Below are 71,068 nucleotides of genomic sequence, written 5' to 3' on the forward strand. Positions count from 1 at the left end.
ATGAACAATTTCGTTGGCCTGATTTATTAGAAAAAACAGAACCAACAGCTTCATCACAAGACCCATTATTGGAGTTTAATTTAGGAACCGAATTGGTTCCAAAAGTGATCAGGCTAAGTGGTTATTTGTCTGAAGAGCAACAAACAATGATGCTCGAAGTTATTAGAAACAACATTGATTGTTTAGCATGGGATTATTCAGAAATGCCTGGTTTGAAAAGAAGTCTAATAGAGCATCGATTGCCTATCAGGGAAGGTTGCAAACCTTATAAACAACCCCCAAGGCGAATGAGCCCGGATCTGATGCCTCAAATCAAGGAAGAAATCCAAAACTTCTCAAAGTGGGTTTCATTCGGCCTTGCCGTTATGCGGAATGGCTGGCTAACATTGTACCAGTGGTCAAGAAAAATGGTAAGATCAGGATATGCATCGATTTCAGGGATTTGAATCTAGCTACCCCTAAGGACGAATATGTGATGCCTATGGCCGACATGTTGATTGATGCAGCAGCAGGGCATAAAGTCCTTAGTTTGATGGATGGTTATGCAGGTTATAACCAAATATTTCTGGCAGAAGAAGACATTCCTAAGACAGCATTCAGGTGCCCAGGGGCTTTAGGTATTTATGAATGGACAGTCATGCCATTCGGGTTAAAGAATGCAGGGGCAACTTACCAAAGAGCCATGAATTCAATCTTTCATGATCTAATTGGTAAATCTATGGAAGTTTATATTGATGATGTTATTGTCAAATCCTCCAGTTTTAACGAACATTTGAGAAATCTTGAAGAGGCATTCGAAAGAATGAAGAAGTACAAGTTGAAGATGAATCCAACCAAGTGTGCTTTTGGAATATCAGCTGGGAGCTTTTTAGGATTTTTAGTTCATGAGAGAGGAATTGAAATCGATGCTAATAAGGCTAAAGCCATTCTTGACAGTCGGTCACCCAAGACGGTTAAAGAAATTCAAAGTCTTTTGGGTAAGGTGAATTATTTGAGGCGCTTCATCTCTAATGCTGCTGGCAAGGTCAGACCAATTGCTAAATTGTTAAAAGCTGAAAAAATGCTTTTGAATGGGGTCCAGATCAACAGACGGCTTTAGATGCCATCAAGCAAGCATTGGTTCACCCTCCAGTCTTAATGCCTCCTAAACAAGGTCGGCCGCTCAAACTTTATTTGGCAAATACACATGAAGTGGTTAGCTGTTTATTGGCACATGATGGTGATGACGGGAAGGAAAGGGCGATTTACTTGTAAAACCCTTACAGGACCAGAACTGAATTACACTATGCCAGAAAAAATGTGTTATTCATTGGTCTTCGCTTGCACTAAACTCGAGCATTATTTGCTGCCCAGAAGAATTGAGGTCATATCAAAGGTGGATCTCATCAAATTGATTTTACAGAGACCTACTATGAAGGGCAGACTCATGAAGTGGGCCATCAAATTGGCTCCTTTTGATCTCCAACATTCCTCTTTGAAGGCAATTAAGGGACAAGCAGTAGCCGACTTCTTAGCAGAATTCTCACAAGTCGGATATTCCTTTTATGATAGTGTCCGACCACTCAGTTGTTCATCATATCTGAATAATCTACAGGTCGGATGTGTGCCTTATATAAGTACCAGAACATGGTTGATGTTCTTTGATGGTTCCACCTCTGGAAACAAATCAGGAGCAGGGGTCTTTTTGCAAGGACCTGACGGTCAAAAGATCAACTTACAACTACGATTGGAAGCCATGACCCATAATTCGGCAGAATATGAAGCTTTAATTTTGGGTTTGGAGGCTTTAATAGCCAGGAAGGTCCAGTCTGTAATCATAAGAGGGGATTCTCAACTAGTAATCAACCAGGTAAACAATCAATATGTTTGCAATTACCCTCATCTTCACAGATACAGGGACATTGTGGGTCGGTTACTGACAAAAATCTCAGAAGTAATAATTGAGTTCATTCCAAGGAAAGAAAACCAACGTGCTGATGAGTTGGCTCAAAGGGCCTGTAAAGGAATTCTGGAGGATATGTGTTCGGAGGTCAAATCAGACATAGAAAGAAAGACAGACCAAATATGTGATCGAATGGTCGGACAAGAGACTGTCGGACAGGAGCCCGACGGCGTAGTTACAGTCGGACACAAAGATACTAGTGAAACAGCGACCGATTGGAGAACAGAACTTATCATGTATTTACAAAATCCAGGTGCGAATGTTTCAATTGCGATACGATTGAAGGCTTTACGTTTTCAATTGATAGATGGAATTTTGTATAAGAGATCATTTGAAGGTTTCTTTTAAAATGTTTGGGGTCTAAAGAAGCTCTAGAGGTAATGACAGAAGTACATAGTGGGATATGTGGAGCTCATCGGGCAGGTCTGAATATGAGATGGGCCATTCATCGTTTGGGTTTTTTTCTGGCCAAAGATTTTTGAAGATTGTATACAATTTGCCAAAGGCTGCCAGGAATGTCAGAGACATGGAAATTTAAACCATTTGCCAGTAACCGAATTGCAATCTTTGGCAAAACCATGGCCTTTTAAATCATGGGCTATGGATATCATTGGTAAGATACATCCTGCTTCATCGAAACACCATTGTTTCATATTGGTCGCGACTGACTACTTTACCAAATGGGTAGAAGCAGTTGCTTTGAAAAATGTAGATCAGAAAGAAGTGATAGACTTCGTTTTGAACCAAATTATTTACAGATATGGTATTCCTCAGTCTATAACAACCGACCAGGGCCTGGTTTTCACAGGGGAAAAGTTCTCTAGTTTCTTGGCAGAATTTGGTGTCCGATTACACCATTCGTCACCTTATTATCCCCAAGCCAATGGACAAGCGGAAGCAGCAAATAAGATCATTATTGGGATTATAAAGAAGATGGTTGAAGGGAACCCAAGAAAGTGGCATTTGTTATTGTATCGGGCTTTATGGGCACACAGGAATACCAGAAATACGGCCACAGGGTTCTCACCGTACCAACTCACTTTTGGCCAAGATGCTGTTTTACCAGCCGAAATCCGAGTATCGTCTGGCCGAACAGAATTTACTGATGGTGATCTTACAAAAGAATACCAACAGCTTATGTTGCAACAGTTGGAGGATTTGGATGTTAACCGACTCCATGCAATAGGTCAAAGTGTGAAACAGAGTGAAATCAGAGCAAGGAATTACGGAAAGAAAGTGTTTTGCAGAACATTCCAAAAGGGAGACCTAGTCTGGAAGACCATTCTTCCTACATATAAGAAAACTGACCAATTGGGAAAGTGGTCACCGAATTGGGAAGGACCATACATTATTCAAAAAAATATTGGAAATGGCGCTTTCATTATTGTAAATCATGAAGGTAAGAGAGTACATGATTGTATTAATGCTAAATATCTGAAGAGGTATTATCCTGCCTTTTCAGATAACAAAACTGCATGAAACAAAATATTATTCAGAACCCATTTATGGGGTTCGAACCTATTTTAAGGTTCATTTCTGTTAGTCGTCATGTATTTGTGGGAGGTATTCTGCCTCTGGATCAGAATTTTCATCCCAATGATTGGATATTAGTTCTGGTTCTTCATCGATAAGATCTTCCAAATCTGGTCGGTACCTCTCCCATTGGCTTTGCATTTCATCTAAATCTTGATTGGTACGTGCTTGCATATTTGTTATGGCTTGATATTCACGGTCAACAATGGTACGCAATCTGGAAAAGATTTTTCGTTGATTGGAAAATATATTATCCCAACCAAGGTCTGGAAGTATGGTTGCTGCGTGATGTTCAATCAATTCCATGTGATGATGGAGGTCAGGAATGCGGCTAAGGATGTCACGAAGAGTTTCATGCCCCTCGATGATTTTTTCCATTAGGCGGATGACGCGATGAATGGTTCTTCTACCTCGTTGGGAGAATCGGAATTTGAAGTCTAGTTGCTTGAGTATATGTAACAAGTCTTCTGCATGGCCACCAACAGGGTGATTACCTACAAAGAAGGGTTGAAGAACACCTTCCCAGTTGCTTGATGGAACATGAGGTCGGTCGTTCGCCATGTTTGTTAACACTTCAAGTGTTTTGGTTTTCAAAATATGCCTTGGAATTTGGTGTGTTTCTTAATATGTGAGAAACATTGTTCTTTTAAGGAAGGAGTTTGTTTCGTTCCTCAAAAGTTGGAAATTGGAAGGTGATCCTTGTTTTGAGAGAAGAAGGAAAAATATATTACTAAGTCAAATTATATTACAAAGAGGGAAGTATTACAAAAGTGCCCCTAGGGCAGTTTTTATATTTGTCCATTTGACCTCATCCCTGGATAGCCTTCTGGTATTAGCAGCCGTCTGATATCTTCTGATAAATTGAGATCGAGCTTGGGTTTTCAGCTCTTGATCCAATTCGGCCTCGTTCTTTGTATACCTCTCAAGCAGACGCTGCTCATTGGCAATTTGACTATCCAGGATGGACTGTTCTTTCCTTAGCTCCTGCAATTCTGCCTCCTTTTTCTGAATGGATTCATCAACTAGAGCCTTCGTGCTAAGGAGACCGCCCAACCTTCCAGTAGTTTGCTGAAGAGATTCTCGGGTCTTAGCCAAAGAATTCTCCAGTGTTGTTTGATCGAAGACAGGCTGAGGCGTTTCGGCTGACAGGAGTCCGATAACTAACACTTCAGTCTTGAGCTCAGTAAGTCTCTCCATCAGCCGATGCAGAATGGGGACGGCTGGCGATTCCGTCGGAGTGTAAAAAAGAAGGCCACCAACCGTCTGAATGAGTTTGTCCAAGAAGTCGGATCTTAATTCTGGAAGGGGACGGTTAATGGCCTCGGTGAATATAGTTTGGGCCTCCGCTGGAACCGGAACAGTCGATAGGATAGCTAAGTCAGAAGGCCCCTGCAAGTCTTACAGTTTCAATAAGTATTCCAAAGGAGGTGCAAAATTATTTAGGAACGATTGAGTAAGATATATGTTACCTCTGGGCGAACTGCTGTAATTGAAGGGGGCAACAATGAGGTCGGTCGAGTAGGGCAGACAGCTGGTATAACAGCAGCCGATTCGTCGGCTGCTGCGAATGGTCGCTGAGGTGCCGACCTGGGTCCCTATGGAAAGTAGTATATAAAACAGTTAGTGTTTTTAGAAAGAAATATTATGGCATGAATTGGTTTAATCTTACCAAATTCACAGAAGTCTCCGAATCGGACGAAGAAATTTCTTCTATTTCTGGAGGTTGGGCTGCCACAGGTGGTTCTTCTGCCTGCCACTCGATTGCTGGAGGTAGGGCAGCTGCTGGCTGGGCGGCTGCTGGTTGGGCGGCTGCATCTAGGGCCACTGCAGCCGGTATCTCAGGAGCAACTGGGATAGCCGCAGCTGAGGTACCTTCGGCTTCCAGCGCGGCCGCATCCGATTGGACTATTTCGGGATCAGCAGCAGCAGGGATGTTGTCTTGAGGGTCAGCTTCGGCAAGGGCAGCCGGTTCTTCATTCGAAATGGGTGAGTCTGATGCCATGTATGGCGGTCGACCCATCTGAGAGGTAGTCCCCTCGCTGTTTGAAGAGACCCCTGCTGCTGATGCGATTGGCGAAGGTGTCTGTGAAAAAGTATGGAAATGTTGTTGTTAAACACACCAAGGTTGATCATTAGAACCCTAAGTATTGCAGATGAGAGGACTTACTGGTTCTATAGGCAGTGCTGGTAAAGATTGCCTCCTGGTCGGGTGCCTGGTCCGACCGCTCCTCGGCACAGGAGGAAGAGTTTGCCTCCTTGTCAGGTCCTCCGCCCGACTGCTCATTGGCAAAGCGAGAGGTGGAGTATGGGTTTGGAGAGGAAGTGCCTGAAGTCAAATGGAGATCAACATTTAAAGTTTTGCAGAAAAAATGACAAGTTAAAGTGCTAATTGATTACCTGAGACTGGACCAAAGAGACAATTGATTGGTCGGCTGGGGCTGGCGTCGTTTGTGTGGTCGGTGCTACCAAGGTCGAATCTGGTGAAAGAAATGAGAGAAATCAAAGTTAAGGTATATTGAAATGGTTCAAGGTTTTCAGAAAAAATTACCTATTCGGGGTCGGGTCCTTGTTGACGTCCTAGTAGATCCAGGGGCCGTCGGAGCTTGCTGGTCGGCCCCAGAGGTCGGAGGTGTTTGAAGCTGGGAAGTTTTCCTTTTCCGCATTGGGACGCTAGATCCGACTCCCGGGGCGGCTGTTTGTTGCTGAGTGCTGGTATGTCTAGCTGCCCCTAGAACCAATCCTTGGGGGGGAAGGAGTACGTTCAGCAACCGATCCTTATCAGGGGAAATCAGGGCCCATACAACCGACCACCATTCATTGAATGTATTCACAGTCTCAGGGTTGGGGCGGAAAGGAATATAAGAATTGGAAACTATATACGTGGTGAGCTGGGAGATGAGCGATCATCGCCACATCCATGAGAGTCGGACCAAAGGGGCCCGACGGTAAGAGAAAAGTCCCATTTTCCGCATTCCAGAAAGCCGACATGGCTAGGAGCACCTTCTCGTGCAGATTGATCGGCATGGTGGATAATAGAATCGCTTGGTCGATTTTTTGAGATCGCCATTGGGTCTGGAAGTGTTCTGATACCCGTCGATACCAATAGCGATAAGGATCTTTTGGGTCTGTGAAATGGGTTTTGATGCTGTCTCGAATGCGAACTGCTTGGTAAGTAGGGTTGTTGACGGCCAAGGAATTTCGGGATTCCAAAACTTCCCTCATCCGATTTGAGTCTTCGGGAGTGGTGCAGTATGGTCGGATGGTCGGAGTTAGCACTTTCGAGGCTGAAAACGGGCCCTCTGGGAGGGTTCCGTCGAAGGGAAGGGCAGGAATGTATTGATTCGCCATGGTTAGAGTGGTTGAGATTGTGATTCACAAAGGCTCGTATTGAAGAAAGGGAAGTTAATCAGGAGTGTTGCAGTAACTGGTGCAGTTGCTAAGGGAATTTTTCAAGAGGGTTGTGATTTATGAACTTCCAAACGACGATTGATAAATGGCGTTTGAAAGTCCCTTGGCGGCGGGCAAGTTGTTACGTATGAAATTTAGAATTAGGTTAAAAAGCCCAAGGTAAAAGAAAAAATGGGCCTGGCAATAGAGTTGATTGAACTGGCTGAAGGACACCGTGGGGAACTCAAGGAAAATAGGTTTATTTCTAAGGAAAATACAAGTCGGGAGGTCCTCAGGACGGAAAGACCTCAGGTCGGGAGGTCCTCAGGTCGGGAGGTCCTCAAGACGGAAAGTCATCAGGACAGAAAGTCCGCAGGTCGGGAGGTCCTCAGGTCGGAAAGTCCGCAGGTCGAAAAGTCCTCAGGACGGACAGGTTGGGAGGTCCTCAGGTCGGGACTCTGCGGCTGGACCAACAAGTCGGATGGTCTGTTAGTCGGGAGGTTTGTAGCTGAACCAAACAAGTCAGATGGTTTGCAAGTCGGGAGGATTGGCAGTTGGACCAATACGGTTGTAGATTGGCAGTCGGGCCAAAAGGGCGGAAGGTCTGTGGTCGGCTCAAAGAGTGAAATATAGTGACAATTTTGGTCCGCTGAGGACACGTGTCAGCAGGAGAAGGGTTGGAAGACGGTTGGAAAGGAGACGTTGTAACCGTTCGGGCGACGGTTTTCAGTACAGTTTCCCAGGGAATATTTAAGGGTTTGGATTTTTCTGGAGAAGGTATCTTCAATCAACTTCAACAAAGCAAAGTCAGATTTGGGGATCACCACTTTAAATTTCAGTCTTTTATTTTCCAGTTTATTTTTTGTACCATACAGTGTTTAGAGATTCCTAGTCTCAGGCACTAATTAATCAAGTTTAAGGATATTTTCTATATCTTTGAATTTTATTTGTTGAAAAATTACATCAACAACTATATAATGAAACAAAATAAATATAATATAATCATAAATGATATTACGTTTCCTTTGCGTGAATAAATATTAGATAAAAATAATATCCTCCTTGGCTTTAATAATGGCGACTCTCCTATTATTATTATTATTATTATTATTATTATTATTATCTATACCCACCCAGAACCATAGCCGGAACTAAACTGAAGAATCTCCATATCGCCACTACGGTACCATTGCATTTGCTGCACAAAACCCATCATCAATCCCTTTCCTTCACTCTGCAATTGTCCGTTTCACCCAAATCCACCATTTCATCATCGCTTTTATCTAATCTTTCATTCCCGTGCCGTGCCGTCCCCTTCATTCTCTGCAGCTCGTTCGTTTTTCCTCGGTCTTCTCTCCTTTACGTAAGATACATAACATACCAACGATGACGACATTGATTATTGTTTGGCGCTTGCTTTCGTGTCGCTTATGTGATTAGATTAGATTTTTGTTTTTGTGTATTTTTAGATCTGATTGTCTTCAATCTGTTTCTCTGTAACTTTGTGTGCGCAATTAGGTACGTGAAGGAGTAGTGCCACTGCGAGTACGATTACCTGTTCAAGATCGTGTTCAGGAAAAACAGACGGAATTGTGATTGACATTGAAGTGGAATTCATGAGTGATGGCGGTTAGGGTGGATCACGAGTACGATTACCTGTTCAAGATCGTGTTGATCGGCGATTCCGGCGTCGGGAAATCAAATATTCTCTCGCGTTTTACCAGAAACGAGTTCTGTTTGGAGTCCAAATCAACCATCGGAGTTGAATTCGCCACCCGAACTCTTGAGGTTAATTGCATCTCTGTTCCTTCGTATCTAACCAACATATACGTATTTTCTTGTTTCCTTCCATTCTTCAGTGCTTTGGATCATCGGCTTCTTACTCTATTTGCTTCTAATCTAAAACTTTGTTTTGATTCCACAATAATTTTTTTAAAAACATACAATAGTGTATTTGGTGCTGCTGATTGAAATGATCGATCATAAACAACTGTTCACAGAGATGGTAGATGAAGAAAATATTTCAACTGGATCAAATCTCTATTTGATTCATTACTGAATAGCTTCGATAGTTACAACTGCACATATGTTCCAAACAATTATTATTCGACTAGAAGCATTCATTCTGTTAAAAAACACCTGTAGAATTTGCTTGTATTCATTCATTCTGATTTATTTATATGATGATGACTATGATCCTCCTAATTATTGAATTGATGCGTTTGTTCGTTTGATGATCATTCTTATTGAATTTACAACATTCATTCGATGATCCATCTATCTCTACAGGTAGAGGAGAAGACAGTGAAGGCCCAAATTTGGGACACAGCCGGGCAGGAGAGGTACCGAGCAATTACAAGCGCATACTACAGAGGAGCTGTGGGGGCGCTCCTTGTGTACGACATTTCCAAGAGGCAGAGCTTCGACAACATTCAAAGATGGCTGCGTGAGCTGAGAGATCATGCAGATTCCAACATTGTGATCATGATGATCGGAAACAAATCTGACCTCGTACGTCTAAGGGCAGTGAGTGAGCAGGACGGGCAGTCATTGGCAGAGAAGGAAGAGCTCCTATTCCTCGAAACTTCTGCGCTGGAAGCGCGCAACATCGAGAAGGCGTTCCAGACCGTATTGTCGGAGATATACGGCATCATCAGCAAAAAGGCGCTGGCAGCACAAGAAGCTGCTGCTAATATCGCCCCTCAAGGTACTACTACTACCATTAATATTAGCGATTCTTCGGGGAATTCAAAGAGATCGCGCTGCTGTTCTACTTGACTTGATAAATAAATTTGGATACTCATGATAACCAAACCGATTGACCAGCTCCCGAACATTTGCTTTGCAAGATCAATTTGTTGGGAGGGAGGAAACATGTATATCTAGTAAGGAATACTGGTATCGATCAATTTTATTGGCAATCTAACGGTTGATTTTGATTGGAGGTGTTTTGGGTATTTTTAAAAATAACTCAATGATCTATGGTTAAGAAAAAATCTATTATCTTAACTATTTTCTATATATTCGGAAAATCAATCCTAATTGAAAATATAAATGTTTGTAAGTAATTTTTTGCTAAATTGTACACCATTCAAAATATAATGATGTATACGGTTATCACGGATGAGGTCTTTACAATGCTATTATAATGTTTTATCACGAAATACACTTCATACATAGTTTACTGGGTTATATAATCATTTCACCCGCTTCACCCACAAGTTATTTATCAACCCTCACTTTCTCACGCAGAGACTCATTTCCTCCTCTCATCGCGCTGCCTCAGTCGACCACGCATTCTACGAGCACCGAAGACGACATCTCTAGCCACGCCCGTTGCTGTTAAACACAGTAGTTGTCTCCGCCCTTGATTTCCCTTATATTACACCTCTGTAGTTGACGACCGTTGCCGCCTACATCTCTAGCCGCAGCCGAAGCCGCTTCCACCCTTGATTTCCCTTCTATTTACACCTTCAGAGTTGACGACCGCCGACGACAACATCTTTGGCTGCGCCAGCCGTCGTCAAACATGATTGCCACCTCCGCCCTCAGTTTCCCTGTCGTGTAAGGTAGGGGAAGGGGGAAGGGGGAAAGGTAGGGTTGATTGATGGTGAACAAATTTGGTGTTTGTGTTTTCAATATTGCATAATTATTTTTATGGTGTCGTGTGTAAATGTGCATTCTTTATTAGTCTCTTTTAAAAAAAAAAAAGTTATCTGCACAGTTATTCCTAAAAACGTTTTTATAATCTTCGGACATGTAGGGTCTATATTCAAGACACATATATTGTTTAACTCAGGATAGACTTATGATACTAAACCTTATTATGCACGTTTTAGTTTCATGTTATGGTTCTTATTTTATGATTTATATATTGATATTATGATATATTGATCAGGTTTAAATGATGGACTATGTTATGTATATTTTTCATCATTATATTTATAAGTAAGATATATAACTTCAATAGACATGATATATACATCATATATAAATGATGGAAGTTGCATATAGGGATGTTGCACATATAGTTATGATAGTATTTCATTTTTTTTATTCCTATTTATATTTTAGATATTGCATAGTTATGATGTATTGGTCAGCTCCGGCATAAGGCTACTCATACCGCCGCGACCTCGACCTTGCATATTCGAGTCCATACAGGTAGCTCTGTTGGGATGGCCTAGGCTCCGGCATCAGACTACTCATACCACCGCGACCTCGACCATGTTTAAATGATGGACTATGCTAAATATATTTTTCACCATTATGTATGTATATATGACGGAGAGGCAGCATCCTTTGAACTTTTTTGTTTATTATTTTTGGCAATTCTACTGTCTTTTTGTACCCCTCTTTTTTGCAAAAATATTGAATGTATTACACATGATGATGATGATCACTTTTTGCCTTTTTTGCATTTGTTTTGCACGGCAAATTTTTGTCTATATGCGTATCTACAATATGACTTCTACTCATCATCGAAGTTTGAAAAAGATGCATTGGTCTACTAGTCGCCACCTGGAGAATCAAATGATATGCGCCGTTATAAAATATGTTAATATGATTATGGAATATAGTATTATATTGTCACTCTAGCGCGAATATTGAGTAGCTAAATTACTTGTCTTCCTTTTTTTTTACGCAATATATGACTGGATAAATATTCTATACGGTTTTTAAATATTAAAATAATAAAAGAAAATTAATGGATATGATCTAATTTGGAGATTATTTCAACTCTTCATAATTTTAGGAAATTGACTTTAATTTTAAGGGCAAACTATTATAATTCAACACTTTTAAATTTGGATAAGATATGATGTTCCTTATCATATCGATTTCAAATATCATTTCACAACGCAAATGCTTAAATTTTGTTACAAAACTTATCGTTTTAAGTGAATACTTATAAAATTTTTATAAAAATAATGAAATCTAAAATCGTCCTAAGAAAATAATGCAAACCACAACTATTGGGTTCAATAATTCAGATAAATTTAATGTATGTCATTGTACTATTGAAAGCCTGCAATTCATCCACTATTTCGACCATTGATTCAATAATTCTTGTGTGTAACTATTGATATGTTGAATGAATAATATGATTATGATGCATGTGTTCTGAACATATGATGTTCAGAAGATAGAGATATTATGCAATAAAAATTTGTCAATACGTTACTTTCGCGATAGATAAAAAGTAGATAAAAGCTTACCGCATTTAACATTTTCTTGAATGCTATCTTCGTCCACAACATACTGGAATTCACCGAAATGCACATCATTTTGTTCTATGCTCCTAGTTCTCCACTATACTTTTTTTTCCTATCGACGTCGGCAGTTAATGTGGAATTCTCTTTTTTTATATATATATATATGAACGAAAACAGATCGATAATTAAGCATCTACCTATATTTGTGTTATCTTAATTTATGCTGAAATTAATAATTGTTTTATTTATTAGGCAAAATTGCTCATAACTTCCTTGTGGTTTCGAAACTCAGCGTAAATCCTCATGTGCTTTCAAAGTTACATGGCACCCCCTTATACTTTAAAAAACGTTATATGAAACCCCTTTCTACATTTTTTGTGGGATGAAAAGATTATTTCCTATCTGTATTTTTTTGCATGATGGGGGAAGTTTTATGCAATGTTTTTTTAAGTATAAGAGAATGTCATGCAATTTTTAAAGTATATTAAACTTTTACACTAAATTTTGGAACCACATAAGAGTTATGTACAATTTTGCATATTTATTATATGAATCAGATTACATATTCTACCCCTACATATAATCTCAACCATTGATCAATATCCTTATTTGATGGCTGTAATTTTTACAGGACCCTCGTGAATTATAAGATCAGAAGGATACTCGGACCGTCAAGTAAGGGTGGGCTACTTTCTTTACCTTGATGGGAGGGACTCATTCATTGATAAGAGCAACCACAATGGTTTGCGGAGGAAAACGCCTCCACAATTGTAATATGGAGGCTTTGAAAAAAAAATTACACATTGGAAGCTTAATAAAAAAAATTTCCACTACTGCTTTAATTTTTTTGGTTTAGTTTAGATGGCACAAAATCAATACAAACTCAAAACCACCAACTTGTTCAACCAAAATTTATTCCGATTCAATTAATTCGTAGTAAAGTTTGCATTAAGCTAAAACACAAAGGCTAAACACTTTAAACCAATCTATTGTAACACTTCTGCCAGCAGCTTGATTGAGATCACATTGGCTACTTGATGTTCTTTTTCTTCACCTTTGGATCCGCCTCAACAATGTTTATCTTTTCCAACTGTTGAAGAATGTGATGAGCAATAGCACCGCTGCTTTTACAAAATGTGGTGGGCGGCTTCCATTCATCTTGCTTCTGCTGTAAATCCTTTGAAGGTACCAACACCAAGAATTCCCCATAAATAAATCTTTTTAATGAGAAAATGAGGTAGAAAGCAAATAAAGTACACAGAGATTTTACGTGGTTTAGTGACAGTGTGCAACCTACGTCCAAGGGGCAGGAACTGAAGAAATTTTATTATAATGAATCAGAGGGTTAAAATACAATACAAATAGGAACCGTAGCTATCTATTTATAAACACCCAAAAAAAACACCCTAAAACCTAAGCCCATTTTTTATTTATAAAGATGGACCAGAAAAGAAACCCGGCCAATTGAAACAATGTTTTTTCGTTTTGGTTACGGGTCGGATAGACAACTAAATCTAAGTCACATTTCTACAATCTCTACTTTGACTTGAGTTTCTCCAACCGCCAAATTTCCTCAGTAACTCTCTCAGTCATCTCCTTCCTGCCAGATGCCCCGATGGGACTTTACCTCCTGCGAATATTCACCAAGTCCAAGCAATGCTCAAACTTCTCCATTGGTAGCGCATTTGTCAACAAATCAGATGGATTGTGTTATGTAGCTATTTTCTTAATAAAAAATTTGTATTTCTACAGAACATCACAGATAAAATTCAACCTCACATTAATATGTTTGGTTATTTCATGATACACCGGATTTTTAGCCAAACTCAAAGCACTCTAACTATCAGAGAATAACATCGGTTTCTCCACCTTCAGAGCCAAACTCTGCACCAAACCATATCACAAGATACACTTCTTAATACCTTCAGTCATTGACATATATTCTGCCTCAGTCGTCGACGGTGCAATCAGGTTGTAAAGTAGACTTTCAACTGACTGCACATCCAAACAAAGTGAAGATAAAGAAAGTCAGTGATCTTCTTTTCACCAACTTACCCTCGTAATCAGAGTCTGTATAACTAACTAGACCATCACCACGACCTTATAATCATACCAGTAAAATATCAGACGCTCATTTCAGATATCGTAAGATCCACTTTATAGCTCCCCAGTGAGCTTTACCCGGATTAGCCAGAAACCTGCTCACCACACTAATCGCATAAGCGAGATCAGGTCTCGTACATACCATTGCATACATAAGACTTCCAACTGCACTTAAATATAGAACTGTCTTTATGTAGCTAACCTCTTCATCTGTAGCCGATATAGTGCTCCAATCAAGTTTAGAGTATGCCGCCAAATGAGTACTTATCGATTTAGACTGATCAATAGAGAATACTGGAAAAACTTTCTTAATACACTTTTCTTGAGAAACCCATGAGCTGTCATGCTCCTCTATCACATCAGATCTCCATACCCAATATTTTCTTTGTTGCACCTAGATCCTTTATCTCAAACTCATTCTTTAGTAGAGCCTTCAAGTCATTAATTACAACCATGTTTTTAGCTACAATTAACATATCATCCACATAAAACAGCAAATACACAAAAGAATCACTAGATCTTTCTTTGAGTAAACACAATTATCAAATTAATTATCATAGGCCGTTGAGCAACATGATTGGGGATCGATAGATATGGGTTAGAACAAGGTTAAATTAAATTAATTGGGTTTGCCAAAGAACGAAAAAAAAAAAAAGAAAGGTAGATGATGATTTACCATAAGCATCACCAGCAAGGATCCTATCAAGGCCATCATAGGTATTGGAAATTGTTAAATCCAATGGATGGCTAAGTCTAGAAGGGAGTGAAGCAATTTTTGGCAATAAAAAAAAAAAAAAAAAATCTTACTTCATTGATGGAGGTCTTTACCGAAATATGGAATTACCAATGCCACGAGCTAGGTTGAAACCACCAAATATGTTATGATGAGCAAGTTTGCAAAATATGATCCATGTTTAGTTGTTGAATGTAGTTCTTCTAGGCCTAGTGAAACATGGGTGATTGTAAACTTGAACTTCGTTACAGGGATACTAACACGATAATGTGGTTCTACACAGTTAGTATGCAAACAATTGAAATTTAATTGGAGATTTTTCTTTGAAAAATGGCAAAATAAGTGAATCATAAATGAAAAGATCTAGTCTTCTTTTCTTACCACAGTCTATGCAGCAACCTTAGGGGTGATCAAATTCTCGGGTATACTTAGTGTGAATTGAGTGTTTGTGTCTTCACCAAACATTAGAAGTCCACACACTGCAACGCCCGTATATAGTAAGTTGACGACTAAAAACCTGCATTTTCATAATCTATTATGGGAATATACAAGATTAACAACCAAACACGTTTTGAAACAATTTTGAGAGAAAATAACATGTTGAAGCCAACAACTTGACTGATGATCAAAACTGAAGAAAATTTAGAAAGCTTTTTCATGGAGAAATAGATATTTGGAAATATTGAATGGATACCATAGCAGATGAATATGCCTACGGTGATGGGTAACCTTGTGAGGTTCAATGCTTTCCCAATTAAAATAAAAAGACATAATAGATATTTTGGAAACTTCAATTCAAAACTACAACAGAAACAACCTTAAAATGAAATTTTAAATTGAGATAAGTAAAAGGTTTCTTGTTCTTGTTTTGATTTCCAGCCACAAGATTTGAAATCCTTCTTTTCGAAATCAACCGACGATGGGATCAATTGACGAGCAAGGAGACATTAGAGAATCTATTCGTGACTAGGGAGAAATCGCAAGAAATTTAAAGGTACTTTGCACAATTATTTCATACTACTCTTCACTCATACTCATTACACATTACTGGTAACCATTAGAAACTTCTATGAAGTCGATCTCACACTATGCGTTTTTGCATGATTATTGATTTGTTGATCTTTTATGGACTGAAAGAAATAACGCAAAACTCACGGAAACTAAATTTTCATGTAACAAGATTATTTGGAGAATTTGAAACCATTTGTAGGTGCTCCATTACCGTGGAACTCGTTAAAGAAGACATTGATGCGGTGATTTCGAGGTTGCTAATAAGCTTGGACTCTCCTTTTAAGCCCTGCATCAGCATGTCCCAAAAGTTATCCTTAAAAATGATCCGAGCTTGGGGTGGTTCAAGTTTAATATAGACAGTGCCTCAAAAGGCAATCCTAAGGTGGGTGGCATTATTCAATAACACCATTTTTGCGTTCCAATTGGTGATCGACTCTTCGAAAAACACCTTTAATGAGCTTCAAGTCATTCTTTGGGCTACCCTAGCAATCAACCAGAGCCTTACACCTTTTTGGATTGAGACTGACTCGATGGATAGCATTCACCTAATTTTATCTTTTGCACTCCATTGGAGTCTTCAAAGTCTTCTTTCGAAGATTAGGATCATTCTCTGAAACATCACTTCATACAATTGTCATATCTATCGGAAAAGTAAGAGATTTGCTAACTTCATAGCAAACCAGACTTGCATCTCCATATTGACAAAGATTTTGGCTCTTTCGAGATTGCAAGGATACTTAGAGATACTATATGCGTTGATGCCAATAGATTTCTTAGTTTGTAAATCCTCATGAGTTTTGGCCTAGTTTAGGTGTTTGGCTTTTCATTTACTGGATGTATCTCATGTATAGTTGGTATGCTTTTGATACATGTCTTCTTAGTAGATTAGGGACACTTTCACTTGGATCAATATTTTTTGTCTTATCTTTTTATACATGTTACTCTCACTTATTTTGTCATATATAAGTGTTGGGACTCCCCCCTAAGCCTTTCATCTGACTAGTGATGTTTATTTTCAATGAAATAAGGGCTAATTGGAATTTGGTTCATCATGAACAAATTTTGTATATTAACAATTGATCATCTCCTTTTTTGAATTCATCTGTCTTGTGTTTTAGGTGGATGTAATGATGTTTAAAAAATATAGGACTATTGAATTTATACATATTCCTTTCTCGAGGTTTACGGAGCAATGATGACGATAGTTACCACTTCGGCTATAACAATTCTTTGTCCAAAATGTGTTTTATATTCAAACTCTTAATGATTTGTTCTTTAAGTGTTCTAGTTGTCTTGTTCTTCTTAGTGTGATAACTTCAAATTTGAGGATCTTTTATACTTGAAAAATATGTTATTACTTGTATTTTGTGTGAAAAATCATCACAATATCTAAATTATGACATATTTTACTAATTTGTTTCGCTTGAGATGACCAACTTGTCCACATATGGGATTCACTAACTTTTTGGTCTAACTTAAGCAAAATTCAGGCCTAGATCACCATTTTGTAGCGAAGTAACAAAGACAAACAAACTTAGTGAAAACCTTGAAGCGAAGCGAATAATCCTGTCTAAATCTGTATTATGTCTATATCCCAGCGGCCAATGAATCCCCACCACTTCAGCAATGCTTACAACAAAATATGAAATACCTTAATGAAGAAGACATCAACATGGTCACGACATTCAGTTCTAAATGATTTAAAGACCATCACTGCTTTGAGTGATGTCATTCCTCTCCAAAAGTGAGACTCCCTTCTAGGAGGAAGATATGCACCAGAAGAAAGTTAGCGAGTGAGCGAAGCTGGAAGTTATGATAGTTCCAACAACTTCAACTAAGTCATTGTCTAACTACCCAACGGTTTCAACTATTTTCAACAATTTCTTCAACCTAAGATAGGCATCTTAAGAGTTTATAAATAAGGCTATATTCCTGTTGTATTGACAAACTATTTTTACATACAATTTCAAGTGAAATTACACTACGTTTGTTCATTTTTTGAGAGCTACAAACCTTAAGAAGTTCTCTGACATGGATGTCCGAATGTCAAGATTCGTAATTCCAAGACTTCGTATCGGACCAGCTTCGAGGACATGAGAAAAAGCATGCGTTGATAAATTACAAGGATTGATGATGAAGTTTTGAATGTTTGGGGAGCACTTGACATGGATGCCCAAAGATCGGGACTTGCAATTCCATATATTCCAATTGGACCATTTTTTAGAGCTCGATTGAAAGTTTGCATCGAAAAACTGTAAGGTTTGATAAAGAAATTTGAGGATTAGAGCGTAACCGATGGACTATGTTACAGCATGCGAGTACTTGATGGAATACCTAGGGCGAGTACCATGGTAGTAAAGGTTACGTTGGAGCTTGCAACGCCTTAATCGGACAACTAACGGAAAATTGTGCAAACTTGGCTAAAATAGAGACAGTTTAATATATAATACATAAACTTAGGATTGCACATGCATTAGCGGGGGGGGGGGGGGGGGGGCATTAGGCTAGTTGTCTTTCATTGGGAGGTCATTCATATAATTCATCCCACATTGGAAAATCTATCAACTTTTCCCTTCCCCCACTCCTATAAATAGGTGTTTTGTAAGACACACCAAACAAAATATATTTTTATAAATATTTGATAATTTATGATATATTTATTTATTTTATTTTTATTTTTATGGAAGTTATGCTTAATTGCTGCAATACTTCTCTTTTAGTCTAATATTTCATAAAATGAAATTTCATTGCATGCTTCATCAGTTTAGTTTCAAGATTTTAAAGCCTCAAGTTCATGGCATTTGGGGAAGGTGAAATAACTCTTCAAAGTGCCGACCGAGGTGATGCCTTCATAAATGATGGTTCAGTACTAAAAGTGTATTGGGTCGTGCTTACGATAGTATTTACTTAGGTTTGATTCTCTTTTGATTATCTTTTTTCTTGATTTTTTCGTCCTGTTTAGTTAATTCGTTCATTTTTCTTGCTTAATTAATTTCGTTTAGTAGTTTGTTCTTTGTTCTTACTTTATTAGTTAGTTCCACTTAGTTGTTTATTCCGTGTCTTGTGTAATTGATCAATTCGGTCTATGATATTTTCTTTAGTATTTTACAGTGGAGGTTAGAGGATTCATGGTTTTTTCCACCCCTACCACCTATCAGTGGCTGCTGAAATCTTTTTTGCCAAAAGATTCCTTTCCTATTTTGTGTGTAATACGAATTTACTTCTTTATTAGACTTAATCAAATATCATTTTCTTCTACATTCATTCTCTTCACTCACACACCAAGGTTTGTATTTAAATTGTTTAAATTATATTCTTGATAAATCTGTTGAAAGGAAAGAGAAGAATTAACGATTTAAGCTTATGATCGCATCATATTGTTAATAGAGATTAGGTAGTTTGTAGTATCTAAGTACGTGGGAGACTTGTCGAACTGCTTAGTATGTAATTTGAATTTAATCATGATTTAAGAAATGTATAAAAAGAGTAGAGCCACTAGTGAAGATTTTTAAGTAATAATTAATTAAACATAATTGTTTGTCTATCATATCTCAGAAATATCTAGTGACAGTAGCTATTATTTTAAAGAGCAAAAATCATTTTTTGTCCCATTCAATATCATAACTATCAATTTTGGTTTCATTCAAAAAACTTTATCAATTTTGGTCCCACTCAAATGAAAATTTATCAATTTTAGTCCCAAAATGGTTGATTGGGACTGAACACGGCCGTGTTTGCTTGAACATGGCCGTGTTGGATGATTCAGAAGGTGACTGGGCATCCCAGGCAGCCAACACGGCTGTGTTGATTACCTTGCACTTCTGAACACGGTCGTGTTCCTGCCCGTGTTCTGAACACGGTCGTGTTCCTGCCCATGTTCTCAACACAACCATGTTCTAGACCATGTTCCTGTCCATATTCTCAACACAATCATGTTTTAGGCCCTGTTCACGACCATGTTTTCAATATAATCATATTGTAGGTCATATTTATTATTATTTTCACTTTTTGGTTGAAATTATTTGATATATATTTATAATTCAACAAAAATATTTTTTACAATTATTTTATAATATAAAAAATAATCAATTTTTAATATTTTAAAAATATATAAAAATAATAATATATTAATATATATATTTAATAATACTTCCCCCGTACCACTTACCATGTCCACATTGCCGTTTCTGTCCGTTCCACATCCCATGTCACTTTTCTTTTTTGAAAAATAATTACACACTACTTTTTAATTTAATTTTTTTAAATTTTAATTAAACTAATGAGTTATCTTAATTTTAATTTATAACTATTTATATTATATGATAATTATTTTCACTAATACATTCTTAATTATCTACTAATTATACTTATTCTAAATTCTCGTGTCTACAGTGACCCAAACATCCAACGTGGGACGGAAGGAGTATTATTTTAAAATATTATTTTGAATAATAAATTTAATTTATAATTTATAGAAATAATTAATGTAAAATAATATTTTAAAAATTTTTACTATAAATTTTTAAAAATATATATAATGATGATTATTAAATATATATATATATATTAATATATTATTATTTTTATATATTTCTAAAATATTAAGAATTGATTATTTTTTATATTATGAAATAATTATAAAAAATATTTTTGTTGAATTATAAATATATATATATATCAAATAATTTTAACCAAAAAGTGAAAATAATAATAAATATAACCTACAATATGATTATATTGAAAATATGGTCATGAACATAGTTGTGTTGAGAACATGGGCAGAAACATGGCCTAGAACATGGTTGTGTTGAGAACATAGGCAGGAATATGGTTGTGTTCAGAACACGGGTAGAAACACGGCCGTGTTCAGAAGTGCAGGGTAATCAACACGGCCGTGTTGCAACACTGTCTGGGATGCCCAGTCACCTTCTGAGTCATCCAACACGGTCGTGTTCAAACCAACACGACCGTGTTCAGTCTCAATCAACCATTTTGGGACTAAAATTGATAAATTTTCATTTGAGTGAGACCAAAATTGATAATTTTTTTTTGAATGAGACCAAAATTGATAATTATAATATTGAATGAGACCAAAAATAATTTTTACTTTATTTTAAATAATATTCATAACTGTGAATCTGAAGTCTCATTGTAACTCCTAAGATCAAGTACCAGTTAAGTCAAGAATCTGATTTAAAATAACAAACATGATAACACTGTTTACTTTTGCACCATTTTCGCTCTTATATGTATAAACCCCATTAATTTGCATTAATCCTCCTGCTCATTTCATCCAAGGTGACCTAGCGATTAAGGAACACAACTTATCTCACACACAAACACATCGTTTCATTCTATCATTAGATATATTATCGCTTCCAGAATCATCATCACTTTCAACCATCATTTGCTACCATCACCAGTATACAGTGTCACTTATCACTACTCTCACTACACTAACATTTCAACAAAACTTCAATCCTATCCATCTCCTGCATGTTGTTCACTCACTTAAATATGTCACCATACTCACCCACTTGGACTCGCTTTTACTACTCTACTTAGACTAACTTTACTGATTTTTGCAGATCGTTAGCCTGCTTCGCTCAAACTCACTTAAGTATTCTCTTTAATTTTAATACGAAGATTAGAAACTACAACAACACTTTCATTAATTAAATGTCGCTTACACTATGCCAATATCACAAGGTTTTACATTAAATCCATACAATTGTTTTAACTTTACCTTTCGCTGATGTTTTGTAATGTGTTCATATCATGTATTTTGTGTAATATTTTGTTATTGTATTGTTTTTTTTTTTTTTAATATTAATATAGATAATGTGATTATTTTCTAAACTTTTGATAGATGCTATTTCAAAAAATCAATATAATATTGATTTCTCAAAATCAACACCGGGATCGAACCGAATGGAAAAATATAGATAGTACATTCTTTTATTCATTATAATATTTCCTCCGTCTCGTAATAATTGAAATTTTTTTTATTTTTATATGTCCTATAATAATTGATATCTTTAAAACTTACCAATTCAAAAAATACTTAACAAATATTTAATTACATAACATATAATATTATAAATTATGTACGACATACTCAAAACTCCTTTATTTCAACTTCCTAAAAATATAAATATTTTAATTTACATTTTATTTTACTTCTTTTATAAAATTAGTTTATTTTAATTATAAATAAATAAAAATATTTTTTTATTTACTTGTATTATAAAAAAATTTATTCTTTACAAAATTATATCAATATTATATATTTATTTATTGCGATATAATTTTTAGAAATATTTAAATATATATTCTAATTTTTTTATGATATATTTTGAATTTATTTTAAAAATATTAATATTATTAATTATATAAAAAATAATAAAATAAGAGTATTATCGTTCACTATTATTAACTAATTGAATACTATTTCCCTAAATACGTGTAACTAATAAAATAGTTCAATTATGTGGTATAAAGGGATTATAACATAACAAACAAAGTTTAAAATATTTGGAGTTTAATACTATTGCCCAAAAAATTAATAAAAAATATATAGATAGTGTAACAAAAAATATTAGGTAATTGTGATTTTTTATGAAATTTTCAAACATTTTTACTATTTTTTTAAAATATCAAATTAAATAATTTATTTTTATTTTTATATTATATTAAAATTATTTTATATTTATAATATCAAATTAAATAATTATACAAATTTAAATTTTTTACTAATTCAAATGTTGACACCCAAAATCAAAGACACTGTAATTAGTGTAAGAAATAAAACAGTAAAATATAATATGTTCACTGGGTCAATGTAATTAGTGTAAGAAATATAACAGTAAAATATACTGGGTCAATTAGGAGTTCCGTCGATTAAGGGAATTTTGTTAATTCGATTTTGACAGTATGAAAAACATAAAAAAGGGCAATTATAGAAGCAGCAGTAGCCAGTAGGTTAAATGTACAGAGAAAGTGTGCGAGTGTGTGGCATTTACCTCATCAACAACCACTCCCATTTCTACCGAGAAGCAAAACCCTAAAAGAGGCTTCTTGGAGGAGCGGTCCGCCGCCAGATTGATTTACCTCCTATTCGTATGTGTATATAAATACGCTAGATTCTATATATATATGTGCATAAATATATATTTATGTAATAGAATCATGGGCGTGTGTGTCACTCTGTGGTATTGTTCTTGTACAAACCCTGAAGCCATCCATCCTAGTTCCGAGCCGAGCCCCTATTTTTCTTCCTTTGATTGAGGGAATGTTTTTTATTTCTCGGTGTTCCTGAGGATTCAATGTGGATGAGAAGATGGATTTTATGCTGAGGAACAGTTTTTCAGTTTGCGGTTACTCGTCGTCGTTGGTGGGAGTGAGCTTTGCTTTACGTTTGATCGTGTTGTTTTGACGGTTTTGCTCTTTCTTGAGACCTCAGCCTTTTTCTTTTTTTCCTTTTTTAACTTTTGTTCTTGTTTTCCTTCGAGACGTGATGGTCAAAGGCTGGAACTTTTGTGAGCTCGAAGGTTTGATTTTCGATTCGTGACGTTGGGGTTATTTATTTATTTTGGATTAATTAGCGGTTGGTTATTTGAGGTTTTTTTTGGTGTTTAGATTTTGTGGAGAATCACCATCATCATGTTGTCTGAATTGGAGCGGAGGCCAATGATTGGTAACAATGAAAATTCATTTGGGGATGAGTTAGAGAATGATCTAGGGTTCTTGCTCCGTGAACAGAGGCGGCAAGAAGCCGATGATCTTGAAAGGGAACTGAATATTTACAGGAGTGGATCTGCTCCGCCCACTGTTGAGGGTTCCTTGAGTGCAGTCAGTGGGCTGTTAGGCCATGGAGGTCAAGGAGGCGGAGGGAGTAGCGTAGGCTTGACAGGTCTGGAGTTTCAAAGAAACTCCTCTAAGAGCAATGGATTCTTGTCTGAGGAGGATATTAGGTCTGATCCTGCTTATCTGTCTTACTATTACTCTAATGTGAATCTGAATCCGCGGCTTCCACCTCCACTTTTGTCGCGGGAGGACTGGCGCTCCTCGAGGAGATTTCAGGGCGGAAATTCGGCTATTGGGGATAAGAGGAAGGTGAGTAGGAATGACAGTGCCAATGGTGGGAGGTCACTGCTTTCGATGCCGCCCGGATTTGAGTTAAAGAAGCAGGATAGTGATGTTGAGGACAAGCTTCAGGGTTCCGTTGACTGGGGCGGTGATGGACTAATTGGTTTGCCGGGATTAGGGTTAGGTAACAAGCAGAAGAGTCTTGCTGAGATCTTTCAGGTTTGTGACATGGACTGTTGGTCTGTCTGTACACCACATTGCTTCAATTATTCTTTTCACTTTTCTTGGGACATTTATTTATATCAAGAATACAACGCCGTGGCTCTCCGAATTTGGGATTTGACTACTAGTTATAATTGCAGATCCTCTAGATATTGTCCTGACTGCTATCATCTTTCTACATAGTTTGCATGTTAATGTTCATTACAGATTTCAAATGGGTGTATTTCCGAAATTGTTATCTGTTTTTATCTTTCTGCAAAGCTTCTTTTGTAACCTTATCTGCTTACGCCTCCTCCAATGGATTCGACTTGTTTTATTTGATAAATGGGGCAAGACTTTTTATATGGGTTTCATCATGTTAGTAATCATGTTAGTGTATCACCTGAAGGGAAAAGTATTCTCCGCCACATGGAAAATGATCTTTTTTCATTATCTCAATTTGTTGAGCTGCCTATCATTAATTGCTTGCATATGCAATCATTCTCCATAATTGTCTTTGTGAAAACAATTCATCAATCTGTTGATGTTATTCTTGGTTGGAAGTTGGAATAATCAATCCACCAATCATCTTTCCCTTTATCAATGATTCTTTGTCTGTATAATCTTATTTCCATGGTTGATGTTTCAGTGTACTTTCTTCTCCATTGTGGTATCTGCACAGGTTCATTAGGATTTTCTCGAAGATTATTAGGCATCACAACCTTCTTATTTATTTATTTATAGAAATTGGCTACAGCTAAGACACAGTTATGCTTGCAGGATGACATGAACCGTACAACTCCAGTTTCCGTACACCCTTCACGCCCGTCGAGCAGAAATGCTTTTGATAAGAATGTCGGTGGAACTTTTGGCTCAGAGACTGACATGGCTCATCTGCATCAGGATTTTACTTCTTCTGATCCAGTTCACTCTGTTACAGATATTCAGAGCTCTTCAGCTACTCAGTTGTCTGGGCAACCAGCATCGTATTCTTATGCTGCTGCGTTGGGTTCATCCTTGTCAAGAAGCACAACTCCTGATCCTCAACACATTGCAAGAGCTCCCAGTCCCTGCCCAAATCCTATTGGAGGTGGCCGAGCCGGAAATCATGAAAAACGAAACATTAGCAGCTCTAGCTCCTTTAATGTTGAGTCTTCCCATTCAAGTGAAGCGAGTCTTGCTACTGCTTTATCAGGCATGAATCTATCTAATGGAATTATAGATGCAGAAAATCATTTTTCGTCACAGATTGAACAAGATGCCAATGACCGTAAAAATTATCCATTTGCTCTCCAGGGCGGCCAGAACAATGCAAGACAGCGACCTTCTATGAAAATGCATGAACCTTTGCATTTCAATATGTCTACTGTGCCTCAGCCTGGAAAAATAATGCCTTTGGATTCTAGTACGGGTGGTGGTGATAGGACCGATCTCATAAGCACTTCCCTCCAATCTGAGCTGCAGAAGAAAGTTCCCTCTAATAAGGCCATCTATCTGAAAGGAGCTTCCAATGCTGCAGTTGACAGTGTGGACCTCCTCTCTCAATATCAACACATGGGCAGTCCCAATTCTTCCTTTTCAAGTTATGGATTAGGCAGCTACTCTGGGAGTCCAATGAGCGGCAATTTACCACCTTTATTCGAGAATGCTGCTGCTGCATCTGCTATGGCCGTACCTGGAATGGACTCTAGGGTGTTGGGTGCATCAAATCTTGCCGCTACCACTGGGGAGCAGAAGCTTGGGAGAATTGGAAATCAGCTGGTAGGGAGTGCCATGCCATCACCATACGCTGATCAGGTATACCTGCAGTACATGAGGACAGCTGAATATGCTGCAGCACAAGTTGCAGCTCTCAACGACCCCTCTGTTGATCGGAATTACATGGGGAATTCATATATGGACCTTCTTCAAAAAGCTTACATTGGGAATCTGCTGCCAGCCCAAAAATCACAGTATGGAACATCATTTGGTGCCAAGACCGGTGCAACTAGTCCTCATGGTTACTATGGAAATCCTGCATATGGTCTTGGATTGTCTTATCCTGGAAGTCCCTTGGCTAGTCCAGTTATTCCAAATTCAGCTGGAGGACCTGGCAATCCTTTGGGGCACGGCGACTTCAATATGAGGTTCCCTGGTGGTGTGAGAAATGCCGTGGGGTCTGTAATCGGACCGTGGAACTTGGATAACATGGATAATGGTCTAGCTTCATCTTTGCTTGAGGAGTTCAAAAGCAACAAAACCAAATGTTTTGAGCTGTCAGAGATTGCTGGTCATGTTGTTGACTTTAGGTATGCCTTTATGCACTCTAATTTGACATTTTGGTGTATATTGGTATCTGACATTATTGCTCTGTTACACCTTAACTAGTGCTGACCAATATGGAAGCCGATTCATTCAGCAAAAGCTTGAAACCGCCACGAATGAAGAGAAGAACATGGTTTTCAATGAAATCTATCCTACTGCTATTATTTTAGTTACTGATGTGTTTGGGAATTATGTAATCCAAAAGGTAAAAAACTTGCGGCAAGTCATTCATCTTACAAACTGTATGGTTCTTAGTTATAGCTTTTAGATCATGCTGCATAATTTCTGGTGCTAATCTACTTGTTCTGCTAGTTTCTTGAACATGGAATGGAGTCTCAGAGAAGGAAATTAGCTGGCCTTCTTTTTGGGAATGTGCTTCACTTAAGTCTGCAAATGTATGGTTGTCGAGTGATACAGAAGGTAATCTCTTACGCATACTTGTATACCTGAAAGGTGTGGTTTCGAAACTTCAGTAAGTTTCTTACATATGAGAATGTATCAATTCTGAATTTCCAATGTGTATATATATGCATGTAATGATATTGAAAAATACTGTATGCTAAATGAAGATAATTTTGCTTATAAAAATATTGATACGATGAGCAATTGCCTGGTCATTCAGGCAATAGAAGTTGTTGATGTTGATCAGAAGATCAAAATGGTGGAAGAGCTAGATGGGCATGTCATGCGTTGTGTGCGTGATCAGAATGGGAATCATGTCATTCAGAAATGCATTGAATGTGTGCCAGAGGAGTACATTCAATTTATTGTATCTACATTTTTTGGCCAAGTTGTTACTCTCTCCACTCATCCGTATGGATGTCGTGTGATACAGGTTAGAGATTCACGGTCCCTTGCTTTTTCTTTTTTTCTTCAAAAGTGTTGCTTGGACTTCTTATTGTAATTTGTAAGATTTTTTTATTTTTTTATATTCTGCAGCGAGTTCTGGAGCATTGTGAGGATCCAAAGACCCAAAGCAAAGTGATGGATGAAATTCTAGGGGCTGTAAGCATGCTGGCACAGGATCAGTATGGAAACTATGTTGTTCAGGTTTGTAGTTTTTTTGTAAATCTATTTGTATATTTCTTATGATCCTGTATACATTTTGGAACTATTTTTCACCTTGGGGCATATTTTTTAATCTGAAAATTCTGTCTATTATTTTTACCATTTATTTTTTCAAGCATGCTTATGTACCGTACCACCTTATCTTGTATTCTGCTTGATAATCTTCTATGGTTTGTGACTCCATATTTCACTCTTTTTAGCTGTAGACTTTGAATTCTTTTGTACTTGTAAAGTGATCAACCAGTCAGCATACCTTTGCTAGCTTTTTTTTTCATTTCTTCCGTAGCTAGTTTATATGGCACACGTCCTGCTTCCACCATAGATGTACGCACGCTGCCTATATAAATAATTTAGCATAGAATGCTTACTGTACATCTCTGGCGATTGACTTCTGGTTTCATATGTTATTTGTGGTGACCAAAATAATGTCGAGGAACTGATATGTGGTCAAACTAAAGTGAAAATAATGAGGGTCAAGAGATGCATCAGAGTAGAACTATTTACATTGCTGGAAAAGTTTTGGTTGTGTTTTGGGGCATTTCAGTAATTGTAAAAATTTGAGGTAGAAAATGTTTGATGTGAGAGGCAGTAGATGTGATATTTTAATAAAAATAAATATATTATGTGATCTTTTGGAAGGAAGAAAAATAAATTACTATAGATGAATGAATTTTGGATAACACAAGCAAACAATGGTTTCCTCCTTTCTAGTCACTGATTTATACTCGTGTATTGTTATTGTAATCTTTCACCAAATATTAGGGCTCCGTTTACTAGTGTCTTTTCTTTTACATAGTTTTTTTATTCTACATCAAAATTATTTCTATCACATACTGTATATATGTATATATTATCTTTCCTTTTTTTTTTTTTTTTTTAACAAAAAAAATCACATACAACAAAAATACAAATACAAAGTAAACATACTGTTCGGGTGTGTTTGGTTTGTGTTGTGTTTAAATAAAAGTTTGATATGATATTTTGCGAGAGGAAATAAAATATTTTTACATGGAATCATAAGGATTATAAAGTAAAGAAAGTGAAAAAAATCTCAGAAAGAATAGATCCTTATCTCTTTTTCTACTTTCAATAGATAATTAATTACCTGCCTTTCTACAGCTGTATATCTCAGCTATTTCAGTAAATGGGCAAATATTTAGGCATCTTAGCATGCATGCTTGCTAGGCTGCACAATACTAATCGGTTTCACTTACTGTTGATGCAGCATGTATTGGAGCATGGGAAGCGTCACGAACGATCTCTGATAATTCAGGAATTGGCAGGGAAAATTGTTCAGATGAGCCAACAGAAGTTTGCATCTAATGTTGTTGAGAAATGCTTGACTTTTGGTGATTCAAGTGAACGCCAACTGTTGGTGAATGAGATGCTTGGAACAACTGATGAGAATGAGCCTCTTCAGGTTTGTTATGTCCCATTTTTACTTCCTTAGCTCAACGCATTCTTTCTTAGGTAGAAGTTCCCAATAAAATGTGTTTTACTTGTGGGGAAAACAAGCATCAATTTCCATGATTCATTCGACATTGGTTTGTCTGATCTTGTTAATGGTGGTGTGATCCATGATATTCTGCATCACATGACATAATCAGTACATTTAAAGATGAATTAGTTATTATATCATAGTATCTGCTCCAATATTAATCTTTTTGTCCCTCTCGCCATATCCAGGCTATGATGAAAGATCAGTTCGCAAATTATGTTGTTCAGAAAGTTCTTGAGACCTGTAGTGATCAGCAGCGCGAGCTAATCCTATCGAGAATTAAAATTCATTTGAATGCGCTCAAAAAGTATACGTATGGGAAGCATATAGTAGCTCGAGTGGAGAAACTTGTTGCTGCTGGAGGTAACATCAGGGCATTATCGGTTTATGCAGTTTTTTTGTGATTGCATTACTTCCTCGGCTATACAAAATACTTACGGCAGCAGGTAATGATCTAACAAAACTTTCTCTGCAGAAAGGAGAATGGCCGCACAGAGCCTGAATGCGGCGTAAAATTGGCATAGGGAGGGAGTTGTTGTACAGCTAACTGAGGCTAGTTTGGGCTACCTCTCTTTCTTTCTGTTTCTGATTGCGAATAAAGTCTGAGTTGCCTGTACTAAAGAAAAAGAAAAAAAATGGAAAACTGTATCGTGTGTAGTGTTCAGTTTTTATTATTATACATAGAAAAGATCGAGGCTTAGTATATGCAGAGAGGCTCAGAGGCCAAACGATCCCGATGATGCCCGTGCCTGCACCAGATAAAAAGTCAGTCAATCAGATAGATGATACTCTACGCTAGGCAAAATGCAAAGCCATGCCATGCCATGCCGAGGATGTAAAGTTTTCGACGCGGCACCTTAGTGGCTGTACAAATTGTGAAGCACTGGTTTTCTTTCTAGTCCAGGGATGTTATTATATAATTTAAGGATGTTTTCTCCTTACAGGCGCTGTTTCTTCTTTCCCTTCTTGCAAATTTCATATAAATCATCATAAACCAGTTTACCTCAGATTCTTGCATATACAGATTCTGAATCTTAACAATCTTTATACATACAATAGTAAAACATGGAACAAAGAATATGCCAGTCATTATTCCATCATGTGAAGGACTTAAAAAACATTAAGAGTGATGTTCTGGAGCATGGTAACATTAAATCAACAAAAAACATCTGGAAGATGATATATAGAGAACGATAAAATGTGCTCTGAATTTCCGCGCCATGGGACTCTGTTGAGCTATTCGGGTGGGTAAGCAGAGCAGAGCATCGCCATACGCTCTAGAAAATCTTACATGTAAATCACTTAACCACGATGCTGTGTCTTGTTATTGCACTCACTGGTGAATTCTGTAAAAGAAGCAGCAGGTTAACAAAAAGGAGTGATTTATGTAAATCCTGAGCCTGTTAATTCTTTTACCATCCATTTACTTTGTTCTTGCATAAGCTAATGAAAAACAGCAGCAGAAAACAGGAAGCAATTCACTCAATTTACATTCATAAGAGAAGGAAACAGAAGACAAGTAACAAATGCATTCAGTTAGACAAGTTTTTTTTAGATTCGATAAACCAAAAAGGCAAGTGAATTGAGAAAACATCCTAAAGATCTAAGTAGTATTGCACCAACATTCACACTCAATTTTATCCACCTTCACAAGAAATTAAATGTGCAGCCAAGATTCTAGTTGTGGCACCATGAGCTTTCTTGGTGGTCTCCCCTAGATGAGAGTGAAAATATGCCAAAACTTTTGCACAAGATGAAAAAATGATATATAACATGAAATAGCTAAATAAGTATGTCAACAGTCACAATTCAAAAACAGAGCTTTGTTGCACAATTCATAAAGAGAGCTTTGTTGCACAATTCAAAATCGCAATAACTCCCAAAGAAAAACAAAAGTAAGCAATTTTATGCTGATAACGCGATACACCAACAAACATTCTTAAACAATCTCATCACAAAGAAGCAGGATTATCAGTAACTTAGGGACAACTAGTTGCAAGCAAGAGTTCTTCCATGCAAGAACTTAAATGAGGCTAAGTGACAAACAATTTCATTGCCTTTAGTCCGGCCAAATTTATAAGAAACAATTTGAAGCACCAGTAATTACAGGGAGCAAACCCAAAGAATGGTCCTTTAACACACAAACTTTTATTTACAAAGAACAAAGCATATTATCCATTTGGCTCTTTAAAGATCCAAACATTTCATAATATATAACATGCATAAGTTGGCATAAGTCCTATAATTTAATCATATATCTAATCTACCACTCCATGAGTACAGTTTATAGCAATCAATATAAGAATCCTATGCTGGATTATGATGTATATTCAATCAAGTGATATATTTGGCTAACATAACAAGTCCTAGCTAGCTGAGGTTCACATGTCACATTCCCAGTGCAAAGAATCAATCCACCAGATCCTCCTGTATGGTACCAATTCGAGATCAGCAATGGAGAAAGAACAAACAGCAAAACAAAGATCAACCAAACAACACAAATTGAAGAAGTCATACCATAAGAAAACTCTCTCACCTTTATTCCCAACATTCCACAATTCAATCATCCTAACATTTATTGTTGTTCTGTGCCATGTGATGAGAATAGCCGCCACTGAATTTGTTCCCGGACCAGTCCCTTTGCTGCTGCACCATGGTACTGTAATGCTGCTGCTGGTAATGGTACTGATCGTAGCCATGAAATCCATTTCCAGGTAATAGCTGCATTGGCATCACAGGTGGCTGCTGCTGTTGCTGCGGAGGAGGTGGTGGTGGAGGAGGAGGAGGAGGAGGATATGGCATTGTAATCGGAGGCGACGGTAGGCCGAGGTTTCCATTGCCGCCCCCGCTGGTGCTATGGCTTCCATTCCCATGGCTGGTGGATGAGTCGTTGAAGCTCTGCAACGGCACGGGAGTGGAGGCGAAGAGGTGATCGGAGGGCGAGGGGCCCTCGTTGGAAAGGCCCTGCATCCTCTTGACATAGAGGCGATACTTCTGGAGATGGCTGGCGACGTTCTCGCGGGTCAAACCCTCCACATTCATCAGCTGCATAATTGTCTTGGGGACGGCGTTCTTCAACCCTAGATGCGCCACCACATCCACGAACCGTTTGTGAAGCTGCGGGGTCCACACGAGGCGCGGCCGCTTCAGAGTCGTCTTGGCGGCGCCGCCCGCCCCCGCCCCTGCCGCTGACTGGTCGTCCAGAGCCAGATCGTCGGTTGGGTCAGTCCGCCGGGTCTTCTTCGAATCAGATCCTTCCTCCGCCGCGGGGTCCGAGTCCGGGTCCGGGTCCGGGTCCGGGTCAGTCATGACGTGATCGTCGTCCACGAAGGGCTTGAAGTTGGCGGGGGGCCCTCCTCGAAGGGAAGAGAGTGTGGTCTGCGAGGCGTGGTTGACGTCGAGCAGGGTCCGCGTGGGCTCCGGCGAGATTTTGAAGGCGGAGGCCAATTCGGCGGGGATGAGGGACTGGGAGAGCGGAGTGAGATCATGGAGGGAGGGGAGGCCCGCCTCCCACTCCGCCACGCTGTCGTCGTCGAAGATTCTCACTTCCTCCTCACCCATATTACATACATACACACACACACATAATACATGTAGCAATTGAATTTGAAATTGAATCCCGATAAGATACAACCAACCCTCCGATTTGACTCGAATACAAGAAAGAAGAAGATAACTGTGTCTGTGCCTTCCTTCTTGCCTGCCTTTGTAGAATTGAATTGAATTGAACTGAACTGGAACAGGAACACGAACAGGAACAGCAGCCGAGGGTAGGGTAGCGTAGGGTAGGGCAGGGCAGGGCAGGGTAAGTGAACTAATAACAATGGAAAAACAAGGGGAATTCGCTCGCTCGGTCGCTCAGCAGGTCCGGTCCGGTTGGGTTTTTATTTTAGTCCGGTCCGGTTGAGGTTCGAGACACACTGGGCCGGGGGGATTCCATAGCCAGGCAGGCAGGCAGATGAGATATTTTCGAACCGCTTACAAAAATATCTTCACTGCACAGCACCCAACATCTATCGCTCACCTCTCTCTGTGACCGTGTTGAGTTGTTCTTATTTTGGATTTGCTTTTTAAGAATATTATCCAATGCTTTGATCTAGATCACTTTTTATAAGAATATATATTTTTTATATTCGACACGACAAAATATATAAAAAATAATATTTTATATGAAATTATTAATTTTTTTTAAACGATAAAAGATATATAATTACATCATATATATATATATATTTGAAGGTTGTACGGTTATTTTGTATAATATTAATTTTTTTGAATTTTTAAATTTTTATTTAGAAAAAAAAATAATTTTGGTCTCAATATGATTAAAATGTATCTATTTTTGCTCATATATATATAATTATCATATTTAATTTCAATATCAATTTCAATCAATTTCAGTTTCACCGTTATCAAACTAATAGAAAATATTAACGTAGATATAATGGAGTCGACGTAGATGGAATCAACACGCCATATACATAGAAACACACCCGTGTTCAACACAGTCAACACTGAATAGTCATATAACATGCTCATGCATTTTCTTACGGCCATAAACCAAGATAGTATATATACATGGTCGTGTGTATCCGTAAACACAACCGTGTACAACATAAACTAAATGCAGCATTCTCGCGATTAAACACGACCGTGTTTCAGCATACATGGCCGTGCAGTAGTTCAACAAGGTTTTTGGTACCGTTGCATTGATACATGGTCATGTGGTATGTTTACACGCCCGTGTTTCTTTCCATTTCGAACTAGAATTTTGTATTTTTTGAGTCTATTTATTTATTTTTAAATTATATATTAAGTTTTAAAAAAATTGACATAGTTAAAATTTAAATTGTATCCATTTATAAAATTACAATTAAAATTAGTAAAAATAATCTATTAAATTAACAAAAATTCATTACATATTTAAAACAAAATTTCATTATATACTTGAAAAGAATAAAAAAATACAAAGTTACTCACCCTCCCTCCCGTTTGGACAATTAACAAACAAAGACATCATTGTGAATGGTGATATTGTAGTATTCCAATATAAGTGTATGTGGAGCGCCAACGTTTGGTAAAATAGGATTGGGAAGATGTTGAAAAATACGCGAGAATGAAGATCTAATCTCCAACCGCACATTGTCCATCTGATATCGTCCATACGACGATGCATATCCATACTTAAATCATCAATAGCTGACTTGTCAATGGGCATGGTATCTTGAACCATGCGATAGGGCTGGTCACCCTCCGGCGCGCCCTAATCAGCGGGAAGCTGATCACATTCATCTATTGGCACAGAAGCCCTATCAACCAAATATATCTATCTACCCCTCCCCTTATCTCCTTCCTAACCATTTCCATCATATGCAGCGTCCAAAAACCACAAGGCAGCATGACATAGATCAGATCCCCAATCTCTTTATCAAAAGCTTCAAGGCCCTTTGTCAATCGAGTAACAGACAAACCAAGAAAAATTTTTATGAAAATGATGTCCTTAACCTAATGTATCATAAATCGAGCAAGCATACAACCCAAATTAATATGATAGAGCTCAAGTATACTCCAAAGATAACATAAATCAATATTCGAGACTACCACGGTGCTCTCGCAATGGCCGGAAAGTGAATGAGTCAAAATATAATGTATAATATTGTAGTGGCAGATACCAGAGAGTCGATGTCTTAGAATGTAAAGAATTGTAAGCCGCTTCTGTACAAATCCTAGACCAATATTGTAGTTTGAATAGGCATAAGAATTGAAAAGCCTTTTTGAAAGTCATCCGATTCCACAAAGTCCCGATTATATAAACCTATTATCACTATAGCCTAAACGTCAAAGTCTTTGATTTTTCATAATTATAGTTCGCCAATACATAATCGAGAGTTGACATTAACTTCAAAGTTAAATTTTTATAGCTCTACAATTCCAAAAAAACGAGCCAATGCCCCTATCGAAACTAAAGTCTCTACCTCCTCCTTCATCCCCAATGTAGACAAAACATTCATGCAAAGCGACAAAAAATCAAATAATATATATTTTTCAATCATAAATCCTTCCAACAAAATATTACATATTCCGATACTTTGAAAAAACTAATACTCCATCCGTCCTTTAACAATCTATTTATTTTTCTATTTTGGTATGTCCCATAACAAAGTATCAATTTTCTTTTTTAGTAACTATACTTTTTACTAACATTAAAAATACCCTTACAACTTACAATATATTACACAAACGTCATTACTTTTATATCATACAATACTAATAAGGTTATTTTATTTTTTTTCTATTTTATTCATACCACACCCTAATATAATACTAATATTTCTAAAACTCCGTGGAAAAAGCAAACGGATAGATAGATAAGGGACGGAAGGAGGGGGAGTATAAAAAAAAATCATAAAATTTACCAAGTAAACTCAACATAAAAAACCAATATATAAATTAGAAAAAATAAAATTTAAGGAAAAACAACAAATACAACCATATATTACATTTGAATCGAAGAAACAAACAAAAGTTTATGTTCCAAACTTCAACTCCCCCCCCCCCCTCCAAATAGGTGTCATCCGCCTCGTCCTCCTGTCGATCCGTCGTTGTCGTTTCCGAAAAATGGTAAAAATATGAAAGGAAATATATTTCTTCTTTATGTTTTCGGTCAAGAAATGCCTTAAAAACTTATAATCGAATTAAATACGACCGTGTACTAATTTTCCACGGCCGTGTAACTGACAAAATGATTAAAAAATCGTCATATACACGGCCATGACCCAAAACTACACGACTATATACAAAAACGACAGCTTTAAACGATATGTGAAACCTTAATTATGTATCGGAAAATATGCTACCACACAACCGTGTTTAATATATTCACAGCCGTGTATATCTCTGGACACATAGAAACTCCATATTTATTTAAACACAACTGTGTTATACAAACATGGCCGTGTAACTTTTTGGTTGCTAAGAAAACACGATACGTCCGTGTACGTATAGGATCACGGCCGTGTAACTTTCTGAAAATGCAGATATCCAAGGTCAAATAACCAACGGCGGTGTCTATTTCGCACATGACCATGTAAATTTATGGAATAAAGTTTTTACTCTTTTTCAAGACAATCTGCCTAGTTAACACAACCATGTATGTCATCTCTTTTTTATTTTCCAATTCTATTACATATCTTTACAATTTTGTATTCTAGATTGAACAAGAAATGACAACAAAAACAATTGAAATTAAATCAAAATAATATCTATTTTTTCATAAATTCAGTGAAGATAAGAGGACAACATAAATCCCCAAAATATCATCCATGCCAAGCAATCTCAAAACATGTCCAAACATTACACTATATCAAAACATGGACATCTATGCTAAAAAATCTCAAAAATTCATGTGTTCTTGTCGTCGCTCACGTGATGTTTCAATAGGATTCAAGTTTGCATATTTTCTCGGGTTAGAGTTCTTTTTTTGACCTATTTCATAAAATTCATACATTAGTCATAAATGTTTTTATATACAAACATAATTATAACAAATACGTATCCGTTAATTTTTTTGTGGGAGTTTATACCCTTTGCGGCTCCTCGTGTTCACCGAATGGAAGCTTTTGTCAAGAATATCACTTGTTTGACATAACCTTTCAGTAGTTTGCATTATTGTGGCAGTGAAATTTGATACATACAACTGAACTTTTTTCTGTTGACAACCCCTAAGTATATGACGATACGACAACAAAACTTACAAGTTACTCGTATTCTTTGTTTGTTTTGGAAAACTTACAAGTGTATGAATAAACCTTTCTAAATGTTTCAACACTATATACTTTGTCAACAAATTCCGTTGGATATAGTTGTTGTCCACAGATGACACTCATTCCATGGCGATAAGGAATCTCACATAAATTCCATTTTCTACACCTACACGACATCTTCAAAATGTCAACTATAAACTTGCTTCCATCTAAACAACTCACCTTGTAGGTCCAATTATCGGCTTTAATTGGTACATAAGATGAAACTCCTCGAATAATTTTCTATTATCTTCACTATTTTTGAAAAAAACTGCATGATCTCCTATGTTTAAAGTGTCATGTTTCTTTGCGTTGCAAGCCGTGACAATAAATACCTCGTAATTCACTCCAACATAGACAATACTGACATTTTTTCTACATATAATACTCTCTCCGTCTCAAAGTACTGATTCGTATGGAATTAGCACGACCCGGAGATCAAATTCTTGGTGAGAAACATCAACTTTATAATGTTTTAATAACGGCTCACACCTTTTTAAAGATCTTTTTTATGGTTATGCCGGCGATGATAGGTGGATCTGGTAATCGGTCTGTTCCGATTTTGATAGGTGCGCCTGACATGGCATTTCCACGATTAAATAATATTTCATTCTGGTTGTTGTCACCAAGTCTCTTGCTCCTATTAAGCTCAGCCTTAGTAGAAGTGGGTAGCGGAACTGGGTGGACGGTCTATCCGCCCTTAAGTGGTATTACCAGCCATTCTATAGTCTTATTATGTTGGACACGAGATTTAAGGAATATTGATATTATATTAATAGTGGGTAAAAAGTAAGGGTAAATTACTTTTTTGCCCTTGTGACTATATTAGTGTAAAAAGTAGTGGCAATTGTGTAATAATAATGAAAAGGTATGGATAGTTTTATAGTGATATGATTATTTATGGAAATGAGACTATTGTTTTGGGACTGACAAAAGTGGTAAATAATACTATTGTATTAGGACGGAGGGAGTATAATACTATTGAAATATTCACACAAATTGTTCAAAATCATATCACACTTTGAAAATGTGGAAAAATGTAACATTGACCATTGCAAAGGCGGCTTGTCGGCAAGCCAATCTACACATCTTTCATCTAACTCTTGGATCTTCTTCATAGCATTCTCGAACTCAAAAACAGTGATTGCATCTAACTGCCATCCAAATCAATCGTTTGTATGCAAGTCTTTTAAACCCAACATTTTTCATATTACCAAAAAGATGTCGTACACAAAACCTTTTTATAAAGTTAATTTTATAAATTTTTGTAATATTATATATATATTTGAAAGTTGTATCGTCTACCTTGCACAATACTAATTTTTTAAAATTTAAAATAAATATTTATCTAATATTTGATCGGTTAATATTAAAGTGATGGGCTAGATTATATTTTGGGTCATATACATAATAATAATAATAATAATAATAATAATAATAATAGTAAATTGAACTATTTTTTTGGCCAAAAAAGTATAAAAATAATAAAAGTAGATCATATTAATAATTGTTTATACGTTATGTTTTGTCTCATATTATTTTCAACAACAATAATAATAATAATAATAAAATTGTTATATAATAAATATTATATTTGGTAAGTATAATAATATATATATCAATGTATTAATATATAATATATGTATATATATGTACGTTGTGTATGTTGATATATATATACATTATAGTATATAGGACAATGCAATATAAAATATTAATGTAAGATATCTAAGGGCGGGAGGAGAGAATTTAATGCAAATATCTGTGTAATTTTATTGAATGAATATATGCAAGTATTTATAGGCAAAGAGGAATACGAATATTGGCGTAAAGTGAGCCACGTCGCATCCACATATTACATATGTATACACTACGTATGTATTATATATGTAACACTCCCCTTGGATGCTTTATACAAAAAATGTGCCTGGTTAAAACCTTACTATGAAAAAACCCTGTGGGAAAAAATTATAGTGAAGGAAAAAGAGTACATCATTCTTGTATTGATGCACTCCCCCTATTTTGGACTTTATTTGATATCTTTTAGCCGACGTATTCCAATTCCTTGTACCAGTTTGTTGAATATTGCAGTCGGTAGCGCCTTCGTAAATAAATCGGAAAAATTTTCAGATGATTGAATTTTTTGCACGTTAATTTCACCACTTTTCTGAAGATCGTGAGTGAAAAAGAACTTCGGAGATATGTGCTTTGTCCGATCGCCTTTAATATACCCTCCTTTTAATTGAGCTATACAAGCTGCATTATCTTCAAATAATATTGTAGGAGGTAATTTATCATCTGTAATCAAGCCACAATTTTTCTGAATATGGTGAGTCATGGACCTCAACCAAACGCATTTACGACTGGCTTCTTGAATCGCTAAAGCCTCAGCATGGTTTGAAGAAGTAGTTGTTATCATCTGTTTAGCAGATCTCCAAGAGATCGCGGTTCCACCACAAGTAAACAAATAGCCAGTTTGAGATTTTGCTTTGTGTGGATCAGAAAGATAACCAGCATCAGCATAACCAATTAATTCATTTCGAGATTCGCTCGAATAAAATAAACCGAGGTCATGAGTCCCCTGGAGGTAACGAAAAATGTGCTTGATACCATTCAAATGGCACTTTGTGGGGGATGCGCTAAACCTGGCCAGTAGATTTACTGAAAAAGATATATTTGGCCTGGTACAATTTTCAAGGTACATTAATGCGCCAATAGCGCTCAGATATGGTACCTCGGGACCAAGTATCTCTTCATTTTCTTCTCTTGGCCTAAATGGATCTTTACTGGGATCAAGGGATCTGACCACCATTGGTGTACTTAGAGAGTGAGATTTATCCATGTAAAATTGTTTTAATACCTTTTGGGTATATGTTGATTGATGGATAAATATTCCATTGTTCACATGATCCACCTGTAATCCCAGATAATATTTTGTCTTTCCAAAATCTTTGATCTCAAATTCTTTCTTTAGATATTCAACTGCAATTTGGATCTCTTCTGGAGTTCCAATTAAATTGAGATCATCAACATATATTGCAATAATAACAAAATTTGATCCATTTTTTTTTTATAAAGATGCATAGGCATATTGAATCATTAGTATAACCTTCTTTTATTAAACATTCGCTCAGACGGTTATACCACATTCGCCCCGATTGTTTAAGTCCATACAATGATTTTTTCAATTTGATGGAATATGATATCCTTGGGTTTAATTTGTATGCTTCGGGCATATTGAATCCCTCAAGAACTTTCATATAAATATCAGTATCCAAGGAGCCATAAAGATATGCAGTAACTACGTCTAGAAGACGCATGTCGAGCTTTTCTCGCACTGCTAGACTCACAAGGTATGTAAATGTTATTCCATCAACAATCGGAGAGTATGTTTCATCAAAATCTACTCTAGGTCTTTGTGAGAATCCCTGAGCTACAAGACTATATCTCACAATTTTATTATGCTCATTTCTTTTTCGTACAAACATCCATTTGTACCCAACTGGTTTTATACCATCTGGTGTTTGAACAATTGGTCTGAAGACCTCTATTTTGTTTAATGAATCAAGCTCTGATTGAATCGCATACTCCCATTTTGGCCAGTCATTTCTTTTCCGACATTCATGAACCGATTTTGGCTCTGGATCCTTATTATCTTCCATTATATCAAGTGCTAAACTGTATGCGAAGGCATTATCAATAATTGCCTCTTTACGGTTCCAACATTTTCTTGAAGTAACATAGTTAATTGAGTTTTCAATAATCTCATCATGTTCTTTAAGATCGTACTCTTCTGGAGCAATTATTTCAGGGTTGACTTCCTCATTAAATTGAAGTTTATCAATGTGATTCCTGATATTTTCATGATTATCATCATTAATTCCTCTTTTCTTTCGAGGATGTTTATCTTTGGAACCAAGTGGTCTACCACACTTTAAGCGTGTCGCTGATTCATTAGCACTTACAATTTGTCCATCAGGGACAATTATTTTAGCCGGAGCATTAGCAGCTTGGATATATGATCGAGTGACTTTACTCGAGTCATTGAATGCATCCGGTAACTGATTTGCAATATTTTGCAAATGTATGATGCGTTGAACTTCAAGTTCACACTGCTTTGTACGAGGATCATAAAAATTCAATGGGATTTTCCAATTAATATCCCTTTTCGGTTTATTTCTGTCTCCCCCTAATGTCGGAAAATATGATTCATCAAAATGACAATCTGCAAATCTTGCAGTGAATAAATCGCCAGTCATAGGTTCAAGATATTTTATAATTGACGGCGATTCATATCCGACATAAATGCCCAATCTACGTTGAGGACCCATTTTTGTACATTTGGGGGGTGGAATAGGAACATAAACAGCACACCCAAAAATACGTAGAGGAGATATATTTGGTTCGTGACCAAATACTAACTGCATTGGGGAATAACTATGATAGCTTGTCAGCCTCATTCTTATAAGTGTTCCTACATGTAAGATTGCATGCCCCCAAGCTGAAACGGGCAACATAGACCTCATCAGTAATGGTCTAGAAATCAATTGCAATCTTTTAATAAGTGATTCTGCCAGGCCATTTTGTGTATGAACATGAGCAACTGGGTGCTCTACATTAATTTCAATCGACATGCAATAATCATCAAATGCATTCGATGTATATTCACCAGCATTATCCAGACGTATAGTCTTAATTGGATTATCGGGGAATTGTGCCCGTAATTTAATAATTTGGGCAAGCAATCTCGCGAATGTCATATTGCGAATAGATAATAAAAAGACATGTGACCATCTGGTAAATGCATCAATAAGCACCATAAAATATTTAAATGGCCCACACGGTGGGTCTATCGGTCCACATATATCCCTGTGTATTCTTTCCAAAAATGTAGGTGATTCAATACCTACTTTAGCTGGCGATGACCTGGTTATCAATTTTCCCTGAGTGCAGGCAACACAGGTTAACTCATATGAGTTTAACACTTTTTGACCTTTTAATGAATGGTCATGCGAATTCTCAATTATTCGCCTCATCATTATATTGCCATGATGCCCAAGGCGATCATGCTATATTTGAAAATCGGTAGTCTTTTGATCTACCGTGAAGTGTGTTTCAACAACACCTAATCTGGCATAATATAAGCCAGTAGAGAGTGAGGGTAATCTCTCAATAATGCATTTATTTTTATCAATGATATTGGTGATCAATAAAATTCACCATCGGTATCACTCATAGTTTCAATGTGATAACCATTTTTCCGAATGTCATGAAAGCTCAGTAAATTTCTTCGAGCTTTAGTGGCCAACAGTGTATATTGTATCACAATTTTCGTCCCCGCGGGGAGAAATATAATGGCTTCTCCAGAGCCTTCAATTAATTTTACACCGCCACTTATTATATTGACATTCATTCTTTCCCTTTTCAAATGAGAGAAATATTTTTGTGTTCCAATATAGTATGTGTCGTTGCACTGTCAATGAAACACATATTTGCATCATTTTGTTTGGCATCCATTTAACCTTCAAATATAAATAAACACAGTATTAATAAAGGCAGATATAAGTATTACAATATACATTACAAAAATGTAATATGCGATAATTTAAATATTACAAAATATAAAATGACATAATATGTCTATCACTGGGTTTGTTGGATCTACAACAAAATCCGCTATATCAAGATGTGTTGTGTCGTAATCCAAAAGATCATCATCGGGGTCGTCATCATTATCAACATGATTAGTCTCGACCTCCTTCCCCTTTTTCTGCAGTGAGGCTTGATAAAGATCGGCTAGGTGTTTGGCTGTTCTGCAGGTATTGGCCCAATGGCCTTTAATGCCACACCGATTACAAATGCCGATTTGCCTCTTTCCCTGTTTAGCCTTTTCGGCTATATCCCCATATTGGGGTTTACTCTGCATTCTGTTAACGTTAAAATTGCGGCGATTGTAAGAGGTATATCGACCGCGTTGACTCTCATGACCGCGACCACGTCCACGGCCTCTATCACGTCCTCGGCCTCGTTCAAAAAATGTCACGTTCGCTTCAGGGAACAGACTAGAACCAGTGGGCCGGGACTGATGATTTTTTATCAGTAACTCATTATTTTGCTCAGCTAATAAAAGACATGCTATGAGCTGTAAGTATTTTTGAAAATTTTTCTCACGATACTGTTGTTCAACACAACATTAGAAGCATGAAAGGTAGAGAGAGTCTTTTCCAATTTATCATTCTCAGTAACAATTTCTCCACAGAGTTTCAACTGAGATGTAATCTGATGGCTAGCAGAGTTGTACTCCATAACAGTTTTAAAATTCTGTAATCGCAGGTTAAGCCAATCATGTCGGGCTTTGGGGAGAGTGATATATTTCAAGTGCCCAAATCTCTCCCTCAATTCATTCCACAAATCAAGTGGATCTTTCACCGTCAAATATTCGGACTGTAAAGGAATATTCAGATGGTGACGGATGAAAATAATAGCCTTAGCCCGATCTTAACTTGTAGCCGTATTTTCACTGGCAATTGTATGAACAAGGCTCATAGAAATCAGATGCATTTCTACATCCAAAGACCAAGTCAAAAAATTATTGCCGGTGAGAGACAGAGGTTTAAAAGAAAATTTTGAAAGATTTTCCATAGTTTATAAAATAAATAATATAGATAGTATAAAAATAAAACTTACCAAATATAAAATGGACAAGAGCCTTCGTGTTGATAACGTGTTATATATTGAATAATATAATAATATAGGTAAGTATATATAATATATGTATATGTATGTGTGGTGCAAGTATATATTATTATATATATGTATGCATATAAGACACTATGTATATATGAATATATATTAGATATGAATATGATGTGCAGTAGTGTAATTAATAGTGATATGAAGCAAGAGAAAGAGAGTTGTAAAATGTGGACAATTCATTTCATTGAAGGACATCATACTATGCATATATATAGATTTAACCAATCACAAATATTCACACCTAGTCTAAGTATTTGCCAACCAAATGCTAGCATTTGTGCACAATAGTTGTTGCTATTAAGAAGAATTTTTTTTCAGATATTTATTTTAATATATTATTAAAAAACACTACATATATATATATATATATTTTTAAATTACTTTCGGCCAAGAATAATCAAAATAACATTTTGTATATATTATATCAATTAATTAAAACTAATTAATTATCTAATATAATATTTTTTTAATTTGTATGCCCGCGGGACGGATGGAGTATAATATAATCTTGAAATTTCAGAGACTATTTAATCAATTAATAAAAAAAGTTTTGCACATTTTTTTAATAAAAAATAATAATAATACAACCTTGGAAATTCGAGACTATGTAATTAATTAAAATATAAATAATATATAATAATAAAAACTTCGGAAAATTCGAAACAAATTTTTAATAAAAAATAAAATATATAATAAAGTCTCGAAAATTTTGAAATTATTTAATTAAATTAATTAAAATATAATATTTAATATTGATTAAATGGTCTCATAATAAGAAATTTTGAAACCATTTAATATAATAAAATATATATATTTAATATAGTTTCGGAAATTACGAGACCAAATTATATAATAAAATATATATTTAATATGACATCGAAAATTTTGAAACATTTAATTAATTAAAATAAAATTTTTAATATGCTATTATATGGTCTTGGATTTTCTGAAGTTATTCTATATAATAATATATATGTAATATAGTCTCGGAAATTCCGAGACCATTTAATATAATAAAATATTATATTTAATATAGTATCGAAAATTTCGAGACCATTTTATATAATAAAATATATATTTAATATAATTTCAAAAATTACGAGACTATTCAATTAATTAAAATATAATATTTAATATATCCTCAGAAATTCTGAAGTCATTTAATACAATAAAATATTTATTTATTTTGGCCTTGGAAATTCGGAGACTATTCTTACTATCCGAAACTAATTTAGTTGATTTAATATATATTATATATATATTTTTTTACAGTTTCATAATTGATTCTCAAGCAATTTTCTGAGACCATTTAACAAAATTCTGATATTGTTATATATCCAAAAAGAAGGAAATACACAATTTAGTTAGGACGGACGGATGTGAAAAGAGCAAAGAAATTAAATTGGATAGAAGAAATATATGAGTAAGTTAATATAGTGAAAAAAAAAGTTAGATAATTATATTGAATATGTAAATAATGGTGGTATATTTGTAAATAAGTACAAAATTAAAATACAAAAATTAATAAGTGTGTAAGATTTTGTTTTGCTATAAATAACAATATATGATGTGGATATAAAAAAAAAAATACATTTAGTTGATAGTAGTTTCTCTTATAAAAATTACACTTGAACAACTAGGGATGTCAACGGGGCGGGTTTGGGATGGGTTCTGCAGGCCCCGAGACCTGCCCCGCTAGAAAATTTTAGGCTCCGAGACCCGCTCCGCCCTGCTTCCACCCGGCCCAGGACCCGCCTCGCCCCGAATCCTCTGGGGCCAATCCGGCAAACCCTTTTTTCTAAAAAATATATAATAATAAATATTTTTTTAACAATCGAATACTAAAACAAATAGCATTAAAAGCAAAAAAAAAAAAAAAAAAAATCTAAAAACAAGCAAATATTGATCCATAAAAATAAGATAAATAAATAAATAATATATTTTTATTATATAAATATACATATATTAGGTATAATAATTTTAAAAAATTATTTGGAGCAGGCCACTAATTGAATTTTATATTTAAAATTATTTAAGTAAATAAATAATATATTTTTATTATATAAATGTACATATATATTAGTTATAATAATTTTAAAAAATATCCGGGTTCGGATCCAGGTTCGGGTTGGGACGGATTTTTAGTAAAACCTGTAACCCGCCTCGAATCCGGCCGGATTTAAAATTTTAAATTCACAACCCGCTCCGAAACATATTATTTAGTCCCGAACCCGCCCCATTAAGAGCGGATTCGGGGCGGGTCCGGGGCTAACTCGCCCCATTTGACATCCCTACGAACAACTATTAAAACTGAAAAGAAAACCCAAACTAAGAACAAGTAAACTATTCCCAAAATCATCAAAATGCCAAAATAGCTTCAAAATAAATATTAATATGCGGGTTCGTTTGTTTAGTATTTTGAATCGAATTATTATTTATTTATATAAAGTATAAAAAATTGCGTTAGTAATATAAAAATAATATTATATATTAAATATTGATATTTGTAATATGATAAAATATATATTAGGAATTTTTGGAAAATATATAATATATATATGTATATAAGAAACACATTTTTTATTTCATTTATGTTGCCTTAATTATTAAAAAATTTATGTTTAATCTTATAAAAATTTCTTAATTAAATTTTGTTTATGGTTTTATATATACTTCATTTTCAAGCATCCTCTATTATTAAAATTCTAAAATAAGTCAAATATAGGGTTTATCCAAATTATTCTTTTAGATATCATCCGTGTCCACCTCTACCTCTAATCACGTTATTTATACTTACGCACTAGTTTTTTATTTAAATTGCTTCTTCAATGGTGTTTTGACCAGCTGACTATTCGAATATATATATTTTTAAAATAAGCATTTCAATGTAAAAAAGAAATTAAAATATTGTAAATAGTAAAGGTGTGTATTTTTTTATTTTTTTTTTATGAATTAGTTTTTTATATTGAGTATAAATAATATAATGGCTAATACTTTCCTCCGTTTTATAATATTTATTTGCTTTTTATACGGAGTTTTAAAAATATTAGTATTATATTGAAATGTAGTAGGAATAAAGTAGAAATGACTAAAATAATCTTATTAGTGTTGTTTGATATAAAGGTAATGACATTTGTGTAATATATTGTAAGTTGTAAGGGTATTTGTAATATTAGGTAGATAATATAATTACTAAAAAAGAAATGAATACTTTGTTATAAAACGGACTAAAATGGAAAAATAGATAGTTTGTTAGGGGACGGAGGGAAGGGAGTATAAAAAATGATAGTTTTTACTCTCACTGTCCCATATAATTTGTCCCTATTTTCTATTTTTGCCGGTTCTACATGACTTGTCATTTTTTTGTTTTTGAAATATGATTATCCACTTTGAATCACATTTTAAATTTTAAATTTTTTTAATCTTAATTAAACTATTTATTATCTTAATTTTAATCTATAATTATTTTTACTAAATAATAATAATTTCTATTAATACACTTCTTAATTACCTACTAATTATACTTTACAGAGGAAGTATTAAATTATTAATTTTTATAAATAAATAGTACTCCCTGCGTCGTCCCGCCACATATACCATAAAAGATGACTCGTTGCCATTTTGGACAAGTTTATCAATCTTAAATATACTTAACAAATATAAATCAATTTAATTAAACTTCTAACATCTTACACGTAGGACCCACTCAAAACCCTTTTATTTCTATGTATCTCCTAAATTAACAAATATTTTTATCTATCTTTAAAACTTCTCATTTTTTATAAAATTAATTTATGATAATGATAAATAAATAAATAATTTTTTTATTCATTTGTATTATATAAAATTTTATTGTAATGATATTCATATTGCATATATTTTATTGAAATATAATTGTAAAAATATTCAAAATACCAACAATACTACGCATATAAAAAATAATAAAATATTATCTTTAACTTATTATTAATAACTTAATAACCTATATTACCTAAAATACCGTGTCCCTAACAAAAAATTCAATCTTCCACGGGACAGAGGGTACTCCCTCCGTTATAAACAAGGTGCAACATTTACTTTTGGCACGAATTTTTAGGTGGGTAGTATTAAGTATGATAATTTAGAAATTAGGCGATGTGATGGAGAGAGAAATATATATTTTATTTTTTTATTTGGACGATGTGAGGGGATAAAGTGTAGGGTAGAGATTAAGTACAATTAATTGACGGAGGGAGTAGTTTGTTTTATTAAAAGATAATTGAATTAAGACAGCCTAAAATTCATAACCACCGGCTGGCGCGGTAGATCTTTAATTAAGTGGTTCCTTGAATCAGGTTCAATAACTTATAAATACCGTATGCGGCAAACATTAATTTAGTTTTAAATGAGTAATATACTATGATAACATGCTGACTCATCACCTAGATATTTGTCTAGGATTTGAATAGACTTCCTTACTCATATAACACCCACATATTTCTGTCCGCCACGTGGCTCGTCTCCATTGGATGGTCGCATTAAATTCAGGGCATGTACTCCGAATGGGACACTGTACATAAATAAATGAATATATTTAATATAATAGTACTTGTTTTCCAATGGTTTGCGTGGCCTCGTTTAAAAGAATATTTTCGAAATAAATTAAAAATGTAGGACCCACCCTAGTCTAGGCTAGTATGCTTGTGAACTACTATATATATATGATAGCTGCAAGCGGCGGTGGCCGGAGGGACTAAGCTGCACTGCCGCCGGCGACCTGACCTTTTCCGTCTGTCGATCGTGCCACCTCCTCCGCCACCCGGTTTCGGGCTTCTTCTTCTAATTAGTGCTGTGATGGCGGCGTTGGCTCTACTTTTCACGGCGGCGGCGGTGGTGGTGGCGGTGGGAGCTCTGGTACTGTTCCTCCTGCAATGGAGGCGCCGCCGGGGAACCTACCAGAGACGCCTGCCGCCGGGATCGATGGGGTGGCCGTACATCGGAGAAACTCTGAAGCTGTATAATCAACACCCCAATACGTTCTTTTCGATAAGGAGGAAAAGGTAATTAATAATAATAATAATAATAACGTAATGACAAGGATAATATGTTGATGACTATATATATATATATATATGTATGTATGTTAGGTACGGGAATATATTCAAGAGTCATATATTGGGGTGTCCATGTGTGATGATTTCGAGCCCTGAGGGTGCTAAGGTTGTCCTGGTGAGCCAGGCTCATCTATTCAAGCCCACGTACCCACCCAGCAAGGAGAAGATGATCGGGCCTGAGGCACTGTTTTTTCACCAGGGGGATTATCATTCCAGGCTCAAGAAACTCGTCCAGGCCTCCTTCATTCCTTGTGTCATTAAAGGATCTGTCCCAGGAATCGAAAACATTGTCCGAAGTTTAATTCCCAGATGGGAACACTGCACCTCTCCTATATGCACTTTAAAGGAGATGAAACAGGTATTTTTACCTACATATATACCTACGTGCTTTCATTTTAATATGTTAATTAATTGATTCATTCTAGAATCAAATATTAGTTTGTTTAATCAATTAATTGTGGTGCAGTATGCATTTGAGGTGGCGATTATTTCAGTGTTCGGAAACAAGCCTGAGGCTGAGGCGGAAACGGAAGGGATCAAATGCTTGTACCACGCGCTTGAAAAGGGGTACAATTCGATGCCTATTGACTTTCCGGGGACTCCTTTCTACAAAGCCATGAAGGTCATTTTTCATCTCTGATTTTTGATTATAAGTACCCAATTTATACAAATATTGTTGATGGGTTTGTTTAATTTGTACAAACTAAACTAATCAATATATCATCGTACAGGCAAGGAAATCGTTGAATGAGACGTTGAGGAAACTGATTGAGAAGAGACGACAGAAAGGGGATGCTGGAGAAGGGCTTCTGGGAGTTATGCTTACAGCCCAAAATAATAATAATATTAATAATAATAATAAAAATAACAAAAAAGCAGAGCTGAGTGATTCCCAGATTGCTGATAACATAATTGGAGTGATCTTCGCAGCACACGACACGACAGCCACTGTGCTGACGTGGGTTCTCAAATACCTCCACGATAATCCCAATGTCTTGGAAGCTGTCTCGGTAACATATATATACATATATATATACACACACACACACATAATACTATTTAATCTTAATTATTTGATTGCAGAGGGAGCAAGAGGCGATTCGACAGAAACTCCATGAAGAACACAGACGAGGGCTTACGTGGGAGGACACAAGATCCATGCTCCTGACCACAAGGGTACGGTAGTTAGATTAATTTGAATTTGAATTTTAATTTGCATTTGAATTTGAATTTGAATTTGATTTTGAATTTGAACGTTGTGTATAAGGTGATACAAGAAACACTTAGAAGTGCAAGCATTCTGTCATTCACGTTCAGGGAGGCAGTGGAAGATGTGGAGTTTCAAGGATATGTAATCCCCAAGGGCTGGAAGGTTCTTCCTCTATTCAGAACCATTCACCACTCTTCTGATTTCTTCCCACACCCTGAAAAATTTGACCCCACAAGATTTGAGGTATGTATATGTATATATATATATATATATAATATAAAATATAATTTCTATCTTTTATTTTATTTTATAAATGATCAATTCTTGAAGATAAATAGTTAGGATTGCATGTTAGGTTGTTAGTTGGTGGTTAACAGAAAGCATTAACCATACAAGTTACACGTCGAATTGGTAGTCTGTGTGGATGGGAGTTGGAAAATGACATTGATTAGGCCTGCAGTTGGAGTTTATTTAATTTTTAAAAATTAATTTAATAAATTAATGTATTATGTTTGTGTTTGTGTTTTTTAGATAAAATATAAGGCTGTCAATGTTTCAACTATATCCTCTTACTTGGTGCATGCAGCGATCCCTATCCATCATCACTCATACATGCATGCATGCACGCATATCTCTGTGAATGAATCTTAATTGATTTCTCCATTCTTGGGCCATTCAATTCCCTCTGCCTGATTGACGATCAAAATCTTCAAGTTTATGACATCACGTGACCTACATTTGTTTGCTTGCTAGCTTGCTACCATACGTGTTTCTCTATGTTCAAACTGATTAAAATATGATCCTTCCCTTCCGTCCGTCCCACGTTGGATAGATGTTGAAATTTATGATAAATATAATTAGTAAATAATTATTATATAATATAAATAATTATAAATTAAAATTAAGATAACTAATTAGTTTAATTAAAGTTAAAAAATTTAAAATAAGATTAAAGTGTATAATAATTTTTTAAAAAAATGAAATGAGACGTAGGACGAATGTGGACATAGTAAGTAAGACGAAGGAGCATATACTTATAGAATGAGTGCACACGTGTGTACATGCAGGTGCCACCACGAGCCAACACGTACATGCCTTTCGGGAATGGAGTGCATTCTTGTCCTGGAAGTGAACTTGCTATTCTTGAGATGCTCATACTCCTCCACCACCTCACCCTCACTTACAGGTACATACATATATTTATATTTTTTAATTTTATTTTAGGCTAATTTGCTGGATCCCGCCAGTGCATGTACGTAGGTCAAAATTAAATAGACTAGAGAGAGAGAGAGAGAGAGAGAGAGAGAGAGAGAGAGTCGTGTTTGTAGATGATTTATACACGTGCCACCTCAAAATCTGGCAACATGGGAACCGAATCTGAGTAGCGGGGTTCTGTAGGACCGGGACCATTCTTAACTGCGTCGTGGTCCTAGCTAGCTACCTAGCTACTTTTGTCCAATAATTATGGCTCAACCTCCTTACTCTCTTTCTATCATTATTCTTTCTATTTTTTACATTCGAAAAATATCATTTTCAATATCCATTTTTTTTTTTAATTTTTAATTTAGAATACTAAATTAAGTATTTGTTTTTTTATCCAATTTTTTACATTTCGAAAAATATTTCAAAATTCAATCTTCTTTGGTGGTGGTGGTTTTGATTTTTAATTTTTGGTTTGAAACGGAAAAAAAAAAAAAAAAAAAAAAAAAAAAAAAATAATAATAATAGATAAAGTGACAGCTAGCAGCAGCCACACGTGGCATGATGCACCCTTGGATTCTGCTACGTTGTTTATTATTGCGGTCGTAAGATTGACTTTATTTAATTTTAGATCAATTGAGATTATTTATGAGGCTATTATATCTTTTATTTCATATTTAAAAATAAAATAAGGATTTATTATTTATGAGGCTGGCACGTAATGGGACTGACTGAATCCACCGATTGAATTGCTTTGATTCACATTCACTCATAAATTTATAACAGAATTATTTAATCAGATGGACGATTGGTGGATATCTTCGTAGTTGCATGTTGTCGCAGGTCAAGTCTTGGGAAAAGAATTAATAATAATAATAATAATAATAATCATTCTGGTTTAATAGTTTTGCTATGTAGAATTTGTTGTTAGTATAATTTTAATAATTTGTTACTATTTTGTTTTTGTGTTTTTTGCTTAAAAAGAATTTTATAAATTGTATTTATAAATGCTAAACAAGAAAAATCAGGTATAAACCAAAGAAAGTTGCAAAAATTCAAAAACAGTCTAAATTAGAAATAATAGCAAAGATTTAGTAAGTCGAACATACCAATTATTGTTTAATAATATATATACGACATTTCTGTCAATTTATGTGTTACTTTTGCTTTCGGAACCGTATTTTATTTAGTATCTTTTTAATATATTTTTCTGAATAATTTTATAAATTATATATATATATATAGTCTAAATTAGAAATAACAAAAAAAAAAAAAAACTAAATTTAAGATAGAAATAGTATTATAATTATGTATGAATAAATGTTGATTATATATTTAATTAATTTGGTGTGGTGGTGTGGTCAGATGGAGAGTGGTTGGAGAAGATGAGTCGATACAGTACTGTCCATTTCCAGTGCCTAGAGGAGGATTGCCCATTCAGATTTATCCCACAAACCAGACAGAGAAATAATATTACACGCTATCTAGCTAGCTCCATCAACCTTTAAGGCTACCATGACGATGACGATGACGAAGAAGAGAAAAACACGTACATATATAAATATGTATATGCATGTATGCATGTATGTATATAAGTTGGCAAAAAAAATAAAAAAAATGACAAAAAGATAAATGTGGGGGAACAACTTCAAGATTAGTTCCCCAAAATGATAGTCTATCTACATCTATATATATTTTTTATATATGTAAGCACGAGAGTTTGAGACCCATATAATTCTATATATATATATATATTTAAATTTTCTGATTTTTTAATAAAATAAATTTAGATTACATTTTATTTTTATTTTTATTTTTAAAAATATTTTGAGGAATCTATATACTAAAAATTATCAACTTACGATACCGATTTGCAAGGAAATTGCTGTGCACATAAAAGATGGGACAAAATAAAAAATTGTGAATTAGCGACGGAATAATCCCTTTTCTTTCGTCCGTAAGGAGATTAGCGGTGGAATCATGGTGGAATAGATTTTGTTGAATAATATCCCGTCGCGAAATTTAAACAACTAATTTTCCGTTGCGGATATTCGCGATGGATTCACAGATAGAACTAGCTCAATTGCGACTACCAACCAGAATTTTTGCCGTTGCAATTTACCGACCGACTTGTACTATTGCTAATCTCCTCTTTAATTTCAACGATGGAATATTATGTTCATCGAGTTTTATTTTGTGACGGATGGATTCCTTCGTCACAAATTCCGTCTCTAATATACAAATCTAGTACCATCAAATTTTGTATTTCATGATTTACCAATATCTATCTGTATATGTATATAAAACTAAATTTCTAACTACAAACAAACAATTTTACTAAATCAACTAAAACACCTGTTAGGTATGAAATTTAGAATTAGGTTAAAAAGTCCAAGATAAAAGAAAAATGAGCCTAACGATTGAAGTTATCGAGCTGGTCGAGGGGCATTGCGGGGAACTCAGGTAAAGTAGACGTATTTCTAAGGAAATAGCAGGTCGGAAGGTCCGCAGGTTAAGAGGTCCGCAGATCGGAAGGTCCGCAGGTCGGAAGGACCGCCAGTCGGAAGGTCCATAGGTCGGAAGGACCGTCAGTCGGATGGTCTGTAAGTCGGGAGGTTGGCGGTTGGACCAACAAGTCGGATGGTCTGTAAGTCGGAAGGTTTGTAGCTGGACCAACAAGTCGGATGGTCCGTAAGTCGGAAGGTTTGCGGCTGGACCAAACAAGTCGGGTGGTCTGCAAGTCGGGCCAATAAGGCGTAAGGACGGCAGTCGGTCCAAAAAGGACGGAAAGGTTTGCGGTCGGACCAACATGGCGGAGGGGCTGCGGTCGGGCCAAAAAGGCGGAAGGGCTGCGGTCGGTCCAAAGAGTCGGATACTATTAAGAGTGAGTGAGAATGATAATTCGGTCGGCCGAGGGCACGTGTCAACAGGAGAAGGGTTAGCAGACGGTTGAAAAAGGGGCGTTGTAACCGTTTGAGCGATGGTTTCCAGTACCATTTTTTAAGAGTATTTAAGGATTAAAATTTGCAACTGACAGAGTATCTTCAATCAACTTCAACAAAAGCAAAGTTAGATTCGGGGATCACCACTTTAAATTTCCAGCATTTTAATTTCCAGTTAAATTTCTTATGTACCGTACAGTGTTTAGAGATTCCTAATCTCAGGCATTAATTAATCAAGTTTGAAGATAAATTCCTATTTTTGGATTTTACTTTTTTTTTTGTTAAAAAAATACATCAACAATTTGGCGACCACAGTGGGAGAAAGGCAAGATTGCTGATCCTACATTATCAGAGAATTTCATACGACTGAGGTCTGGCCGAATCATCAGAAAAATCAGTATGGCAGGCTCACAACCTCAATCATCATCAGCACTGGCGGGAGAAAATGTTTCACCACCCGTCATGCCAAATCCAGGGGAGATTCTCCAACCGCCTACCGATTGGTTGTCTTATGTTCAACAATTGAACAATCAGCATAATCTGGCTATGCAAAACATGTTGCGTGAACAACAAATGTTGCGTGAGCAACAAAACCTTATGCAAAATATGTTAGATAAAGCATTGTCAAGGGTCACTCTTCAACCCACCCAGATGCCGCCAGGGGTGTCACCATCAAGAATGCAAGCAAATTTTGCAGGGCCATCATATGTGGACAACACACTTCCAAGCGCCACAACCTTCAACCGAACAGATAGGGGAAAGACTCTTCTGACTTTCCCAAATAATATTCCTTTGGGGCCAAGTGTTGAGAATGTGCAACCAAACATTACAAGGGAGGAAAGACCAGGGGGACATGTGCAAGATCCTATTCTTATTCCTGTGCAAAATCCCATTGATATTCCTGATCATCAATATTTTCGTTTGGGTGATGAAATTGCTCACGTATTGAGGGTTCAGTTTGGCCTAAATCCTCAGATGGCCAACCGACCTACTTATCAAAGACCTTTTCCAGAAAGGATTATTAATGAATATCATCTCCCAAGGAATTACAGGCCACCAGATTTTCATGCTTTTTCTGGAGAGGATGGATCCTCTACTATAGAGCATGTGGGGCGTTTCACAGCACAGTTAGGGGAAATTGGTAACAATCCTTTTTACAAATTATAACTGTTTAGGTTGTCTCTAACTAGGACAGCTTTTTCATGGTTTGTAAGTCTGCCACCTGGGCAAATACAAACTTGGGAAGGTTTAGAGATGGCATTTCATGCCAGATTTTTCAATCATTTGCCAACGGTTTCTTTGACTGATTTATTGGAAATGAAACAATATCCAGAAGAATTAGCTTCACAGTTTATTGAAAGGGTGCGATTGATGAAAGGACGATGTCCTACAATAATCAATGAAAAAGAGATGACCAATTTAGTAGTCCAAAATATGCATGGTCGCCTAAGAGATGCGCTCACTGCGCATGATGTCGATGATTTAGCAAGTCTTGCATCCAAGACTGGACGTTTAGAGTCTCTTTTCAGGGAAAAAGATCAGAATTTCAGGCGCAATAAAGTTCAGCATATGGCAAGTATGGAAACAGAGGCATATGACTTTGATTATGATCAAACAGAAGAGATGGCGGCCGAAATAATTTTAGGGAAGCCTTCTGTATGCTCTAAGTTAAAGCCAGCACCAGGAACTGAAGCTAAAGGGCAACCGACCTTTGACAATTCAAAGGCCGATGAGATATTCGATATTCTGCTAACTGATGGTCAAATCCGAATTCCAAAGAGGCAGAGGTTGGCTACTAAGGAAGAAATCAAAGAGAGACCATACTGTAAGTGGCATAACTCCTTCACACATAATACAAGTCAATGCACTCATTTTCGAAATGAGATCCAAAAGGCTATTAAGGCAGGTCGACTCAAGTATATTGCTTTGGGAGTAGAGCAACAGCCGTTTCCAAAAGTAACCACAACAATGGTTAATATACAAGTAAGTTCCAGATCAGAAAAAGGGAATTCATCAAACAGTGGCCGACCAGAGGAGAAACTCAAGGTCTGTGAAAAAATAGTGGCTGAAAAATGGGATAACCAAAGATGGTTATTTTAATGTGGAATTGAAGGACCAAGTTTTGGTTCGGGACCACCCGACTAGGAGAACGGGTTCGGTCGGGAACAAATAGACTCGAAATAAGAAATCTTTACCAATTAATATGGATCCTCGCTTCCCAAGCATAAATCATACTCAGATTCGGAATGCCAAGCGTAGGTATACTGTGAGATACAGAGACAAGGTCGCCTCATCAAAGCAACCAAACGACAGTCGAGGCGCTGCTAAGTATACTGAAAGAGGTCGGTCCATCAAGGTCGTTTCGTTTGAGCAGCCGAACAAGACAGAGGAAGGTCGGCTCATCGGGGTTGCCTCGTCAAAGCAGCCGACCAACATACGAAACACTGCTAATTATAATGAAGGAGGTCGGTCCATGCAAAAAAAGGGTAAAGGCTTGTCTGATGAAAGAGTTGAGGGTTTCAGATGTCAGTATTGCGAGAAGATTAACATTAACCCATCTCTGGAGGAATTTCGTTTGGAATCTCTGACTGTTCAACCCGAAATTGAAGTCAGAGACGAAATTCCAGAGAATGTTTCAAGGTCTGTTAAGTCTCGACTAGGGTCGAGGAAGAGCCTTTGTGGCAAGTCTGGTGGATGAGTTTATAAAAGAGCCAGAATGGGCAAAGATTTCGGATCCTGATTTTCAATCAGAGGTCCCTTCAATAGTCTTCCCTCCAATTCCAGAAGGCATGGCGTCTTATTTGAAGCCTCTGTATGTTAATGCTCATATTTGTGGGAAACCAATCACAAAGGTTTTCATAGATAATGGGACCGTCTTCAATGTAATGCCAATTAAAGACTCTCAAGAAGTTAGGAAAGGGAATTCACGATCTATCTCCTGTGGATTTTGAGATGGCTAGCTTTACAGGGCAGCCGACCAAACCAGAAGGCATGATGGTTGCCTTAATTGAAGTCGGTCCAAAAAAGATTTCTTTTGTTTTCTTCGTGGTGGATGCAGATACCACATATTCAATCCTGCTGGGACGAGATTGGATTCATGCATCTAAATGTGTACCATCAACACTGCATCAACGATTGATGTTCTGGGAAGGCAATCAGGTCTTCAAAATGGAAGCGAATGACAATCCTTTTGGAGCATCAGAACAAGTTGAAGAATCAGTTTTTTATTCTGGTCATGTACCTGTAATGTATCAGTTTTTTATGGCTAATGACTACCCAAAGAAGGGTTTTAAATTCATTGGCCAGAATTCAATGTTCTTTTGAAAGAACAGTTGTATTATATGGCTCTTGAGTAAGCCATACCTATTTTTATAATATATTTCTTATGGAAGGCGCAGATTTACAAGATTGTAGTTTACTTATTAATCAATATTATTTAGACCAACTTTTGAAAAAAGTAGAAAAAATAAAAAGATGTGATGTTCATTTCCAAGAAGATGAACAATTTTGTTGGCCTGATTTGTTAGAAAAAACAGAGCCAGCTTTTTCAGCACAAGATCCTTTATTGGATTTCAACTTAGGAACCGACATGGTTCCAAAAATAATCAGGATGAGTGGTTATTTATCTGAAGGGCAACAAAAATTGATGCTCGAGGTTATAAGAAACAATATTGATTGTTTAGCTTGGGATTATTCAGAAATGCCTGGTCTAGAGCGAAGTCTGATAGAACATCGATTGCCCATTAAGAAGGATTTCAAGCCTTGTAAGCAATCTCCAAGAAGTATGAGTCCTGACTTGATGCCTCAGATCAAAGAAGAGATTCAAAAGCTTCTTAAAGTAGGTTTCATCCCACATTGCCGTTATGCGGATTGGTTGGCCAATATTGTACCCGTGGTTAAGAAAAATGGTAAGATCAGGATATGCATCGATTTTAGAGATCTTAATATGGCCACTCCTAAAGATGAGTATGTAATACCTATGGCCGACATGCTAATTGACTCAACAACAGGGTACAGAATTCTCAGTTTGATGGATGGTTATGCAGGATATAACCAAATCTTTTTGGCAGAGAAAGACATTCACAAGACGGCATTTAGATGTCCAGGAGCATTAGGTATTTATGAGTGAACAGTTATGCCTTTTGGTTTGAAGAATGCTGGGGCGACTTATCAGAGAGCCATGAACTCAATTTTTCATGATCTCATTGGTAAGTCAATGGAAGTATATATTGATGATGTTATTGTCAAATCTTCTAGTTTTGAGGAACATTTGAGGGATCTTAAAGATGCTTTCAGTCGGATGAAGAAGTACAAATTGAAAATGAACCCGACTAAGTGTGCTTTCGGTATATCAGCTGGGAGTTTCTTGAGGTTCTTGGTTCATAAAAGGGGCATTGAGATCAATGCTAATAAAGCCAAGGCAATTCTTACCAGCCGACCGCCCAAGACGGTTAAGGAAATTCAAAGTTTGTTGGGGAATGTAAATTATCTCAGGCGGTTCATTTCCAATGCTGCTGGCAAGGTCAGACCAATCATTAAATTATTGAAGGCAGGAGGAAACGCCTTTGAGTGGGGACCAGACCAACAGACAGCTTTAGAGGATATAAAGCAAGCATTGGCTCAACCACCTGTGTTGATGCCTCCCATGGAAGGTCGGCCCCTCAAACTTTATTTGGAAAATACCTATGAAGTGGTTAGTTGCTTATTGGCTCAAGATGGTGATGATGGAAAGGAAAGGGCAATTTATTATTTGAGCAAGACTCTCACAAGACCAAAAATAAACTATACAATGCCAGAGAAGATGTGTTATTCATTGGTGTTTGCATGCACCAAACTTGAACATTATATGTTGCGTTTGCATGCACCAAACTTGAACATTATATGTTGCCCAGAAGAGTTGAGGTTATTTCAAAGATTGATCTTATCAAGTTAATTTTACAAAGACCTACGATGCAGGGCAGACTCATGAAGTGGACCATTAAATTAGCGCCTTTCGATTTGTATCATTCCCCTTTGAGGGCGGTCAAAGGCCAAGTAATAGCAGATTTTTTGGCAGACTTTACAGGTCATGAGGAGCAACCGACTGGGTGTATATCTTATGTAAGCACCCGAAATTGGTTAATATTTTTTGATGGTTCTACCTTAGGAAACAGATTGGGGGTAGGAGTTTTGTTAGAAGGGCCAGACGGCCAAATGATTAATCTGCAGTTGCAATTAGAAGCTATGACCCATAATTCAGCAGAATATGAGGCTTTAATCTTGGGATTGAAGGCTTTGATAGCTAGGAAAGTTCAGTCGGTTATTATAAAAGGGGATTCTCAATTGGTGATTAACCAGGTAAACAAACAATATGTTTGCAATTATCCCCACCTACGCAGATACAGGGATTTGGTAGGTCGGTTGCTATCAAAGATCTCCAAAGTGATAATTGAGTTCATCCATAGAAAGGAGAATCAATTTGCAGATGATTTAGCTCAAAAAGCTTGCAAGGGAATCCTAAAAGATATATGTGCAGAGGTTGGCCCTGAGACAAAAACAGGAGCCGACTGGAGGACAGAACTTGTCCTGTACTTACAAGATCCAGGAGCAAATGTACCTATTGGAGTTCGACTGAAAGCTTTGCGATTCCAATTGGTAGAAGAAGCGTTATATAAAAGAACATTCGAAGGATTGCTCTTGAAATGTTTGGGGCCTAAGCAGGCTTTGGAGGTAATGAAAGAAGTGCACAGTGGAATTTGTGGAGCTCATCGGGCAGGTCTGAATATGAGATGGGCTATCCATCGTTTAGGTTTCTTTTGGCCAAAGATTTTTTAAGATTACAATTTGCCAAGGGCTGCCAAGAATGTCAGAGGTATGGGCAGTTAATTCATTTACCAGTCACATAATTGCAAGCTATGGTAAAACCATGGCCTTTTAAAACTTGGGCTATGGATGTCATTGGTAAAATTCATCCTCCCTCGTCTAAGAATCATTGTTTTATTCTGGTTGCGACAGACTATTTTACCAAATGGGTGGAGGCGGTTGCTTTAAAAAATGTGGATCAGAAGGAGGTGATTGATTTTGTGCTGAATCAGATCATATATAGGTATGGTATTCCTCATCCAGTAACAACCAACCAAGGTCTGGTCTTTATTGGGGAGAAGTTTTTAAGCTTCTTGACAGAGTTTGGTATTCGTCTGAATCATTCTTCGCCTTATTATCCCCAAGCTAATGGGCAGGTAGAAGCAGCTAACAAGATCATTATTGGGATTATCAAGAAAACGATTGATGGGAACCCAAGGAAATGGCATTTGTTATTATCTCGAGCCTTATGGGCACATAGGAATAACAGAAGTTCTGCCACAGGGTTTTCACCATATCAACTCACCTTTGGACAAGATGCTGTGTTGCCAGCCGAATTTTAGGTCTCATCTGGACACACAAGCTTTACCAATGATGAATTTATGGAGGAATATCAACAACTGATGCTACAGCAATTGGAAAGTCTGGATGTCAACCGACTTCATGCAATTGATCAAATTGTAAAGCAGAATGAGATCAGGGCTAAGATTTATGGAAAGAAAATCTTTTACAGAACATTCAAAGAAGGAGAAGAAAATCTTTTACAGAACATTCAAAGAAGGAGACTTGGTTTGGTAGACTATTCTTCCAACATATAAAAAGATTGATCAGTTAGGAAAGTGGTCTTCGAATTGGGAGGGACCATTCATAATTCAAAAGGAGATTGGAAATGGTCCTTTTATTATTATAAATCAAGAAGGTAAAAGGGTACACGTCTGTATTAATGCTAAATATCTGAAGAGGTATTTTCCTGCCTTTTAAGATAACAAGAAAGCATGAAACAGTAAGTTTATTTAGAACCCATTTGCTAAGGGTTCGAACCTAACAAGGTTCATTCATTATCAGATGTTGAATCATGCAGAAGATCACTTTCTCCTGAGTCAGAATCTTAGTTCCAGTGGTTAGGGATTAGTTCTGGCTCTTCATCAACAAGGTCATCTAAGCTAGGTCGATACTTCTCCCACTGATCTTGCATCTTCTCAAGATCATAGTCAGTTCGGGCTTTCATGTCTATCACGGCTTGGCGTTCACGATCAATAAGAGTGCGTAATCTTGAAAAGACTACGGGTTGATTGGAGAAGGTATGATCCCAGCCAAGGTCTGGGAGTATGGCTGTCACATGGTGTTCAATCAAATCCATGTGATGATCAATGTCGGGAAGGCGATTTTGTATGTCCCGAAGAGTTTCATATCCTTCTAGCATGTTTTCCATTAGGTGAATAATGCGATGAATGGTTTTTCTGCCTCGCTGGGAAAATCTGAATTTGAAATCTAATTGTTTGAGTATGCATAGCAGGTCTTCGGCATGACCTTCAACTGGGTGATTAGCCACAAAAAACGGTTGAATAACACCCTGCCAATTGTTTACAGGAACGTGGGGACGGTTGGGTGGCATGTTAATCCTTATTTGCGGGGTGCTCAAGGTACAATTGCTGATTAGATGTTTGTTGTTTTGCAGGAGACTGCAAGTGTTTAAATAAGAGATGATGTTGGTGTTGTCCCCTGGAGGGTAGGAATTTTGGAAAACGATCCTTAACAATAGGAAAAAAAAATTATTTACTAAGTCAAAGTTTCCAAAGTTTACAGAAGAGATCCTAAAACAAGTTTAATCAGGGACCATTTATCTTATGCCCTGGAAAGTCGCCTGTTATTGGCAGCCGACTGATATTACCTTATGAGTTGAGATCGGGCGTGAATCTTTAATTCCTGGTCTAGGTCGGCTGTATTGGTCTTGTACCGATCAATCAGGCGTTGCTCGTCGTTGATATGGCCTTCCAGGATAGACTTTTCTTGATGAAGCGCCCTCAGTTCTGCTTCTTTTTGTTGGATTGATCCTTCCATTTGTGCCTTGGCATTGTTAAGGCCTTCTAGTCGGCCAATTTCCTGTTGAATGGATTCCTGTACAGTGCATCATCTAGATTATCAACCCAATTCTTTTGACTCTTGTTAATTGTGATCTTAAGGATATGTTTGATCTCTCTATTGGAAATTTACACTTGAGCACTAGCTTGAGGATGATAGGAAGTAGTTAGATGTTGGTGAACATGACAATCCTGTAGATGCTTTACAAAATGGGTGTTTTCATCGCTAATGATCGTCTTTGGGACTCCAAATATGGGGAATATGATGTGCTTAAGGAAATAGATCACTAGTTTAGAATCGTTGTAGGCACAACTTCTTCAATCCACTTACTAATGTAATCCACAACAACTAGAATATAGATTTTTCCAACTAGGTCCTAGAAAATCTATTCCCCTCACATCAAATATGTCAACAATATAACACTTTGATGAGGCATCTCATTTAATTTCGAGTTAGAGCCTAATATCTGATATCTTTATAGGCTTTGGCAAAGACATCAGTGTCTTTTTATAGGATTGGCCAATAAAATCTAGACTATAACACTTTTGTTGTTGGCTATTGACAAATAAAATAGAAAATACTTCTTTTCCCTTTGAACCATCCTAAAAATAATCATTTACCATGCTCAGAAAGTACTTTTTTCCCTTTGAACCATATGTGATTAAAACTGTCAGCGGTGATGTAGTTCGTCAGATCATCGAACCATAGTTGTTTTTCCTGCACAAGGAAAAATTTCTCATTAGAGAAATATTCATTTATACCTATAGTGATATCCTCCGGTTGATGTAGTCTTCTTAGATGATCAACTACAATTTTTTTTTTTCCTTTTATGTCTTTCATTTATGTGTTAAACTCTTGGAGCAACAAAACCCATCTAATTAAAAGATCTTTTGTCTCATTCTTCTCCATCTAGAACTAATCACTGCACGGTCAGTTCAAACTATAGTCTTGCTCCCAATCAAGTATTGTTTGAAGTTTTTCAAAGTGAAGACTGGCTAGCAGCTTTATCTCAGTGGTAATATAATTTCTCAGGGTAGAATCAAAATTCTTACTAGCATAGTAGATGGCATTGATTTTTTAATCCACATTTGGTCGTAGGATAGAACCCATAGAACAATCATTTACATCCATCCATTAATAACTTAAATTTCTCAGTCTAAATAGGTGAAAATATGATGGGTAAAGTGGTGAGCTCATGTTTCAGAGTCTAGATAGCCTAATCTTACTAATCTGTCTATTCAAATTTAGTATCCTTAGATAAAAGTGTAGTGAGCAACTGAGAAATTCTGCTGAAGTCCTTGATGAATCTTCTATAAAAACATAAATGTCATAAAAAACTTCTAACAATGTTCTCATTAGCTGGTGCTAACATTCTCTCTGTACCACTAACATTTGACCTGTCCACCTCAATATCGGCGAGTGAGATCTTATAGCCCACGACTATTCCTTCATTTACTATCAAGTGACATTTTTCCCAATTCAACACGAGATCAGTGTCAATGTAGAGAAGAAGCACTTTATCCAAGTTTCTAAGGCATTAGGAAAAGGTCTTGACATATATTGAGAAATTATCAATGAATAAACAAATACAATAGTCCACATAATCGTTGAATATGTGGTACATACACTTCTGAAATATGGTGAATCAATGTAAAGCCCAGGGGGCATCTTCCAGTAAGCGAATGTACCATAAAGACAAGTAAATGTGATATTCTCTTGATCTTTTGGCTTGACAGAAATCTGATGGTAGTCTGAGTAGCTATTAGAAATAGTAGAATTTGTGACCCGGTGAGCTTCTCAAGGCATTGATCAAGAAATAGAAGTGGAAAATAATCTTTCTTAGTTGCAAGATTTAACTTTTTGTAAACTATGCTAACTCTCCATCTAGTAATAGGTGTTGTCATAAAGATTTATCCCTTTTTGTTGATATCTTCTATCAATCCTCCTTAAATAGGAACTACCTGCGTTGGAGCAACACATTCGCTAGTACTGATGGCATATATAATACTTCCATCAAACAATTTAATAACCTCCCTCTTCACTACATCTTGCATATTCTCATTTAGACGCCTTTGAGGTTGCCTGCATGGTTTTGCTGAATCATCCAATATAATATGGTGCATACATATTTCTGGACCGATTCTTTTGATGTATGATATCTTCCATACAAAGACATTTTTTCTTCTCTTGAGTAGAGCGAGAAACTGACCTTCCTAATTGGGAAGAAGTAAATTGGATATAATCATTGCTAAGGTTATTTGGCCTAAGGAATATATATTTTAGATGATCAGACAACTTCTTGAGTTTGCTTTTATGTAAGGGTTCCATGCCAAATCTTTGCGTTTCTAAAAAAACCGCAAGTTCTAAATTGTAATGACTATTTTCATTTGATTCTTTCAGTTGTTCAAGCTTCAGTGAATCATTTTTGAGAATTCCATGTGATATTCAAGTGTTAGCTTATTATAAAGAGTATTTAATTCATTAATTTTCATAAGGTAGTTATCATTGTTATCTTGTGATTGATTAATGTTGTTTTCATGAAGAAATTGACTTTATCACTACCAAATCTTAATGTGATTTCTCTTTCAACAATGTTTATATGAACTTGGGCAGTGGCACAGAAAGGTCTCCCTAGTATGATTGAAATGTCACAAGTTTCGCATATTTCCATAATAATGAAATTTGTAGGGAAAATTTACTTGGACCCATATATCATGAAAAATTTCTCTTAGAAGTTTTATTGATTTATCTGCAAGTTGAATTACAATATGACACGGTTCTAATTGGGAATCCCCTAGTTGTCTAAAAAATTATATATATATAAATAGTAGCTCCTAAGTTACACAATGCCTTAGTTAGCTTTAGATTTCCTATAGTACACAAAATAATAAAAATTTCCAAGATCGCTTAGTTTATTGGGGATGTGTTCATGAAAAATTGTGTTGCACAAACCTTGTAGATGAATTGCCATATCGGGAACTTTTCACTTTTTATTTATTATGTCTTTGATAATTTTAGAATTATATAGCATCTGTAGCAAAGTATCAACAAAAGAAATTGTAACTTTACAATTATAGAATGTGTGCTCAAAATTTTCAATCTCTTTTATGTTAGTATTTACTTGACCCGCATTGAGAAAACTGATTTGGATAAATCTGGTTGAGTTTGCTACTCATTTGGTAGAGGTTCGCTTTGAGCAGCAACACTTGCTTGTGGCTCAACTTTTTTCTTATTGTTGAGTTTGAATATTTCCATCTTGCATAGGTAATATATTAAAAAAAATTAGATGTAGAGTTGCGGGTTATACCTCATGAGGAGTTAGGTGGCAAAGTAGTTGCTTGTTTTCCAAACCTTGTTTCTACAACCTTTGCTTTCTTTGGGGGCAGTCTCAATTGTCCCAAACAATGTTTCCTTTTGCCACAACTTTAGAGCCTTAGTGATTTGACTAACCCGAGTCTCTGGAATTTTGATTGAGGCAGTTGTATTCATCTAGAACTCTTAATTTATTGTCTTCGTGTTACTAACAATGTCCTCTAGTCTCAAGGAAATGATTGATTTGAGAGATGAAGCAAAAATATGTGTCTTCTGATGATAGCAAAGGGGTTGCATTGAATAGTACCTTTTTGGCTTTTGATAATGCGGAGGAGCGAAGTGTGGTGGCTATGGAACTATTGGGGCTTGAAGCCAACACTTCCTTGATGATAATTCCGCTGGAACTACTTTTGAGAAGGTGCTTCTTACATCCCATGTAACAAACAATTTCAATGCCTATGGGAGTATGTTCAGCAGTGGATTCTGGTAGCATCTTGAGTTCGCTATCATCAGTAACTGCTTAAATCTATTCAAAGTTTGGAGAAGAGATTCACTACTGGGTATGGAATGACACTCAGTGGATGTGTCATAGAAGTTTGCATTACTACTAGCATAAATGTGTACACTTCTACTTTTTTTTAAAAAAAAAGAAAAAAAAAAGAAAAGGGACACCACTTTATTTAATCAAGCAAGTTTTATCCTTGAAACAAAAATAATTTATTCCATCTTGTACTTCAATTCCTAGTCCTTGCAACAAAAACATAGTGTAGTATGTTTTCTCTTGATCCATGTGGTATGTGAAACAATCAATCATCACATAATAAATAAATAAATCACTTGTCACTAGACTAGTCCAAACGGTTTGAACCACCAATTTCGGTTTATCGAAAAGTACAGCTAAAATTGAACCTTCCAAATCATGATATTGATTATGGTTCGACAGTTTAAGTTACGATTTCAGAATTGCTGGTTTTGGTTTGAACCATCCGTTTATATCAATTCATTTTTTAAAACTTTTTTTCCTAATTTTCCTAATTTTATCTTTTATATTAATTTTGATTCCAATTTTAATTTGATATATATTTGTATTATGGTAAAATAATATTTAAATTTAAAATTTATAAAATAATCATTCATTAATTAAGAATTAAAATTAAAATTAATGTATCTAATAATTATATTAAAAAAACTGTACAAACTAGCGGTTCAAACCGAAATCTCTTCTACCCGCCGGGATGAACATTTTAAATTAAAAAATTATAACAAAACCAACAGTTCACAACTCGGTAAAAATGCAAACAAAAACCGAACCACTAGCAGTTTGGTTTAAGTTCGGTTTATGGGCGGTTCTGGTTCAAACTGGAACCATCGTGTGAAAAACCGCTGAACCGCCATATTGTACCGGAGGTTTGGAATTAAATGGGCAACTCTGTTTGAAAATATTCAAGTGTCTAGAGTAATAGTCTAATTAGTGTATCATTCCTCATCTTTGAAATATTGTACTTGTTGTGTTCTCTAATCTTTGTTATCTCCATGGTGCCACCTTGAAAGCTTGAGAAAACTTTGTTTAGTATTTCACCTACCAATTCTTGTAAATATAAGATTACTGCATTCACTAGCTCATCTACATTGCTGCAATCGTTTTCAATTGGAATGCTTTGTATTATTCTCAATTGGAATGCTTGGTATAACATGGAACCATCCCAAATCATTAACATTGAAGCCATAATAATTGAGGAGTTGTTGAATAACATAATGTCAAAATCATAACTTGTGGTTTCCCGTAAAAAATATGCACAATTATTTTTAATGTGTGGTCTAGTATTATCTTGTTAAATATAAATTCTCTTTATCATATTGACTAGTCATTTCTTCTTTATCATTGGGATAAACTATTAAAATATCATTAACTAAGTTCATTATATATCCAATCTTCCAAACATAGTGAATACAAACACTAAAATAGAATATATTCGGTTGTGCTACATTGAATAAGCACTAGTGCAAGCAAAACATAATTTATTTTAACATTTTAATGAAATAAACCCCCAAGTTACTATTGATTTAGCAAGTTTTAATTACATTCTTTGTAATTGCTTCAATAGATTTGTTGCCTAGTGCATTTGTTGCAAAATTTTTACTATTTCTTCTAGCAACCTCATAGTATGTGAATGAGAATGTGCCTAGTTTCCACTTAAAGAAATAAAATCAATAAATTTTTCAATCCGTAAGTGGTCTAGAAAATGCACATATGAGTGCAATTTTCATTATAAAAAAGTGTCTTTTTGTAGCGGATAAACTGTTCGCAAAAATAAGTTCGTCACAAAAAAAAGGTTTTTGTTACGAAATTTGTCGGGACAAAATATTTTGATGTTGGTCAAACCTTTTTTTTTATTTGTTTCGATAATTTTATCGTTACAACTACATATAGTACGGTATGTCGTCCTATATATATTTGTTACGCAATTCAAGCCGCAACAAAAAATATCACTATTATAATTAAAAAATTCAATTTTTTTTGGGTAATATATCATAATAACTACACATATGGATAAGATATTATAATTAAAAAACAATCTTTATAAATTATTTTAAATAAAAATTTAAAAAATTCCATATTTCTGTATTTTAAAATTCAAATAAAAAATAGATAATTCTCTTCCTCCTTGTCTCATCTCAGAAGCAATGTTCCGGCATCGTCTCTTCCTGGTATACTCTGCCATTTCTCTGTTCGAAGACCTGGGGTGGTCATTGTGGGTTTTTGGCTTGGTGTGGCACTGATTAATTTGTGTTTTCCTCTCTAGATTGCTTATTTGTGTTTCTGCCTTATTGTCTATTTGATTTGAATTCTCTAGTTATATTGAGATTTCATTGGAGTGATTTGTTGTTCTGTGTTCTTTATTATATGATCTGGGGAAGGCTTTGCAAACTGGTTTATTTCCAATATGGTCCTCTTTATTCTTTTGAGCTATAGGCATGTTCAGTTTAGGCTAATCATGAAAAAAAAATCAATAAATCCCAATTTCGAAGGTTTTAATCTTCTCCAAGTGAAATGTAAAGCTTCCGGCTCCAATAATCTCCCCCTTGTCGAGTTCAAGTGTTGGGGGAATTCTTAAATAGTCATATCATATACCGAATTCGTCCATGGATGAACCTGTGGACAAGTATGTTGCCTATAAAAAGGTAATTATGTTATCTTATATATGTGTTTTTGCATAAGTGTAAGATAAAATTGTTCGTGTATATATATATATATATATATGATTGATAGTTGGGAGCTTAATTTAACTTGATAGGATTATTTAAGGAGCGTGGAGGAGTTTTGGCCTACTTGTGCTTTGTGCATATTTAAATGAATTTAAATAGTTATTGCACTTTTTGTAGATTTTAGTTAGTAATAGCAATGCCTTCTTGTTCTATTAAATGATGTAAATAAAAAATATACTACACAAAAAAAATTATGTCCAATCACATAGTTATTTATTCCTTTGTGATAAGCATTATGCTTTTGTTATATGTAAATTAATATACTTACAACTAACAACCTAATTGTTAATCGATTTGCGTGTCGTGTGAATGAATGTTGTCCCACGAGCTGTGACAATTAAATGTGAATTATATTGTGTTATATGGTGTGTTACATGATGATATTATCCTTCATTTCTTTGAAGAGCTGATTCGTGCTATACCATATTCTTTTTTTAGGTTGATTTGCATGTAATTCATCCTTTTTGCTCATGACTTAATTGTGCAAAGTATACTTGCACATGTGATGAACTATGTTTGGGATATGTCGTGTACAAAATTACCAATGCTTGTATTCTTTCTATCCTTAGCTGCTAAAGTATTCGAAGAAGCAACTGTTCATTTACTCCATTTCGGTCTATATTTGTATATTGGCTTGAATAACTATTTGAACATAATATTTTTTAAAATAAAATGCTCCATTTGTCCCTCAACAACCACTACAAAAAAATGGTTATTTTTCTACAAATTTCTTTGCTATGAATTTTTTTCGTTGTTGTTAAAATGTACTATTCAACTACAAAACTTAATTAGGTAGTTAAAAATATATTATGCACTACGCCTTATAGTTTTGTAACTATTTGTTACGTTATGTCAATAAATTCGAGAATTCTTGTGTATCATATTTTTGTTAGTGTTTTTAAATGATCAAAAGCCTAATATATGACTTGTCGATCGCTTTGAGTTCCTTGTAGTAATATTGATTATTGATTCCTAGTTTAGGCCCTACAGTAGAGACTTGAGTTTGGTAGCCATGAGTTAGAAACAACATTCTTTCATATTATTGAACTAGTTATTTTAAGTGCAAAACAAGAAGGCACACCATAACACTCAAACTACATAGAATTGTATATTGTGATTAGACATTGTACATGTGTGAGTAAGTTTGCACGTTATGAATTGATTGAGAGCTTCTTTAATTGATATTAGTTTAAATTCTTAGCTACTTTTGAATTTGATATCTCTTTTGGCTTTTTTGAAAATTCCAGTAGCTATATTTACTAGCATGGTTGTTTCATTGATAAATTACAAATCAATATTGTTTTAGATTTTGCAAATAGTTAAAATATTGGTTGAAGAGAAAAATATCAGATTATATTTTGCGAAGTGCAGCATTGAACTTGGACTTAGACCTTTTTTGCTAGTTTTGCAATGTGTCTAAACTTCCTGATAATATGTAGGACCTTCTAATGATACAATGACCCAAAAACATGTGGTTCAACATGGAATCTATGATACACTGTCCCCAACATTTTCTCCCCATTGTCACTGGAATTACCTTTATTCTGATTAATGTAAGGTAATCATGATATGAGATAGATGATTAGTGTTTCTAGTTGGGCATGCCTGCAATTCTTCTCTATGGATTTTATTGTTGCAAATGCTGAAAAATATCATAAGAACTTGCAATTTTTTTTGTAAAGTTGTTGTGTTACTAGTACTTGTTCTTGTAATTTAACACATAATTAATTTAGCACACGCTTGCAATTTGTTTTGTAGATTTTTTGTATTACACTCAGCGAACCGAAGCGAAGATCCTTGGTGAAGTACTCGACGTAGATAACATCGAATGGACATACCAACATGTACAAATATTTTATTAGCTTTACTATTTGACGAACTAAATATTTTAAATTGTAGTAATAAATTGGTATATATATTGGTTTCTCATTGCAGTTGATTTGTCCCTATTTCTTGCCATTGTAATTATGCAATTGACAAGCTTGGTCGTCCGAAGTAGTTGTTCCTAGCGTTCTTCGAAGATTGCACTTTCGTTGTTGCTGGATTGATTTTCTAAGTATTATATTTTTAATTCGGGGATTGTGTATTGGTTAGTTGTTATGATGGTCGAGGGCATTGTCATAGTTGAAGATGTTTCAAAGTACTTTTGATGGTTATTTTTTTACTTTTGGCATATCTATGAACATCGTTCGATTGACATTATTTTGTAAGACTTATTAAGTTTTTTGGATTATCTATAGTAAATTATGCTTTTAAGTGTTTGTCACACAACTGGTTTTGTAACAAATACGAAGTTGAGTGCATTTTCTTTTGTGACACTAAAAATTTTATTTGACACAGATTTCCTATTTGTATCGTATTTTTTGTTACGGATATTTTTCGGAACAAAAGGAGTTTCACGGTGACATGTCTTTTGTATCGTATTTTTTGTTACGGATATATTCCGTCACAAAAAATTTTCTGACAATATTACCACTTT

The 71,068-nt window shown here is 35.8% G+C and overlaps 4 protein-coding genes across 6 annotated transcripts; 3 read left to right on the top strand and 1 right to left on the bottom strand.

The window, feature by feature from the left end:
- The first annotated feature begins 8,069 nt into the window (after positions 1-8,069).
- Positions 8,070-10,467, top strand: LOC127239313 (ras-related protein Rab2BV-like). Of its 2 annotated transcripts, XM_051257404.1 has the most exons (4): positions 8,070-8,225; positions 8,381-8,650; positions 9,152-9,569; positions 10,115-10,467. In XM_051257404.1, the coding sequence occupies exons 2-4, from the start codon at positions 8,486-8,488 to the stop codon at positions 10,231-10,233; spliced, it is 702 nt and encodes a 233-aa protein (XP_051113361.1). In that variant the 5' UTR covers positions 8,070-8,225; positions 8,381-8,485; the 3' UTR covers positions 10,234-10,467. The 2 variants fall into 2 exon arrangements, with proteins under 2 accessions (XP_051113361.1, XP_051113362.1); XM_051257405.1 differs by lacking the exon at positions 10,115-10,467 and having other exon boundaries at positions 9,152-9,677.
- A 12,465-nt stretch (positions 10,468-22,932) lies between these two features.
- Positions 22,933-30,042, top strand: LOC127266671 (pumilio homolog 2-like). The gene is made up of 10 exons (XM_051297011.1): positions 22,933-23,475; positions 23,564-24,232; positions 24,995-26,502; positions 26,582-26,723; positions 26,831-26,938; positions 27,141-27,353; positions 27,458-27,568; positions 28,812-29,006; positions 29,273-29,447; positions 29,560-30,042. Exons 2-10 carry the CDS (start codon positions 23,588-23,590, stop codon positions 29,595-29,597), a joined length of 3,135 nt encoding a protein of 1,044 aa, XP_051152968.1. The 5' UTR covers positions 22,933-23,475; positions 23,564-23,587; the 3' UTR covers positions 29,598-30,042.
- Positions 30,043-30,186: 144 nt separating this feature from the next.
- LOC127266672 (transcription factor PCL1-like) lies at positions 30,187-32,890 on the bottom strand. 2 transcript variants are annotated; one of them, XM_051297012.1, is made up of 2 exons: positions 31,621-32,889; positions 30,187-30,430 (listed from the first exon to the last, which is right to left on the bottom strand). In XM_051297012.1, exon 1 carries the CDS (start codon positions 32,643-32,645, stop codon positions 31,653-31,655), a length of 993 nt encoding a protein of 330 aa, XP_051152969.1. In that variant the 5' UTR covers positions 32,646-32,889; the 3' UTR covers positions 30,187-30,430; positions 31,621-31,652. The 2 variants fall into 2 exon arrangements, with proteins under 2 accessions (XP_051152969.1, XP_051152970.1); XM_051297013.1 differs by lacking the exon at positions 30,187-30,430 and adding an exon at positions 30,438-31,511 and having other exon boundaries at positions 31,621-32,890.
- Positions 32,891-48,351: 15,461 nt separating this feature from the next.
- LOC127239438 (abscisic acid 8'-hydroxylase 2) lies at positions 48,352-52,905 on the top strand. Its single transcript, XM_051257590.1, has 8 exons — positions 48,352-48,681; positions 48,769-49,093; positions 49,202-49,357; positions 49,467-49,745; positions 49,819-49,911; positions 50,003-50,188; positions 51,013-51,131; positions 52,511-52,905. The coding sequence occupies exons 1-8, from the start codon at positions 48,476-48,478 to the stop codon at positions 52,614-52,616; spliced, it is 1,470 nt and encodes a 489-aa protein (XP_051113547.1). The 5' UTR covers positions 48,352-48,475; the 3' UTR covers positions 52,617-52,905.
- The last annotated feature ends 18,163 nt before the right edge of the window (positions 52,906-71,068 follow it).

Source organism: Andrographis paniculata, unplaced genomic scaffold, assembly GCF_009805555.1.
Source record: "Andrographis paniculata isolate CXL003 unplaced genomic scaffold, ASM980555v1 Contig77END, whole genome shotgun sequence".
In the NCBI taxonomy this organism is placed as follows: domain Eukaryota; kingdom Viridiplantae; phylum Streptophyta; class Magnoliopsida; order Lamiales; family Acanthaceae; genus Andrographis; species Andrographis paniculata.

Coding starts and splice junctions, on each gene's coding strand:
- LOC127239313 (XM_051257404.1), top strand. CDS start 8,486: ATGGCGGTTAGGGTGGATCACGAGTACGATTACCTGTTCAAGATCGTG. Junction 8,651..9,151: donor TCGCCACCCGAACTCTTGAG/GTTAATTGCATC, acceptor CTATCTCTACAG/GTAGAGGAGAAGACAGTGAA. Junction 9,570..10,114: donor TGCTAATATCGCCCCTCAAG/GTACTACTACTA, acceptor TTTCTCACGCAG/AGACTCATTTCCTCCTCTCA.
- LOC127266671 (XM_051297011.1), top strand. CDS start 23,588: ATGTTGTCTGAATTGGAGCGGAGGCCAATGATTGGTAACAATGAAAAT. Junction 26,503..26,581: donor GGTCATGTTGTTGACTTTAG/GTATGCCTTTAT, acceptor CACCTTAACTAG/TGCTGACCAATATGGAAGCC. Junction 29,007..29,272: donor ATGAGAATGAGCCTCTTCAG/GTTTGTTATGTC, acceptor CGCCATATCCAG/GCTATGATGAAAGATCAGTT.
- LOC127266672 (XM_051297012.1), bottom strand. CDS start 32,645: ATGGGTGAGGAGGAAGTGAGAATCTTCGACGACGACAGCGTGGCGGAG.
- LOC127239438 (XM_051257590.1), top strand. CDS start 48,476: ATGGCGGCGTTGGCTCTACTTTTCACGGCGGCGGCGGTGGTGGTGGCG. Junction 48,682..48,768: donor TTTTCGATAAGGAGGAAAAG/GTAATTAATAAT, acceptor TATGTATGTTAG/GTACGGGAATATATTCAAGA. Junction 51,132..52,510: donor CACCTCACCCTCACTTACAG/GTACATACATAT, acceptor TGGTGTGGTCAG/ATGGAGAGTGGTTGGAGAAG.